Here is a 57,943-nt window from a genome sequence, read left to right on the forward strand (position 1 = left end):
TGTATTGGGGGTCAGCTGCTGGGTGTATGGGGGTCAGCTGCTGGGTGTATGGGGGGGTCAGCTGCTGGGTGTATGGGGGGGTCAGCTGCTGGGTGTACTGGGGGTCAGCTGCTGGGTGTATGGGGGGTCAGCTGCTGGGTGTATTGGGGGTCAGCTGCTGGGTGTATGTGGTCAGCTGCTGGGTGTATTGGGGGGTCAGCTGCTGGGTGTATTGGGGGTCAGCTGCTGGGTGTATGGGGGGGTCAGCTGCTGGGTGTATGGGGGGGGTCAGCTGCTGGGTGTATGGGGGGGTCAGCTACTGGGTGTATGGGGTCAGCTGCTGGGTGTATGGGGGTCAGCTGCTGGGTGTATGGGGGGTCAGCTACTGGGTGTATGGGGTCAGCTGCTGGGTGTATGGGGGTCAGCTGCTGGGTGTACTGGGGGGGTCAGCTGCTGGGTGTATGGGGGGGTCAGCTGCTGGGTGTATGGGGTCAGCTGCTGGGTGTACGGGGGGGTCAGCTGCTGGGTGTATGGGGGAGTCAGCTACTGGGTGTATGGGGTCAGCTGCTGGGTGTATGGGGGTCAGCTGCTGGGTGTATGGGGGGTCAGCTGCTGGGTGTATTGGGGGTCAGCTGCTGGGTGTATGGGGGTCAGCTGCTGGGTGTATGGGGGGGTCAGCTGCTGGGTGTATGGGGTCAGCTGCTGGGTGTACTGGGGGTCAGCTGCTGGGTGTATGGGGGGTCAGCTGCTGGGTGTATTGGGGGTCAGCTGCTGGGTGTATGTGGTCAGCTGCTGGGTGTACTGGGGGGTCAGCTGCTGGGTGTATTGGGGGTCAGCTGCTGGGTGTACTGGGGGGTCAGCTGCTGGGTGTATTGGGGGGTCAGCTGCTGGGTGTACTGGGGGGTCAGCTGCTGGGTGTATGGGGGGGTCAGCTGCTGGGTGTATGGGGTCAGCTGCTGGGTGTATGGGGGGGGTCAGCTGCTGGGTGTATGGGGGGTCAGCTGCTGGGTGTATTGCGGGTCAGCTGCTGGGTGTATGGGGGGTCAGCTGCTGGGTGTATGGGGTCAGCTGCTGGGTGTATGGGGGGTCAGCTGCTGGGTGTATGGGGGAGTCAGCTGCTGGGTGTATGGGGGGTCAGCTGCTGGGTGTATGGGGGGGGTCAGCTGCTGGGTGTATGGGGTCAGCTGCTGGGTGTATGGGGGGGTCAGCTGCCGGGTGTATGGGGTCAGCTGCTGGGTGTATGGGGGGGGTCAGCTGTTGGGTGTATGGGGGGTTAGCTGCTGGGTGTATGGGGGGTCAGCTGCTGGGTGTATGGGGGGGTCAGCTGCTGGCTGTATGGGGGGGGTCAGCTGCTGGATGTATGGGGTCAGCTGCTGGGTGTATGGGTGGTCAGCTACTGGGTGTATGGGGTCAGCTGCTGGGTGTATGGGGGTCAGCTGCTGGGTGTATGGGGGGTCAGCTGCTGGGTGTATGGGGGGGTCAGCTACTGGGTGTATGGGGTCAGCTGCTGGGTGTATGGGGGTCAGCTGCTGGGTGTATGGGGGGGTCAGCTGCTGGGTGTATGGGGGTCAGCTGCTGGGTGTATGGGGGTCAGCTACTGGTTGTATGGGGTCAGCTGCTGGGTGTATGGGGGTCAGCTGCTGGGTGTACTGGGGGGGTCAGCTGCTGGGTGTATGGGGGGTCAGCTGCTGGGTGTATGGGGTCAGCTGCTGGGTATACAGGGGGGTCAGCTGCTGGGTGTATGGGGGAGTCAGCTACTGGGTGTATGGGGTCAGCTGCTGGGTGTACGGGTGGTCAGCTGTTGGGTGTACTGGGGGGTCAGCTGCTGGGTGTATGGGTCAGCTGCTGGATGTATGGGGGGGTCAGCTGCTGGGTGTATGGGGGTCTGCTGCTGGGTGTATTGGGGTCAGCTGCTGGGTGTATGGGGTCAGCTGCTGGGTGTACGGGGGGTCAGCTGTTGGGTGTATTGGGGGTCAACTGCTGGGTGTATGGGGGTCAGCTGCTGGGTGTATGGGGGGGTCAGCTGCTGGGTGTATGGGGGGTCAGCTGCCGGGTGTATGGGGGGGGTCAGCTGCCGGGTGTATGGGGTGGGTCAGCTGCTGGGTGTATTGGGGGTCAGCTGCTGGGTGTATGGGGGTCAGCTGCTGGGTGTACTGGGGGGTCAGCTGCTGGGTGTGTGGGGGGGTCATGGGGGGTTAGCTGCTGGGTGTATTGGGGTCAGCTGCTGGGTGTATTGGGGGTCAGCTGCTGGGTGTATGGGGGGGTCAGCTGCTGGGTGTATGGGGGGGGGTCAGCTGCTGGGTGTATGGGGGGGTCAGCTACTGGGTGTATGGGGTCAGCTGCTGGGTGTATGGGGGTCAGCTGCTGGGTGTATGGGGGGTCAGCTACTGGGTGTATGGGGTCAGCTGCTGGGTGTATGGGGGTCAGCTGCTGGGTGTACTGGGGGGGTCAGCTGCTGGGTGTATGGGGGGGTCAGCTGCTGGGTGTATGGGGTCAGCTGCTGGGTGTACGGGGGGGTCAGCTGCTGGGTGTATGGGGGAGTCAGCTACTGGGTGTATGGGGTCAGCTGCTGGGTGTATGGGGGTCAGCTGCTGGGTGTATGGGGGGTCAGCTGCTGGGTGTATTGGGGGTCAGCTGCTGGGTGTATGGGGGTCAGCTGCTGGGTGTATGGGGGGGTCAGCTGCTGGGTGTATGGGGTCAGCTGCTGGGTGTACTGGGGGTCAGCTGCTGGGTGTATGGGGGGTCAGCTGCTGGGTGTATTGGGGGTCAGCTGCTGGGTGTATGTGGTCAGCTGCTGGGTGTATTGGGGGTCAGCTGCTGGGTGTATGGGGTCAGCTGCTGGGTGTATTGGGGGTCAGCTGCTGGGTGTATGGGGTCAGCTGCTGGGTGTACGGGGGGGTCAGCTGTTGGGTGTACTGGGGGTCATCTGCTGGGTGTATGGGGTTCAGCTGCTGGGTGTATTGGGGTCAGCTGCTGGGTGTATGGGGGGGTCAGCTGCTGGGTGTATTGGGGTCAGCTGCTGGGTGTATGGGGGGGGTCAGCTGCTGGGTGTACGGGGGGTCAGCTGCTGGGTGTATGGGGGGTCAGCTGCTGGGTGTATGGGGGGGTCAGCTGTTGGGTGTATGGGGGGTCAGCTGCTGGGTGTATTGGGGGTCAGCTGCTGGGTGCATCTCAGCTTTCATTGTAGCTTCTGTAGAAAATACACGGATACTTCTACTTATTGTAAATTTTACGTGTTTGGCAAAGTAACATAAGATGCGTTACCACCAACTACTGAAAGAACGTTTGGAGAAAAGAGACAGGAAGTACACCCACTAAATTCCACCCCCCCACCAAATAATCATCAAAATGCCAAATACACACTTATATATATTATGATGGTAGTGATATCCAAACAAACATTCCATGTTAAACTGTGTCAGTCCCAAAGATCTCAATTTGGTAATTAGCTGCTTCCTTTTGCCCTGTATAGGAACTGCAGTCAAACAATGTATGCTGCATTGTTTCTTGACAAGTGTTTCTCTCTACTATTGTCCGTATCGTGCATATTAATTCAGAACAGGTAATTATTTAACTTAGTATGCCCAATATGTAAATGTGTAAGTATAACTTCTTCCCTCCTTTTAAACCCATCTCTCAACTGAGTTCCCACCATCCTCTTAAGTTTATATACAGCACTGTGTAAATAAATATATATAGCTAAGACTTTTGTACAATACTATAGTAATTTTATGTATTACATTGTACAGCTCAGCAAAAAAAAAATCATGATATATGTGAGTAATGATAAACCTGATTCTGATATGGGTCTCTGTTGTAGGCTGAGAGTGGGAAGGGGGCAGGGGGAGGGGAATCATGGTTGGGGAAAGGGGAAGGGAGAGGGGAGGAAGCAGGAAGGACCAGAGAGGCATTCTGTAATGGTCAATAAACCAACTGTTTGGAACCAAATGACTTTGCCTGATGTCTCAGGGTTGGGTGTGTCTGCACCTGCACCACCCCCTCTGTCCCTGGCTCTCCTTCTTTGCTACATGCCCCATAGCCCTCCCACGACACTCCACCCTTGCCATTCCAAATAGCTTTTGCTCCCACCAGATTTACAAACTCACTCTCCACTCCACCTTGACAATACTGTGTAAAAGTCTAGCTATATATATGTGTCTAAGACTTTTGGACAGTACTGTAAATGCCGTCTTTTCTTCTCCTTGTCTCATCTTCATTGCCACAGTGATTGAAAAGACATTTTAATTGTGGTTCTCACCTCCTCTTTATGCAAAGGCATGACTATATTTGCATAATTCATTTTAAGGATTGCTTGGCTAGAATGTCTGGCATTTTGTTTCCTTTAACACCAACATGGGCAGGGACCCATAAAGACTGGATACACAAACATGGACCCTGCAGTCTCAGCAGGTGTTGTCCAATCTCAAGAAGAATGTCTGGCCTACAATTTGAAATACCTGTTTTAATAAATGTCCAAACCAAGAACGAATCAGAGCATGAAGTACACAATCAGTGTGTACTTCTTTGACCCATTACAAGGCTAAATTGATAGCAACCATCTTAGAGGTCAATACTGATGCTTTGTCTAATTATCTTTTCTTAATAGTCACCTGAAACTTTGGAACATAAACAGAAACACCTGAATGAAATGTCACTGGATCTTTTGAGCCATCTGTATAGTTATGAAAGAAGCTATAATTTCTGCCTTGCATGTATTACTGAACTACCTCTGGCACTAATATACAATCAGTCTTCATCTTGACCTTTTCTTGAAGGCTTAAATCATCTATAGGCAAAAGGAAAAGCAATGGCAGAGCAACAGAAAGGGGTACACTGGGACCATATTCCACATTAAACAATCCAGGATTTTGTGCCCATTTATTTCCCATCCACCCAAAGCTGAAAACCTTACAAATGCAGAGCTCCCAACACTCTACCAGTGTTACTAATATTGAATAACCAACTTATATCCTCTTATGTTAACCCAATAAACCATTGGTAACTGCTTCCTGCGTAGATGCAAAGGTATCCATTTGGGTAGAACTCAAGAAGAAGAAGAGTGCAATCACACAGGTGGGACTGTACTACAGACACTGCCCCCAGAACCCACCCACTGGGACACTGAGGAACAGGTATGCAGACTGATAAAAGTATATGTGTGAAAATAACAAGGCTGTTATCACGGGGGATTTCAACTTCCCTAATATAAACTGGGACCTTCTTAGTGCAAAGGGTTTAGATGTCAGACATCCCACCCTGCAAAAACTCTTTTCAGGGAGGTAGCACCCCCGCCAACCACAAGCCAATATCTCCCCCCCCCCCCACCACCCGGTCGACCTCCAAGGGTGTGTGTAATACTTTGTTTAGTGATTTTGTCTAATCTGTAAATCAAGTTGAGTATATGCAGAAAATGTGACATTAAAATATGTACTTATATTATATTATCATGGAGTTGTTTTTTTATTCTAATACAACTTTAAGCAAGTCTACAGGGAGTTTGGCCTCATCAATAGAGTAGCTCCTTAGCAGCTAGACAGCTAGTTTAAATAATGTTAGCTATGCTGGGAGTACAGTTAGACGAGAAGCTAGACTGGACTGCCAACACAGATGCCTTGTGCAGGAAGGCACAGAGGCGACTGTACTTCCTAAGAAGGTTGGCGTCATTCAATGTCTGTGGTGAGATGCTGAAGATGTTCTATAGGTCAGTTGTGGAGAGCGCCCTCTTCTTTGTGGTGGCGTGTTGGGGAGGAAGCATTAAGAAGAGGGACGCCTCACGTCTTAATAAGCTGGTAAGGAAGGCGGGCTCTGTCGTGGGCAAAGTACTGGAGAGTTTAACATCGGTAGCTGAGCGAAGGGCGCTGAGTAGGCTACGGTCAATTATGGATAACTCTGAACATCCTCTACATAGCACCATCCAGAGACAGAGAAGCAGTTTCAGCGACAGGTTACTATCGATGCAATGCTCCTCAGACAGGATGAAGAGGTCAATACTCCCCAATGCCATTAGGCTTTACAATTCTACCGCCAGGACTTAAGAACTTTTTAAAAGCTATTATTAATGCTTTTGAGATAGTGATTTAGATGCATATCATATTTTTTACTGAGTTAAGTATTGTATGTAATTAGTTTTGCTACAACAAGTGTATGGGACATTGGAAAAAAGTTGGAATTTCCCCATGGGGATGAATAAAGTATCTATCTATCTATCTATCTAATGAATGGCGCCTGTTAAACTCACCTCAACATGTCGTTTACAGTCATTTAACCCACCATGGGCAATAGAAAAGTCACTGTTGCAAACAGTGCAGCGAGCAACACTGTCATTATTTTGACCCCTATTAGGCAGGGGTACACTTTAGCGTAGTCTGGGGTGAAGTACTTTTTATATTTTCTTTTTTGGAACACTCTGCCATGGCGTAGCAGGACACTAAACTGAACTGATGGGGAGGGGGAGGGGGAGGGGGAGAGGGAGAGAGAGAGAGAGAGGGAGAGAGAGAGAGAGAGAGAGAGAGAGAGGAGAGAGAGAGAGAGAGAGAGAGAGAGAGAGAGAGAGAGAGAGAGAGAGAGAGAGAGAGAGAGAGAGAGAGAGACTGTAAGGCCCGCCCACAGAGAAAACTGATAGGTCTACTTAGCATGAAGAGAGACCAATCAGGATGCTCCCTCTCACTCTTCCTCTCTCTCAAAAAAAAAATCGATTTCCAGGATATTGTATATAATTTGCGGGTGTCAGGGAGCCGCTATCAATATGTGGGAGACTCCCAGAACTTCCGGGAGAGGTGGGATGTCTGAGATGGGACAGAATGTGTTAAGTGTATCCAGGAGGGTTTATTAAATCAACATGTGGACAGCTGAACGAGAGGAGGGACTGTACTGGACATGGTGTTGGGTAATGAACCTGGCCAGGTTCAATGGGTGAACAGTTAGGGAACAGTGAGCACAACTCCATAACTTTCAGGATAGTTATTAATAAGGATAGATACTATCCTCGCTGGAGAGTTTTAAATTGGAGTAGGGCAAATTACAAGGGCATTAGGCAGGAACAAAAGAAAAAGAGTTAATTGGGAACACCTATTTTCTGCAAGTCCACATCAGACATGTGGCGGGTGTTTAAAGATCAATTGCACAGAGTACAGGAAAGGTGTGTTCCTATTAGAAGGACGAACAGGGATTATAAGATAAGAGAACCCTGGATGACCAGAGAGGTGATGAATTTAGTCAAGAAGAAAAAGGAGAAGTTTGTGAAGCTTTGAAAGTTATGATCAAATGCAGCACATGAGGATTATAAAGAAGCCAGGAAAGAATAATAGAAGGGAATTGAGAAAGCCAGGAGGGGCCATGAAAAGTCCCTGGCAAGTAGAATTAAGGTGAATCCCAAGGCATCCTATACAGACATCAAGAGCAAGAGGATAACTAGGGAGAGGGTGGGACCACTCAAGGATAAAGAGGAACATTGGCTTGGACGCAGAGAATGTGAGTGAGGTACTTAATGAGTACTTTGCTTCAGTGTCTACCAAGGAAAAGGATATGGAGGACGAGGAGATCAGCACTGAGTGTTTAGCGATCAAGGAGGAGGAAGAGTTGGGCCTACTAATGAGTATTAAGGTGGATAAGTCCCAAGGGCCTGATGAGATTTACCCCAGGTAATTAGAGGAGGCAAGAGACGAGATTGCTGGGGCCTTGACCAGTACCTTCATGTCCTCTCTAGGCACAGGTGAGGTCCTGGAGGACTGGCAAGTGGATAATGTTGTACAACACACAAAATGCTGGTGGAACACAGCAGGCCAGGCAGCATCCATAAGGAGAAGAGCTGTCGACGTTTCGAGCCAAGACCCTTCGTCAGGACTAACCGAAAGGAAAGATAGTAAGAGATTTGAAAGTAGTGGGGGGAGGGGGAAATGCAAAATGATAGGAGAAGACTGGAGGGGGTGGGATGAAGCTAAGAGCTGGAAAGGTGATTGGCGAAAGTGATACAGAGCTGGAGAAGGGAAAGGATCATGGGACGGGAGGCCTCGGGAGAAAGAAAGGGGGAAGGGGGAGCACCAGAGGGAGATGGAGAACAGGCAGAATGATGGGCAGAGAGAAAAAAAAACAAACAACTAAATATGTCAGGGATGGGGTAAGAAGGGAAGGAGGGGCATTAACGGAAGTTAGAGAAGTCAATGCTCATGCCATCAGGTTGGAGGCTACCCGGCCGGTATATAAGGTGTTGTTCCTCCAACCTGAGTGTGGATTCATTTTGACAGTAGATAATGTTGTATCTCTATTTAAGAAGGGAACAAAGAAAATCCGGGGAACTATAGACCAGTGAACCTCACTTCAGTTGCAGGGAAATTGCTGGACCAGAAGAGTTAACCAGGATGCTGCCTGGTTTAGAGGGCATTTGCTACCACAAGAGTCTGGGTAAACTTGGGGTAGTTTTCCCTGGAGTGCCCGAGGCTGAGGGGAGATCAGATAGAGGTTTATAAGATTATGAGAGGGCATAGATGGAGTAGATAGGAAGTATCTTTCTCCCAGGGCAGAAATGTCTCATACCAGAGGTCATGCATTGAAGATGAGAGGGGTAGGTTCAAAGGGGAGGTGAGGGGTAAATTTTTTACTCAGAGTGTGGAGAATGTCTGGAATACGCAGCCTGGTATGGTGGTAGAGGCAAACACATCAGAGGCTTTAAAGAGACGTTAAAGTAGGCACGTGAATGTGAGGAAAATGGAGGGATTCGTTTTTGGCGGGTTTTGATATACCTTTTAGCTGATTCCGCACAACATTGTGAGCCAAAGGGCCTGATCCTGGGCAAACTTCTCCCATTTCTACCAATAATGCCGAAATCACTGATACAATCTGAATACATTTCTAATCACAGGTGAGGGGAAAAGCGCCTTCCCCCGTTGGCATCAGCAAGGTGCGCAGAAACCCGGCAGGCAGGCAGCTTCGCCTCAGGTCGGGGGTCCTCCCGGGCGCCAGGCGGCGGTGTGGCGGAGTCCGGCGGCAGCGCCGCTCTTGACGCGCCGCAGCGTCTCGTCGTTCGCGCCGCAGAGGAGGTCGGGACGGCGGTTGGGTGCAGGTGAGGGAGCGGCCGCTGTGTCCGAGGGTCTCGGGTTCTGGCCCTGGGGTTTGGGACCTGGGTCGGGGACCTTCCACGTCCAGCCTCGCGATGTTCGGAACTGGCCGGAGACTCCCCGCCGGCCCGGGGTTGGAGTCGCGCGGCCCAGTCCGCGGGGCGTCCCGAAAGTTGCTGCTTCATCCCGGGGAGAGAGGAGGATCAGGGGTGGAGGTGGGGAGGACATCCATCCAGTCCCGGGCCTGAAGGAACCGTCAACCCGGGCAACCAGAGCCGGGAGCCGCTACCGAAAAATCCTCCAGTCATCCCGGGTCGGTTTCAGTTTCGGTTTCAGCTGTGGAGCCGGTGGCCGGTCCCGCCAGGGAAGGGAGCGGGTCGGGGTTGTATCAAGCAGTGTCCTCCGCTCCTCTCTATCCCCCCTCCCTTCCTCCCTCTCTCCCCCCTCCCTTCCTCTCCCCCCCCTCCCTTCCTCCCTCTCTCCCCCTCCCACTTGTTCTCACTCCTTTTGCTTAAAGTTTAATCGCCACTGTGATCCAGGAAAAGCTCTCACTATTGTGCGCAGCAAGATCCCCCCCCCCCTGACAAATGAGCTGAGGGTCTTTTTGAAATGATCTTTTTAGCGATGCTAAGGTATCACTAGTTTTCTATGATGGGGTTGTGGGACCCCAGCATACCAGCACTGCAGGTGGTGGAGATATGCCACCCTTCTGAGGTCTGAATAAACAGAGCATTACAGCACATTACAGGCCTTTAAGTCCACAATGTTGTGATCTGTTAACCAGTCTAAGATTAATCTAATTCTTCCCTCCTACATACACCTCCATTTTTCTATCATCACCTTCCTTAGCTAAGAGTTTTTTAAATGCCCTTAATATATCTGCATTTACCAGCGCCCTGGCAAGGCGTTCCACACACTCACCACTCTCTGTAGAAAAAGTTACCCCCTTTCCTGTAATCATCTCAAAATTACGTCCCCTTGTATTAGCTATTTCAGCTCTGGGAAAAAGTTTTTGACTATCCATTTGATCTATACTGAAATTATCTTGTCACCTTTACCAGCCTTCTCTCCAAAGAGAAAACCCTCGCTCACTCAACCTTTCCTCATAAGACATGTTCTCTAATCCCAGTAGCATCCTGATAAATCTCTGTGCTCTCTCTAAAGCCTCCACGTCCTTCCTATGATACGGTGGCCAGAACTGAACACAATATTCCAAGGGTGGTCTAACCAGGGCTTTATAGAACTCTTAAATTTACCCTACAGATCTAGAGCTCAGCCCTCCAACTAATGAAGTCTAACACAGCATGCATCTTGTAACAACCCTATCAAATTGCTGGACTTTACCTCTTTCCAACCTATTAATGTTGCCCTCACCCTCATCTCTTACATTTCACACACATCTGCTGTTGCCCCATCCTCCTGCCACCCTTCCTCTTATCCTCACCTACCACCCCTACTGCCTCCGTGTCCGCACATAATTCTCCGTAACTTCCACCATCTCCAACAGGATCCAACCACCAAGCACATCTTTTTCTCCCCCCATCCACCCACTCTCTGCGGGGATCGCTCCCTGCGCAATTCCCTTGTCCATTCATCCCTCCCCACTGATCTTCCTCCTGGCACTTAGCCTTGCAAGTGGAATAAGTGCTACATCTGCTCTCTCACTGCCATTCAGAGCCTCAAATAGGCCTTGCAGGTGTGGAGACACTTCATTTGTGAGTCTGTTGGTGTCATACATATACTGTGTTTGGTGCTCCCAGTGTGGCTTCCTGTATATCAGGAACATCTGATGTAAATTAGGAAACCACTTCGCCGAGCACCTACGCTCCGTCTGCCAGAAGAAGCAGGATCTCCCAGTGGCCACCCATTTCAATTCCATTTCCCATTCCATGGCCGTGGCCTCTTCTACTGACGCACTGAGGTCCCACTCAAGCTGGAGGTGCAACACCTTATATTCCATCTGGGTAGCCTCCAAACTGATGGCATGACCGTAGATTTCTTGAACTTCCAGTATGACCCCACCAGCATTCCTAATTCCCATTTCCTCTCACCATATCTCCTTACCTGCTCATCAGCTCCCTTTGGTGCTCCTCCCCCTTCCCTTTCTCCCTGGTCTTCTGTCCTCTTCTATCAGATTCCCCCTTCTCCAGCCCTTTATCTCTTTCACCAATTAATTTCCAAGCTCTTTACTTCACCCTTCCCCCTCTTCTGGTTTCTCCTATCACCTACTACCTTGTATTTCTTCCTCTCCTCCCCCACCTTCTTACTCTGACTTCTCATCTTTTTTCTCTAGTCCTGATGAAAGGTCTCAGCCTGAAACATTGACTATTTGCTCTTCCATGGATGCTGCCAGGCCTGCTGAGTTCCAACAGCATTTTGTGTGTGTTGCTTGGATTTCCGGCATCTACAGATTTTCTCTTGTTTGCTATCAAATTGCATGGTGACTTTGAGGGATCAATGGAAGTGGCTCCAGTAATCCATTCATATCTCTTTTAATAATGTTTTTATGAGGACTTATCTTCTAATTACATATCAGAAAATCTCAACATTTTCTCGTTTCATTGGAACCTTTGTCATTATAAGTCTTGGTCTAACTTGTACTTAGATATGGGTATCAGCTGGTTATAAATAGTGTGAGCGTCAAGAATAAGAGTCATTGATTGTGGAGGATATGCAGGTGATAAGTATTGAAAGAGGTGCTCAAAGCTTTGTCTTTACTATTCATTGTGTTATGTCCTGGCAATGCAACACCTGTACTTTTAAAGTTTTTAGATGCTTTGGCGGCACATGTTGCTAGTGAGTATTACAGTGATCATCTCAAGGTGCTGTACAAAGAACAGACTCACGCAGTCTGAAATAAAAACAAGTGTGCTGGAAACATTCAGCCTCTCAGGAAAGAGAATTGACGTTTAAGGCTCCGTGAATCAGATTGGGGGATGAGGGGGTGGCATTCATCCATAAGTCTCTCAGGTCACATGACCATGAGTCATTTCTTGCATTGGAGATTTTTATGGACAAAGTGAATTTTGTCCTCTGTTCAGAGGAATACGACATAAAACCATATCACATTAAACGTAGGAGCAGAATTAGGCCTTCTGGTCCATCGAGTCTGCTCTGCCATTCAGTCATAGCTGATCCTTTTTTTCCCTCCTCAACCCCAATTAGATTATCAATTCACTTTACCTTGGGAGGATAATACTGCCATGATACTCATTTAAATGAGATGGAGCAAAACAAGTTTAAGAAATCCATTTTGAAGCCAGGGTGAATTCACCTGCAATATAAACGTGATTCTGAATATAGACAGAAGACAGGCACAGGTTTCTTCTACATTGTAATGTAATATTTATCAATGAGGCAGGTCACGCTTTACCACCTCCTGAAGGTTTGTATCGAATGCTGAACTTCACGTTGATTAGAGGAGGTCTAAAGTGTAAGCAGCTCCTCCATTGTACATGGGAGCCATTGGTAAGCACATTGCAGAAAATCCCCCCCCCCCACCCTCACAATTGAAACATAACGCACGACAGAATCTGTTCCTCGAGGTTTTAAGAGGATATTTGTACAGGTCATCATATATTTGTTACTGAAGGTTGTTGCATATATTAACTGATTTTCCTTTTTTTAAATCCTAGCTTTTTGAACGTTTAAAGACAAAATGGTGAGTGACTGAGGGTTAACCACAGAAAATATTTACCATTTGCAAGCTAGCTGCAGTGCAAGATGAACTAAAACTTGGGGAAAATTGCTAGTGAAATGTAGCAGGTGACTGTAATGGCAATTTATGCTGGTAGGATTTACAGTTACAGTGCCCACGCAGTGAGCCCACGAGTACCCTGCCGTTTTGAACATCTCCAACAGACTGATAACATTGGAAATGTCCTTTGTTGTGGGACAATATGGGAAGGGTTGTTGTAATCTCCACTGGATGCAACCTGAGGGGAGGTAAGCACCCAAAACACCGGTGCTATCGAAACCTCAGTGGGGAGAAAATGATTGGAGGGGAGAGAGAGTCTTAATGCCATGATAAAAGGATTCATAAGCGGAATATATAACGGTAGTTATTTTGTTTGCCTCTGCAGTCTCGACGATATGATTCACGGACAACCATATTTTCACCTGAAGGTGAGTTATCTGAGTGAATTCTTGTACAAAATGAAGGGTCTGACTGATTAATACATTGTGCGGCAACTCGTTCACATGTAAACTTTTCCTTTAATTAAACAATAGGACGACTCTATCAGGTGGAATATGCAATGGAAGCCATTGGTCACGCTGGAACGTGCCTGGGGATTTTGGCAAATGACGGTGTTCTCTTAGCTGCAGAGAGGCGCAACATACACAAGCTACTAGATGAAGTTTTTTTCTCCGAGAAGATATACAAACTGAATGAGTACGTGTAAACGCAGGTGTCTTAACAAATCTGCTTGTCCTTAGATGAGCTGTGTTACCCTAATTTCCACTAGTTCCGTCTGTATTCTTTTGGTATTGGCCACACATCCTGAGATACAGTCAAAAAAAGCTTAGTTCTGCAAACCAACCATACAAATAATCTCAAAACAGAAGTTTTTGAGGTAGTACAAGAGAAAAGTGAAAACAGAGCACAGAACATAGTTTTACTGTTACAGAGAAAGTGCAGCACAGGTAGACAATAATGTGCACGATAATTTGTGAGGTCAAGGGTTCATCTTTAATGTATGAGAAGTCCAGTTAAGAGTTTTTATAACAGTGGGATAGAAGCTGTTCTTGAGTGTGGTGGTGTGTGTCTTCTGCCTGCCAGAATGGAAGAGAAGAAAGAATGTCTGAGGTGGGAGGAGCCTTTGATAATGCTAGCTGCTTTACCAAGGTAGTGAGGAGTGATGGTGGAGCTGCTTGACATGACAAGGTAGTAACATGGTTGGTAACACAGAAAAGAGACACATGAAATTAGAGCTCGCAATCCATTTAAGCAGTGATGAGCAAGCTGGTAGTTTATACAATACTGCAAATATACAGAAAATCTTCTTGTCTGGTTGTCCAGATAGAGCTTGTTTTAAGAAAATGGGTCAACTGAGAGTAAATCTATCACTTTTATCAATTTTTGTTCCTGATTGCTGTTAAGTTAATACTAAGCTTCACATAAAATCTGCTTTGCAGTGACATGGCCTGTAGCGTTGCAGGAATAACATCTGATGCCAATGTTCTTACGAATGAGCTGCGACTGATTGCCCAGAGGTAAGATGATTTGTTAAGTGACAATTGAATTGTGCAGTCTACCCTCTAATAGACTTATCGTCATATTCCAATTTCATCTATAGTGGTTATATAACTGTTCCTAACAGGCTGTAGCATCTGTGGTGCCTGGCTGCCCATTAGTACCATCCTCTGCAAATCATGTCAAGAGGACTCACTCCAGTCATCTGGAATCTCTTCTTTTCTATCGGATATTTATATTTTTCTGTGTAAGGATTGTTGGCCCTGGGGATTTTGTTGACAAGTAGTATAAAATGACGGCACTTAAAGAGGAGCCGCGATTGAATCATGCAATATCAGAAGGAATGTTGACAGCCCTCTTGTGGACTCTAGTCTGCCAGGGTACTGAATTAAACCTGAACCATGGGGGTGGGTGAGGGCAAATTACCGTGGTTGCTGTTTATACTAATGACAACATTCTCAACATCCTCTGTAAATTTCGCAGAGGAGATTTACAAGGATGTTGCCTGGATTGGGGGGCATGCCTTATGAGATTAGGTTGAGTGAACTCAGCCTTTTCTCCTTGGAGTGAAGGAGGGTGAGAGGTGACCTGATAGAGGTGTATAAGGTGATCATGCGGATAGTCAGAGGCTTCTTCCCAGGGCTGAAATGACTAACATGAGGGGGCACAGTTTTAAGGTGCTTGGAATTAGGTACAGAGGAGATGTCAGGGGTAAGTTTTTTACGCAGAGAATGATGAGTGTGTGGAATGGGCTGCCGGCGACAGTGGAGGAGGTGGATACGATAGGGTCTTTTAAGAGACTTCTGGGTAAGTATGTGGAGTTTAGAATAGTGGAGGGCTATCGGTAACCCCAGGTAATTTCTAAAGTAAATACATTTTCAGCACAGCATCATGTGCCGAAGGGCCTGTATTGTGCTGCAGGTTTTCTATGTTTCTAAGTATTGCCACACATTTCCAGCACCAACAGAGCATTATCACATGTTCAACAGAACACAGAACAAAACAGCAGCAGTAACAACAGAACAAATCAAGACAACAGCAGCAAAACAACATACACACACACACCAGGCCGCCAACTCCCAGGTCAAGTCACCTTCAGGCCTCCAGACTATCGGACTCGCAGACAATGGATATCCAATCTCCAGTCTCTGGCCCTGGACTCCCAAACTCACAGCCTATTCCACGCACTCACCACTCTCTGTGGGGAAAAAAAACCAACTTAACCCTGACATCTTCTCTGTACCAATCCCATGGTTGATGAAGGCCAATGCACTGCATTCCACCTTAACCACAGAGTCAACCTGCACAGCAGCTTTGAGTGTCCTATGGACTCAGACCCCAAGATCCCTCTGACCCTCCACACTGCCAAGAGTCTTACCATTAATACTATATCCTGCCATCGTGTTTGACCTACCAAAGTGAACCACCTCACACTTACCTGGGTTGAACTCCATCTGCCACTGCTCAGCCTATTTTTGCATCCTATCAGCGTCCCGCTGTAACCTCTGACAGCCCTCCACACTATCCACAACACCTCCAACCTTTGTGTCATCAGCATGTTTACTAACCCATACCTCCACTTCCTCATCCAGGTCATCATGGAGGGGCGGGGGGGGGGGGGGGGAGATCCCAGAACAGATCCCTGAGGCACACCACTAGTCACTGACCTCCACGCAGAATATGACCCATCTACAACCACTCTTTGCCATCTGTAGACAAGCCAATTCTGGACTTACAAAGCAAGGTCCCCTTGGATCCCATGCCTCCTTACTCTCTCAATAAGTCTTGCATGCGGTACCTTATCAAATGTCTTGTTGAAATCCATATACACTACATCTACTGCTCTACCTTCATCAACGTGTTTAGTCACATCCTCAAAAAATTCAGTCAGGCTGGTAAGGCACAACCTTCCTTTGACAAAGCTATGCTGACTATTCCTAATCATATTATGCCTCTCCAAATGTTCATAAATCCTGCCTCTCAGGATCTTCTCCATCAACTTACCAACCACTGAAGTAAGACTCACTGGTGTATCATTTCCTGGGCTATCTCTACTCCCTTTCTTGAATAAGGGAACAACATCTTCAATCCTCTGGAACCTCCCCCGTCCCCATTGATGATGCAAAGATCATTGCCAGAGGCTCAGCAATCTCCTCTCTTGCCTCCCACAGTAGCTTGGGGTATATCTCATCCGGTTCCAGAGACTTATCCAACTTGATGCTTTCCAAAAGCTCCAGCACATCCTCTTTGTTAATATCTATATGCTGAAGCTTTTCAATCTGCTGTAAGTCATCCCTACAATCACCAAGATCCTTTTCCGTAGTAAATACTGAAGCAAAGTATTCATTAAGTACCTCAGCTATCTCCTCCAGTTCCATACACACTTTTCCATTGTCACACTTGATTGGTCCTGTTCTCTGATGTCTTATCCTCTTGCTCTTCACATACTTGTAGAATGCCTTGGGGTTTTCCTTAATCCTGTCCGCCAAGGCCTTCTCATGGCCCTTTCTGGCTCTCCTAATTCCTTTCTTGAGCTCCTTCCTGCTAGCCTTAAAATCTTCTAGATCTCTATCATTACCTGGTTTTTTAAACCTTTCATAAGATCTTCTTCTTGCCTAGATTTTCAACAGCCTTTGTACACCACGGTTCCTGTACCCTACCGTCCTTTCCCTGTCTCAATGGAACGTACCTATGCAGAACACCACTCAACTGCCCCCTGTACATTTGCCTCATTTCTGCCGTACATTTCCCTGAAAACATCTGTTCCCAATGTATGCTTCCAAGTTTCTGCCTGATAGCTTCATATTTCCCCTCCAATTAAACACTTCCCTAACTTGTCTGTTCCTATCCCTCTCCAGTGCTATGGTAAAGGAGATAGAATTATGATCATTATCTCCAAAATGCTCTCCCACAGAGAGATCTGACACCTGACCAGGTTCATTTCCCAATACCAGATCAAATACAGCCTCTCCTCTTGTAGGCTTATCTACATATTGTGTCAGGAAACCTTCCTGAACACACATAACAAACTCCACCCCTTCTAAACCCCTCACTCTAGGGAGATGCCAATCAATATTTGGGAAATTAAAATCTCCTGCCACGACAACCCTGTTATTATTACACCATTCCAGAATCTGTCTCCCTGTCTGCTCCTCAATATCCTTGTTGCTATTGGGTGGTTATTGACCCCTTCCTGTTTCTAACTTCCACTCACAGAGACTCAGTAGACAATTCCTCCATGACTTTCTCCTTTTCTGCTGCCGTGACACTATCTCTGATCAGCAGTGCCACACCCCCACTTCTTTTGCCTCCCACCCTGTCCTTTCTGAAACATTTATAGCCTGGCACTCTTAAGTAACTATTCCTGCCCCTGAGCCATCCAAATCTCTGTAATGGTCACAACATCACAGCTCCAAGTACTGATGGGTGCTCTAAACTCATCTGCTTTGTTCATGGTGCTTCTTGCATTAAAATAGACACACCTCAAACCATTGATCTGAGCGCATCTCTTCTCTATCACCTGCCTATCCTCCCTCTCACACTGTCTCCTAGCTTTCTCTATATGTGAGCCAACTGCCCCTTCCTCCGTCTCTTCAGTTCAGTTCCCATCCCCCAGCAATAGCTTTAGCAAACCTCCCTGCCAGGAATTTTGTCCCCCTCGGATTCAAGTGCATCCGGCCTTTTTGTACCGATCACTTGCGGGCTAACCCTCCAGCACATCCTTGAAATAGGATTTCACCCTGTGTTTCAATGTACATGTGATCAGTAAATCTGAAAATGCCAGTTTTGCCCACAATTACAACATCCTAAAGCCAGCAAGAAAGGCATAAATAGCACAGCTCCAAGTCAACAGCCCATGTACAACCTGGAGGGACCAGTCTGTCAAATTGACTTGCATTGTTTTTTGGGTCTCAGGAATGTACAGCAGCTCACATGGTTTCATTGTGTCACCTCAGTGCAAGTATCTTCCTCTTTATATCCCCAAAATTTTACAGAACATCTAATGGTTCATGGAAAAATAACAGCTGCGTGGCATTTTTCTTTTGGATCTAGGGTACAATAACGCTGCCTTATGTTCTCAGGTATCTCCTTCAGTATCAAGAGCCCATCCCTTGTGAGCAGTTGGTCACTACGCTCTGCGATATCAAGCAGGCCTACACACAGTTTGGAGGTAAGTCCAAGGGAAGTGTATTTAAGATTAATGGTCAAGTGGTAATGCTATTTTCTGTATCACTAAATCACAAATGAATCTCAGTTTCAGAAATATTTTGCTTTAACTGCATAACTTGGTTCCTTAACATTTTATAACCTTAGTGGAAAGCATTGCTTGATTTCAAATGAACAGTTATTAATAGTACTGTTTTGTTTATCAGTGATAGAAATTAATTACCGGTTAATTAAAGATTAAACTAATCAGGATGCCTTAACATAGCGTGCATCTGTCAAACATCAGAAGTACCCAACAGCTTGCTTTACCAGACCAGTTTGGACTCTGTTCTATTTCATATTGAGGATTTGGTCTAATTGTATTTGTATGCCTTTTACACAAATGTATCCATAGGATTATTTAATGTCATTGCCAGATAAGTGGGTCATTTGCCTCAATTAGTCTGTGCACCTTTGGTAATCTCAAGCTTCCTCATGTTTATTCTCATTTAAATCTATCCCTCAATTCTCTTCTTCCATGGTGAACAATCTCCTGCTAAGTATGCCTTTACAATTTGCTTCGACCTGTCTTGTGATGGGGTGTTCCATGATCTCACCACTCTAGGTAACGGTGCACTTCCTAAGCTCCTTGTTGGCTTTCTTGCTGAATATCTTCATAACTCCTGATTATGTTCTCTCCACATGGAAATATTCTCTCTGCATCTATTTTATCCATAATTTTAAAGACTTTTTTAGGTTACTCCTCAATTTTTGTCTCTCAAGGAAAAATAAACATTTGCTCTACTAATATTCAAACCATTGATTTTCTGGTATCATCCTTAAATCTCCTCTGCTTCCTCTCCAAAGCCCCTTCATAGTCAACTTTCCCTCTGTATGATATAACCAAGGTTTTGTACAAACCTACCACAACACAGAATTTAGTCCTCCTTCCCTATACTGGCTCCCTCCCAGAGCAAGTCAGTTTTTAAAAGAGATTGGCTTTATTTCTCACATGTACATCAAAACGTACAGTGAAATGGGTTGTTTGCATCAAATCGATTCAACAAGGATTGTGTTGGGCAGCCACTAACTCACTAACCCTAACTGTGCATCTTTGAAATGAAATCTTTAAGAACATACAGTACCATCAGAGGGAATTGAACACAGATTACTAGCATTATAAACCGTTATGCTTTGTGTCCATACTGTCAGTGTCTCTCTTGCATATCATGTGTCACTTTATTAACTTCTGTTTTCTAATTCTAGTGCTCTGGAAAAAAAAGCTTGGTAGTTTTAATATGAGATGATGATGAACAGCAAGCCAGCCACTAGAATTTCCTCTGTTAATAAGTTTATCACAACTGCTCTAATTCTTATTGTCAATGATAAGCCTTAGTTATCTAACTGGTTTAACAACACTGTTAAAGTGGATGGTTATATTTTTGTTTGATCTCTAGTCTGAGAGATTCTTGCTGGTTCGTTACCTCTGAACAGAGAAATGTTTCTGGACTTCACCCTGCACATACCTCTTGTTACAGTTTAATAGTTTATCCACACTACAACAACAGTGAAAGTGTCATCTTTATCGGTAGAGTACAGTGATATAGTTCTCTGGCCAATTCTCAAAGATGTTTAAGCCATTTACGCATTAGTTAAAACTGCACAAAAATTTCCAAAGAGCATCCTTTCTTTCTGTAGCTGATAAATGTGGCTGGAAAGACTGGTACCCCTTGTCCTTTATTGTGGTGTGGCCACAGTAAAACTCTTGTGTGCAATTGAAGGGCTGTTTGGGAGGAGGGGGGGGGGGGGTCACTTTATCAATGACATTATGTCCCAGATTATTTTGTGCAAGGTCTCACTTGAGTTTAAACCAGCGTGGACACAAAAGGCTACAAGGTGATCTGTTGGTTGTGTAAAATGAAAGTGTTTGGGGAGTCATGATCTGTGATGTTACCTCCCTAGAGTTTTAAGATGTTAGGTGTGGCACCATCTTTCTAATCAGACTGGATTTTTTGGTTTTATCTAAAGCACAGTTGACAGTAATCCTGGATAATACTTCTTCCTCAGTCAGCATTTTTAAAAATCATTCAGTGGGTTCCCATTTGTGATGTTGCAGAAATCTAGCTCCTCTTAAAGTTGTATGTGCCACTGCAGCTCTGGTGAGCTGGGTTCAATTCTGCCCTCCAGTGTGTCTCCCTGTACTGCCAGTTCCCAGCGCAATTCCTGGGTTTGGTGGATTGCTCTCAGAACTGACATTAATTTGATAATACATCATTTTGAGAAGCTTAAAACAAGGTCTAAGTTGTGTGAGCCCTGTCCCTCTCCCTGTGCCTGTTGGACACCTACTGATCCATATCTGTTACTGACAGGGAAACGACCTTTCGGTGTCTCGCTGCTCTATATGGGATGGGATAAGCACTATGGCTACCAGCTGTATCAGAGTGACCCCAGCGGAAACTACGGAGGATGGAAAGCCACGTGCATTGGAAATAACAGTGCTGTGAGTATCTTGACTAAAGCTGCAGAATTTCTGCAAAGAAATGCACTGACATGTTGGTTTGTATTTTAGTGAGGTTGGTTCCAATGTTTACAATTTTATAATTGTCATCTGTTTCAATCACTGCAGGTGCTTTTGGAGTTCTGCATCATTCATCTTCTGCAGGGCTCTTGAGAACACTCAGTTCCTCTGTTGTACCCCCCTCCCCTCCTCTTTCTATTCAGGCAGTCATCATTTCCTGTCCCTTAAGGCATCCGGTCTCAGTATTAAGGGAATCAGTGAATATGTAGGAAGGTAACAGCTGAGCCTCAATGGTGTTTGGTGGAGTAGACATGAGGGGCTATAGACTCAGAGTAAGACAGCACAGAAACAGGCCCTTTAGCCTAAGTTGACCATCCTTCCTGCTACTCCCAGTTACCCACATTCAGCCCATAACCCTCCAAGCCCCTCCTCTCTATGTACCTTCCTTAGGCCTTTTAAATATTGCAATTGTACCTGCCTCAACCACTTTCTCTGGCAGCTCAGTCCAGTTACTCACTATCCTGGCTGTAAAGAAGTTACCTCTCAGCTCTGAGTAATCTCTTCCCTCTTGTTGGGATTCCCAACCATGGGGGAGAAAACTATGACTGTCCACCGTATCAATACCCCTCCTGAGTTTTATAAACTTGACGTCACATCTCATGTGCTGCAACGAATAAAGATGAAACATGGTCAGCCTCTCCCTATAACTGAGGTCCTTTAGTCCAGGCAACATCCATAAATCTCCTCTGCTTGCTCTTTGGTCTGGCAATGTCTTTTCTATAACAGGGCAACCAAAACTGTACACAATATTCAAGTAGAGACTCACCAACAGTTTGTATAACTGCAGCATAATGTCCCTACTGCCAAGCTCAGTGCCCTGACTGATGAAGGCCAGCATGCTAAAAGCTTTCTTCACCATCCTGTCTATTTACGCAGCTGCTTTCAGCGAACTATGTACTTGTGCACCCCGGTGTTCCTGTTTGACAGTACTCAGCAGTGCTCTGCCATTCACAGTATAGATCCTACCTCAGTTTGGAAGTCCAAAATACATCACCTCATTCTTAATCTAAGTTGAAATCCATTTGCCATTCCTCAACCCATCTCCCTAACTGATCAAGATCTTTGCAATTCATTGTAACCTGTTCACTATCCACATACTCCCCAATTTAGTACCAGCAAACTTGCTAATCATATCATCTACATTCATATTCAAATCATTGACATAAATAATGAATAACAAATGTACCAGCAGTGACCCTTGGGCCTACCAGCTATATGCCTCTAGCTGGAGAATCGACCTCCAACCTCTGCCAATTCTGAATCTACCTCACCATCCCCCCTGAATCCCATGCAATGCAGTCTTCCAGTTCAGCCTGCCGAAGGCTTTACGAAAGACCATATAGACAACATCCACTACCCTACCTTCATCCATCACCTCAGTTACTTCTTTGGAAAAACTCCAAAAGATTTGTCAGACATGATCTCCCATGCAGAAAACCATGCTGACTATTCCTGATCAGGCCTTGACTATCTAAGAATCCCCTCCATGAACTTCCCTGTAACTGAAATCAGGCTCACCATCCTCTGAATGATGGTAAACATTAAGTCACCCTCCAGTCTTCTGGAACTTCACCAATGGCTAGCAATGAAACAAGTCTCTACAAGGCCGTCTGCAATTACTTCCCTGCCTCCCATGAGGTCTAGGGATGCACCTGGTCAGGCCTTGGGGATTTTCCCATCTTGTGCTTCAAGACTACAGATATTTCCTTCCTTGTAATAAACACATTTTCCAAGTCCTCAGTACTTATAACCTTCATTTCTTTGGCATTCTTCTTGGTAAGCACAAGAGAGAAATAGACGTTTTAAAAATCTCAGCCACACATAGATGATCGTGACTGTCTTTAAGAGAACCTAGTCTCTCCCTAGTCACCTTTTGCTGTTATTAACCAAAAAAACCTCTTGGGATTACCTTTAACCCTGCCTGACAAATCTGTTTCATGCCTTCTTTTTCCCCTCCTGATTCCCCTCTCAAGCCTGCTCTTATTTTTCTTAGATTTTCTTCAGGGACTCATTTATACCCAACTGTCCAAAACCGCTTTGTACTACTTTCTTTTCATTGATCAGAGTCTCGGTATCTCTCAACAGCCAGGGTTCCCTGAACCTCATATTCCTGACAGGGACACCCTGGACTCCTGATATGACCCTTTTAAAAACACTTGCTCTTCTTTTGTATTTAAATAGAGTCGTCTATTGACCCCAGGTGGATCTTGCTTAATGCCCTCAAAGTTGGCCCTGTTGCAGTTCAGGAATTCAGTCTATGGACCCGTTTTTATCTTTTTGCACAACTATTTTAAAAGTAATACCACTGGGAACTCGACTTCCTGCCTCTTCAGTTACTTGGCCTGCCTCGTCCTCTTAAGAGGAGTGCTGCTCCTTCCCAAGTACATTCCTCTATACATTCAGTGGCCACCTTATTAATGCATGTCATGCGACAGCAACTCAATGCATAAAAGCATGCAGTCATGGTCAAGAGGTTCTGTTGTTTTCTGACCAAACATCAGAATGGGAAGAATTGGCTATCCTGATTGCTACATTGTTTGGATGCTGTACGTACTTGTTTTCTTGCTAACTTTGCTGTAATATCCCAGCCTTTTGACAATCTAGTTAAACCTACCCTTGTAGCAAAAGCACGTTTTTCCTCCACCAGGATATTAATCACCCTCTGGTTCAAATATAACCCATCCTTCTTGTACAGGTCATCTCTACCCTAAAAGAGATCCCAATGATCCAAGAAGCTGAATCCCTGCCGCCTGCGCCATCTCTTTAACCACACATTCATCTGGCCAATCTTTCTCTTCCTAGACTCAGTAACGCATGAGACCAGGAGTAATCCCGAGATCACTACTCTCAAAGTCCTGCAGTTTAATTTCTCACTTAACTCCGGATGTTTTTTCTGCTGGACCTCATTCTTTGTTTTGCTGTGAAGTTTGTACAACCATGTGTAACTATGAATGCGTATAACCACCTCTGACCGTTCGCTCTCCCCCTCGAGAATTTTCTGCAATCCTTTGCCCTGGTACCTGGGAGGCAACATACCATCCTGGCCCCTCTTCTGCAGCCAATGAATCTCCTGTCTGTCTCCCTCAGTACTGAGTCTCGCTCTACCTGACAACACCCTCCCCTGCTGAGCCTCAATGCCGGTCACAGTGCCACTGCTACTACTGTCCCCTGATTGGTCATCCCCTGAAGAATCCATAGGGGTATGCTTGTTGCTGAGGTGAGATGGCCACGGGGGAATTCTGCATTGCCTCCCCTAATGGTCACCAATCTTATCTGAAGCCTGAAGCTTGAGTGTGAGCATCCTCTGTAAAAGTCTGATCTATGAGAGCTTCCCAGATGATCCTGAGTACATGTAACTGCAACTTCATTTCTTTGACCTGGTCTATCAGGCTCAGCACTTCCCACAGATGAAGTTATAAGGGAAACGAAGATCCCTGACTTTCCATTTCTTGTTGGAACAGTATTCCACTACCCTATCTACCACCCTGCCTGCAATGATTCAGGATTAATGATTAACATCGACTGTACTCTTTTCCATAGATGCGCCTGGCCTGCTGAATTCCTCCAGCATTTTGTATAAATACTTTATTAACTTGATCCAATTGAAATTGCAGGCTGCTGTCTCTATGCTGAAACAAGACTTCAAAGAAGGAGAGATGACTTTAGAATCAGCCCTTGCTTTGGCAATTAAAGTGTTGAACAAGACAATGGATGTCAGTAAACTTTCGGCTGAAAAGGGTAAGCGGTGTTCACAGTTTGCAAACATGATACAGAAGTCTGAGTAGCAAATATAATGAAAAGTTAAGCTGCTTTATGTTGTGCTGATCCCTCCAAAGTTTGATATAAACTATGACAATGGGAAGTAGTTCGCTGTGTTCCTGGTATGTGCTAAGTCAAATCACCATAGCTGGATGGTCCTCGCCTGTTCTAAAGAACTGTTCTGTGCTCCCAATTCCATAATTGCAGCCAGTTAACCCCCTGTAGGCTGTCTGAATTTCAACAGAATTCAGGGCCACTTGGGGGCTTGATGTCAACCTGCCCCCCCCCCCGCCAACAGGAAGCCTGAAACCAAGCTATGTTACATAAAGAATAGATAGATGATGACAGAATCTGTCATGTTATAATGAAGAGCATTTAAAATCTAATTCCTTTCATTGCATGAATTCCAGTCTAGTTAGACATGCTTACTTTTCAGATTCTAACTACTTTCAATTAGTCAGTTTTATATTGAATCTCTTCAATGGTCGCCCTCTCTGACTTGTATTTATTCATCCCCCCCCGGGTGGAAGTACTCACATTCAGTTGACTGTTTTTGTAATTTAGAAGGACATATGTAGTTAGTAATTCTGTCTTAGCTGAAGGCCCATTAAGACTGTGTAATCTTTGGAGCTTTTCATCTTCCCCTCTGTGGTACAGTGGAAATTGCAACGCTAAGCAGAGAAAACGGGAAAACACGAATAAAGGTGCTGAAGCAGAAGGAAGTCGAGGTATTGATTAAGCGACACGAGGAGGAAGAAGCAAAGTCAGAACGCGAGAAGAAGGAAAAGGACCAGAAAGAGAAGGAGAAGTAGAATGAAGGCGGATGCCAGCACTGAAAACAAAGGTTTATTGGAAATCTACTTGTCTGCAGGGTCTTCTTTATGGAACTGGTCACACCAGGTATCACAAGCCACTTGCACACTGTCATAGATCTGTTATATATGGACTTGTAATTGACTGATGGGTTTTTAATAAATAACAAAGGCAACCTATTGTTTAGATTGTATTTATTTCAGAACACAGTTTTGTTGCTGAAGATGGTGAATTTATAATGAAAGTCAAAGTTTGTCCTGACAACGGTGTGTACATGGAGGGACCGGGTGCTAATGAGCTGTGTGGCAAGAACTGAGAGCCTTAGTTTGAGAGTGAGTCACTGGCAGATGTGATGGTGCGATTCATTGGTTCATAGTTAACGTCTCAAATAGAAGTCCCATGAAAACAATAGAAGGTTTAAATTAAGTTTAAAGACAAAGTTTAAATTAAGTGTAGAAGGTGGTAATGGGGACAAGCATGCACTGCCAATTAACTGCTCCCAATGGTGTATGTCTCAAGTAGCCTGAGACAACCAAGTCCACCTCCTGGCCTTTACATGTGGCTTAGCTACTAAGCCTAGAGGAATTGTTTCTACTGACAGGAGAAGGGACTGGCTCCTTGAAACCAGTTGCTTCAGGCAGATAGGGCTCGTCAGCCATGGTTGGTGCCTCATCTAGGAAAAGAAGAATTCTGATCTCAAACGTCTTCAAAAGCCACTCATGGGAAAGACTTGAGTAAATCCTGAGGGGAAAATCCAGAGCTGGAGTCCCTAAGGCAGTTCAATGTTGAAAGCTGACCAGCAACTTCAGCAATGCTGCTGGTGCCAAACTATGTCGGTCCTTTGGATTCATCAGGTGAGTGGAAGGTGGGAGCTTGCTAAATGGGCAGCAGTTCGCTATCCATATTGCACTGCCAAGGCTTGCATATCTAAACAGCTAAGACGCAACATCTGATCAATGCAGGCCTCGAAGAAGTAAAGAAAGGGGATTAAGTGGCAGAAAGGTTTCAAAGTTCAGACTAGGGATGGAAGGAACTAACTGAAAGATAAGAGGAAAGCAAAGGTTTTGGACCCATACATGTAAACACAAACTAGAAACATAAAATCACCTTGATGGAAATATGATGCAATGTCATTCACAGAAAAAAATGTCTTATAAATGTGGAGGACTGCTTACTCAGTCTTAGAAAAGCTCCAGGATAAATAGGAAAAAAGGGTGGCAAGAGTACGTGGGAAGGCATTATAATTTTGCAAAAAGCATTTTCTGCAGGGCGCATTTGGTTTGAGCTGCAGGATGATTACACTGGTCTATTGGGCCTGATGTCACAAGCAGAGATGGAGCCAAATTCAGGGATCCGTTCACAAGGAAGGACCAGGAAACTTACTCTTTTGGCACCTTCCACACGATGCAGGCTGAATTCTGCAAGCAAGAACTTTGCCAAATGCAACAGAGAGAGAAGTGAAAGGAAAATTATACTGGTAGAGGAAGAAAAAGAATGCCAGTGGAACCCAAAGACCGCTTACCAACATCTAAATAATAAGTGGGCAGTGAGGGGTAGAGCACAACATGAGTCATAGAATCACACAGCACAGAAACAGGCCCTTCAGCCCACTGTGCCCATTCTGACCACCAAATACACATCTCTCCTGTCAGAGCAAACTGAAAGGCCTCACAGAATTGGTGTTTGAAATAATGGATGGTTTATTAAAAACTGGTGCCCACCAGGAGACCAGTCGAAGCTGATGAACCCGATCATGTGTCTGGTACAGCTGTTATATTCTCAGCTGATGAAATTACCAATAAAATTGCATTTTGACAACAGAATGGTGGTTACAGAAAGAATTAACAAACTAAATCCTCAGTTCTAACAATAAATCCAGTTTTCTAGTACAACAGTGGGTGCATGCTATAACATAAGTAATGAAGTTCCTGAAACTTGGGTGTCACCACTGCTGCATTCCATGTTTCTACTTCTAGGCTTTGTCTGTGGTTCCCTGTTATCACATTAACACAATCCACATCCCCATTTCTTGACTATTCTTTCCCTTAAAACAATACTAATCCCTTTTATTTGTATTCCATAAGACCATAAGATATAGGAGCAGAAGTAGGCCATTTGGCCCATCGAGTCTGCTCTGCCATTCAGTCATGGGCTGATCCAATTCTTCCAGTCATCCCCCTCCCCTGCCTTCTCCCCATACCCTTTGATGCCCTGGCTAATCAAGAACCTATCTACCTCTCCCTTAAGTGCACCCAATGACTTGGCCTCCACAGCTGCTCGTGGCAACAAATTCCACAGATTTACCACCCTCTGATTTAAATCATTTCTCCGCATCTCTGTTCTAAATGGACGTCCTTCAAACCTGAAGTCGTGCCCTCTTGTCCTGGAATCCCCTACCGTGGGAAATAACTTTGCCATATCTAATCTATTTAGACCTTTTAACATTTGGAATATTTCTATGAGATCGCACCCCCCCGCGCCCCCCCCCCCCCCCATTCTGAACTCCAGGGAATACAGCCCAAGAGCTGCCAGACATTCCTCATACGGTAACCCTTTCATTCCTGGAATCATTCTTGTGAACCTTCTCTGAACCCTCTCCAATGTCAGTATATCTTTTCTAAAATAAGGAGCCCAAAACTGCACACAACACAATATGTGTGGTCTCACCAGTGCCTTATAGAGCCTCAACATCACATCCCTGCTCTTATATTCAGTACCTATAAAAATGAATGCCAACATAGTATTTGCCTTCTTCACCACCAACTCAACCTGGAGGTTAATCTTTAGAGTATCCTGCATAAGGACTCCCAAGTCCCTTTGCATCTCTGCATTTTGAATTCTCTCCCCATCTAATTAATAGTCTGCCTGTTTATTTCTTCCTTCCACCAGAGTGCATGAACATACACTTTCCAACATTTTATTTCATTTGCCACTTCTTTGCCCATTTCTCTAAACTATCTAAGTCTCTCTGCAGGCTCTCTCTTTCCTCAACACTACCCACTCCTCCACCTATCTTTTTATCATCAACATTTTAGCCACAAATCCATTAATCCCATAGTCCAAATCATTAACATACATCGTAAAAAGCTGTGGTCCCAGCACCGACCCCTGTGGAACTCCACTGGTAACCAGCAGCCAGCCAGAATAGGATCCCTTTATTCCCACTCTGTTTTCTGCCAATCAGCCAATACTCCACCCATGCTAGTAACTCCCCTGTAATTCCATGGGCTCTTATCTTGCTAAGCAGCCTCATGTGCAGCACCTTGTCAAAGGCCTTCTGAAAATCCAAGTACACGACATCCACTGCATCTCCTTTGTCTGCCCTGCTTATAATTTCCTCAAAAAAATTGGAGTAGGTTAGTCAGGCAGGATTTTCCTTTCAGGAAACCATGCTGGCTTTGGCCTATCTTGTCATGTGCCTCCAGGTACTCCGTAATCTCATCCCTAACAATCAATTCCAACAACTTCCCAACCGCTGATGTCAAGCTAACAGGTCTATAGTTTCCTATCTGCTGCTTCCCACCTTTCTTAAATAGCAGAGTAACATTTCCAATTTTCCAGTCATCCAGTATAAAGCCAGAATATATCGATTCCTGAAAGCTCATCGTTAATGCCTCCGCAATCTCTCCAGCTACTTCCTTCAGTCCTTATTATACCTTGGCAATTCAAGCACTCATCCAGCTGCACTTGTTTGGAGTGACAGGTTAGGGCAACTAGAATAATGGGTGTTAAGAGGTGGAAGTTGATGGAGTTAATGGGAAGATACAGGAAAAGTTAATGTGCTTAAAGTGGATAAGTCAATTGCCCTGGGCAACTTGTACCATAGATTGCCAAGGGAATTTGGTGTGGAGATAGTGGAATGTTTTCCACTATCCTAGGTACAACAGAATGGTTTTCCTAGATACAGGGGAAAGTCAGTGTTGGGAAATGGCAAATGTGACACTCCTGTTCCAGATAAGATGAAGGAACATTATGTGACCACAGCCTGGTAAGTCAAGATCAATGTTGGGTAAGGTTGTAGTGACTCATCTGGCACTTGGAGAGGTTTGAGTTAATCAAGGACAGCTAGCTGAGATTTGTAAGAAACAAATTACATTTAACCAACTTAAATGAATCTTTAAGGGGTGTCTGAGTTAATGAAGACAATGTGGTGGATATTGCCCATGCAGATTTTAACGAAGTGTTTGAGGAGTTGCACATAAACTGTTGGTTAACAAAGCAGGCTGATGAACAGGAGAGTTGGTGTTAGTTTGGATAAGAAAGAAACTGGAAAACCGAAAGCTGCCAGTTATAGTGAATGGAGAAATGTGCTGATTTTCGACAAAGCTCATTGTTAGGACAATTAAATAACGTGGACTTGGAATACAGGATAAAACCACAATATTTGTCAATGATGCCAAACTTGGAGATGCGGCACACATCGAGGATGATGATAGCAAACACGAGGAAATCTGCAGATGCTGGAAATTCAAACATCAACACACTCAAAATGCTGGTGGAACACAGCAGGCCAGGCAGCATCTATAGGGAGAAGCGCTGTCGACGTTTCGGGCCGAGACCCTTCGTCAGGATGATGATAGTTGATTACAATAGGACACAGGTAAGCTAACAGTGTGGCCAAAGGTGGCAGATGGAGTTTAATACAGATACGTGTTAAAATGTGGCAGTGGGGATAGAGACAGACAAGGGTGCCGTTCTAATGAGTATGCAGAACAGAGGGACCTAGGGGTTCGCATACAGAGATGTATCAAGAGCATAGTTAGCAAAGGAATAGGATTGAGCGTACATGACAGAAATGTAATACCGAGATATCATACAGCTCTGGTTGGGATGCTCCTGGATTATTGCAGACAATCTGGTCATTCATAATTCATGGAGAGTGCTGCAGCGATATGAATGAGCTGGACCAAAAGGTGTCAGTGTTTGAAGGCAATGTGACTTGTCATAGCTGGTCTATTGTTCGCTCATCTTGATTGCCCACTATCCAGCGGTTTTGGGCACTGGTGTTGGTGCCGCTGCCTCCGCTCCAAGCATCCACATCTCGGGATGTCCCACCCTGGGACCCTGTACCATCACTCTTCTGGTTGCTGTCTTGGGACTGGATGAGCTGGTGTAAGCCAGATCACACCACTCCCACCGTAACCCTTGGCACGGGCCTGCTCGCCAGCGAGGCATGTAGACCTTGGCTGGGCTCTGCCTGCTGACTATTTCATTTAGGCTGACTTTGCTCCCATCTCAGTAGAAGGCCCATGGGGAGGTTGGAGGCAGCTCCTCCACTCCCCATCTCAGCAGCCAGGGTAACATGGCAGACATGTTATTGTGTATCTGCCCAGGTTCCCATTTATTCCTCCATCACAGGGCAGGTCCCCATTCCCTTGGGCAGTTGTTCCAGCAGGTGAAGAGATCTGACTAGTTTTACTTGTCACATCTACATCGAAACATACAGTGAAATGTGTGGTTTTTGTCAAATCAAATCTAAAACTGTGCTGGAGCAGCCTGTGAGTGTCATCGTGCTTTCAGAGTATGTCCAAGCTGATTAACCCTACCCAGTAGGTCGTGGGAGAAAACCCACGAGGTTATGGGGAGAATGTACTGAGTCCTTACAGACTGCAGCAGGAATAGCCCTGATCAGTGATCTCCATTACGCTAACCACCATGCTTCTGCCAAACTTTCCAGTCATGAGTTCTCACTCTGGGCTTGCGAGGCACCCAGTTCCGTGCCTTCCCCCACCCTATCCTCATGCTCACCTCCCACCCACACCACATCTTTCTGGTCCTTAATGGCAAGAGGTGGGGGAGAGACTTGCTCCTCTACCTTGCAACCCCCCCAGTCCCTGCTACAGGCGCAGGAAGATGGGACAAGGCTGGTAAAACAGGTCGGCATGGTCTTGATAGGCCGTTTCTGTGGTGTCGTGCCTCTGACTATGACTCTCTGTACATCCCTGCACCCCTTCACCTCCCTCTCTCCTCAGCTGATTTTTCATGAGTTCCACAGCGCAGAATCCTGTGTGTGCGTGTTGAATGAGCAAGGCCTCCTCTATTGGACTCTTTGGTTGTGACAGCCCATCCAGAGCTTCGTACAGTGTTGGTCCCATAACGCAGCTCTATGCTGTGAATTAATTTAATTTCCAACGTACGTTTTTTAAATAAACACCCTTGTACCATTGTGCTTCAGTGCTGTACATTCAGAGTAATTCTACATCTCCAATTAATCCATCATCTGTTTTCTTGCTATATGCAGGAATCCTCTTTCTGAGCCTGTATATGATTTTCTTCCATCTTCAAAAAGGCATTCTCCGCCAGTTCAGAATGTGCCAACTGTGTCCCAGGGGAAACGATCACAGAATTCTTCAGGCCATCTGGCACGGCTGCAGGTTTCTCCTCCTGTTCCGCAGGCTTCATCTGGCCAACTGGGTTGTGCTCAGCAGACGACGAGGCTTCAAGTTGTTGCCTTGGATCCATAGGGTCTCTGCCTGGATATTAAGATATTAACTTCTAGCAGGCTGGAGGAAATGAAAGAGGCTAACCAATAAATGGGCAGTTTTGGTTGCTGCCTGAGTTTACCCTCCTCAGAAGTCACCATCGAGTAATATCAAGGGGATGTAATTCTGGCCTTACTCAAGTGATTTCCCTTCACCACCAATCAGCTGCTAATGAAGTGTGGCCTCACACCAACCCTGCTGCCTTTAGCTAAGAGGTCCTCTCCCTAAAGTACTCGCTGAGGACAGGCATGGGCTGTCTTGCTTCATCAGGGTATTGGCCTGAAATGTTGGGCAAGGATTAGACACAGGCTGACACAGAGCTGAGGAGATGGTCTGTAAGGGGAACTGGGTGACAAGGAACTTTTATTTATATATTTTCCAAAGGTCAGCACATCCCAACCACCCCCCTCCCACAGCTTTTCCACAGTAGTCACTCCTGTGTAAAAACATTTGACAGTGAATTTACACACAGTAAGATCCCACAGGGACCCATGTGACTTCCACAGCAGTGGCAAGCCCCTTACCCAGGAACATTGGCCACCACCATTGGACCACTGCCAACAGTTCAGTCCCATGAACAGAAACAGTGCAGTGGTTCAGCACAGCTCCAGGGGGAAGGGTTCTATTCCAGCCTCAGGCACAGAGTTTGCATGTTCCTCCAGTGAAATTGCGGGTTTCCTCACACATTCCAAAGATGAATTGGTTGGTGGATTAAACTGACCATTGTAAATTGTGTAGATGAGAGGTAGGGTTTGGGCAGAGGCAATTTGGATGAAAACGGTCTGGGAGGATTTGCCATCTTCATGAAATTACGTTCGTGCCCAGAGTGCTTCTTGAAATTGGTCCTTCGTATTGGTCTTGGCTGAACACCTTAACCAGCTGGTGAAAAGGAAGACCACTGTGAATGGATAAGGTGCTTGTACTGAAAAGTTCTTGTGGGAAGTGAGAGCTGGTGCTGTGGGAGCAACTGGTGAATAGGAGGGATGAATAGGTCCGTGTTGGGTGGGAAAGATGCAGCAGGCGGTGAACCACAGAGATGGCTGCTGGGTCCTCAATTTATCATTTATTGAAACGGCTGGGATGAAGGCACAGACGGTATGGTTTCTAAATCTCATGGTGATATAGAGGTGATCAAAGGACCAAGGACTGACTGTGAATGAGTGACAATCCAGTCTAAATGTCCAATCATCCACTTGAGAGGGAAAACTAAAGAATATCTCTGAAGTAGTGGAGATTGCAGAGTCCGGTATGAAACTCTCTGGTGCCTTCAGCTCCGTTCAGTGGGCTTCAATAAGCATGCGGCAAATAAAAAGAAGGGATTGGCCATTGTTGGAAGAGGCCAGTGTTAGAGTGGTCAGGCTTTGCCTCAACGGCTTGGGCAAGCACAGGCAGAGGTTCTAAGTAAGTAAGTTTCTTGTAAGGTTTTTTTTTCTGTTAATACATAGCTAGTGCGCTGAGAATGGGTTTAGAGATAGTGGCATGTTCTTTGTGTGGGAACTCTGGCAGAGCTCTAGTTTCCCTGATAACTACATCTGCATGACATGCTCCAAAGTGCAGCTCCTTAGAGACTGTGTTAAGGAACTGGAGTTGCAGCTGGATAACTTTGACCAGGAAAATGAGGAGGTGAAAAATAGGTGCTACAGGGAGGTAGTTAGCACTAAGTTGCAGGAGGCAATACCTGGGTTACTGTCAGGACAGGGAAGGGGAATAAGCAGCCAGTGCAGAGTACCCCTGTGGCAATTCCCATCAATAATCAGTATACCGCTTTGGATACTGTTCAGGAGATGACCGACTGGGGGAAGCCAGAGGGAGCAGGTCTGGATCTGTGGCTCAGAGGGGAAGTGGGGAGAAGAGGAGTGCAGTAGTGTTAGGGAACCCTGTAGTTAGATGAGCAGAAAGCAGAAACCTAGATGGTATGTTGCCTCCCGGGTGCCAGGATAGGGTCCATGGCATTCTAAAGTGGGAGGATGAACATTGTTACATATTGGTGCTAATGACATCGGTAGGAGGACTTGAGGAGAGAATATAGGGGAGTTAGGTAGACAGCTGAACAGCAGGACATAACATGTAGTAATTTATGGATTGCTGCCTGTGCCACTTGCCAGTGAGGGTAAGAATAGGATAATTTGGTAGATGAATGCATGGCTGAGGAATTGGTGCAGGGGACAGGGTTTCAGATTTCTGGATCATTGGGATCTCCTCTGGGGAAGGTATGACCTCTACAAAAAGGATGGGTTACACCTGAACCCGAGGGCTGGTTAGTGAGAGCTGTTGGGGCATTTTAAACTAATTTGCTAGGGGGATGGAACTGGAATGATAGGACTGAGGATGGAGCAGTTGACGTTGTTATGTCCGCAGCCCCCTCCTTTGTGAGAATTGCAAGAGCACTAAAGAGGGGGGGGGGGTGGGTCAGTGGACCCAGGAAATGGGAGAGAGACGTGCTGGATGCCTCGTTCCTTGGAGACACATTTGTGGATTGGGGACTAGGCTACGTGCAAGCCCTCGGGCAAAGTGGGCGGGTTGAGAGAGAGATTGCTTCACCCCCAACCTGATTGACATCTGCTACCCTGTGAGTCAAGATAAAAGAGGGGCTGTAGAGACGGCCCCTCAGACGCACCAGAAGAAACGCTAGCGATCCCGTAATAGCGGGAAGCCATTTGAAGGAAGCCACGTGCGTTCCGTTCCCTTGCCTGGGAGCCGGTGGCGGGTACCACAGAAACAATTTTCTTGAACTAACAACGGGGAACCAACTCCCCCGACTCAACGGTTTGGCCTCATCAAAAGACCCGGGCAAGTTTCTTTTCTCACAAATCTTTCTCTCTCCAACAAGTGAAAACCCAGCGGTCCCCAAAGGCTGAAGCCTGCAGGAACTGAGTGACTTTTATATTTCCATCGGACAATATATTATCCCCTAGACAAACGATAGAGGTATGTCTTATTGATGATTATTACTATACCCGCGCTTTTAGATTGAGTATTGATGACGTATATTATCTGAATGTTTGTATTAACCTTATTTTTGTGCCCCTTTATAAATAAAGACTTTTAAAAATAGTACCATCTGACTTCAACGGACCTCTCTATCTTTGCTGGTAAGTGACCCAGTTACGGGGTACGTAACAACGTATAGGCAGATGCAGTGAGATTAAGAGGAAGGACAAACAGATGATAGGAAAAAATTGCAGTCAGTAGGAAGAGTTAGTGTAACAGGGAGCCAACATCAAAAAGGGTGATGAATACAGGACTGAAGGTGTTATATGTGAATACGCACAGTATATGGAATAAGGCAGATGATCTTGTTGCACAGTCAGAGATTGGCAGGTATGATGTTGTGAGCATCACTGAGTCATAGCTGAAAAAAGATCTTAGTTCAGAGCTTACCATCCAAGGATGCACATTGTATCGAAAGGACAGACATGTTGACAGAGGGGGTGGGTTGATTCTGTTGGTTAAAAAATGAAATCAAGTCCTCAGAAAGAGGTGACACACGATTGGAAACTGTAGAATCCTTGTAGGTGGAGTTAAGAAACTGCAAAGAGTAAAAAGACATTAATGAGAGTTATATCCAGGCCACCAAACAGTGGTCAGGATGTGGGCTATAAATTACAACGGGAGATAGAAAAGGCATTTAAAAGGGCAATGTTATAATAATCATGAGGGATTTCAATATACAGGTAGATTGGGAAAATCCAGTTGGTGCTGGATCCCAACAGAATGCCTATGAAGTGGCTTTTAGAGCAGCTTGTGGTTAAGTCCACTAACGGAATGGTAATTCTGGATTGGTCATTATGTGATGACCTAGATTTGATTAGGGAGCTTAAGGTAAAGTACCCTTAGGAGACAGTGGAACATCTAGTTCACAACTCTCTGGTTAAAGAAATTCCTCTACATCTCATTTCTAAAAGGATGCCACTCTATTCTAAGGTTGTGTCCTCTGCTCTCAGATTCTCCTACCATAGGAAACAACTTCTCCACATCCACTCTATCAAGGTCTTTCACCATTCGATGGGTTTCAATTAGGTCACCCCTAATTCTTCTGAATTCTAGTGAATACAGGCCCAGAGCCATCAAATACTCTTCATATGACAAGCTATTCAATCCTGGAATAATTTTCATGAATTTCCTTTGGACCCTCTCCAGTTTCAGCACATCCTTTCTAAAACAAGGGACCCAAACCTGCTCACAATATCATCCATGCATTCTTTGGCAATGAAGTGAACCTTTGAAAGTTTGGACAGACTTGGGTTGTATTTGTTGGAGTTGGGAAATGTGAGAGGTAACTTGATTGAGAAAATCAGGATTCTCGAGAGGGTCAATATATAAAAGTTTCCTCCCGTGGGAGAGTCAAGAACTAAGGTCACTGTTTACAGTAAAATTGAGATGGAGATGAAGCACCTGTTTCCTCACAGAGTTGCCAAAGGGAGGTGGAACAAGGGTCTTTGATTATTTTTAAGCAGAGTTTGAGCAGTAGCTGACAAGCAAGCCGGTGAAGGATTACAGGGATGGATAGACACACAGGGTTGATCTTACAATCGGATCAGCACAAATCATTCCAAGATGGCGGTGTGACGCAGCTTGCAGCGGCCACTCCGGAGCTGATTATGTGAAGCGGGGTGCCGTGTGCAATCATAATCGGCTGCGTCTGCGAGGCTGAGTCGGGCGGTGCCGTGGAAATCCATAGCGGGGATATTCCCTTCGGCCGCTGGCATGAGATGACGAATCTATTGGGACCCTGAGGACTTCTGGAAACTGTGGGGTGGTTTCTTTCGAACTTATAGTCTTTTAACATCTTTGGACTATTTTTACTGTGCCCATGGCCTGTTTTTTAAAAATCAATTATGCTATTGTTTGCACTGTTGTAACTAGGTGGTTTTGTGCAGGTCTTGACCTTTAGTTTTTGGTCTTGTTTTGTCTGGTGGATTTGGAGCTCCTTTCCGGGGAACGCGCTAAGACGGTAGCGCGATATTAATACGCAGCAACCTCTCCGGACTCTGGATTGGGGATTGCCAAACGTTATGTAGACTTTCTGGTGTATTCTGTTTTGTCATATGCTTTTGTGATCATTCTGGAGGAATGTTGTCTCATTTTTTAACTGCATTGCATTTGTGGTTTCTAAATGACAATAAACTGAATCTGAATTTTATTAAATAACAGGACCGAATAACATGTTCCTGCTTCTCATATATTTTCTCGAGCATTTGTCTACTCAAAACCAATGCTGGAACATTTTGCTCTGTCCTAATGGAAGGACAAATCCATTGAGAGGAAATATCTCTCTCTTCCCTCCCTCACTGGGAGAGTGGGAGAAAGAGGGGGTGAGTGAGAGGGTGATAGAGAGAGCAGGAGAACATTGGTTTTTAGATGCTGTTTTTAGATATTACAGGAACCATTGTAATGAATCATTCTGGAGAGTGTAACTTTCCAATAAAACAGTTAAACTTCTTGGAAGAGTTTTATTTTATTTGAAAGTGACATAATGATGGTGGCACAATTCTGTCCAACAGTTGAGGGGAGACCCAGGTACCAGAACATGCAGAGCAGATGTTTGTGAGATTCCAGTGTGTGGTTGGAGGTGTCCAGCAGTGAAAACCCCTAAATGAATGATGAGGTACACGAGTGTTTGTGTTTTAGTGGCAATGAGGAGCAAAGGAAGAATGTACCAGTGGGCGTATGTGGGAAGTATCTACAAACATATTGGCACTGAGATGGTCAGAGGAGTGAAGCCTGCTGAACAACCCAGCACAAATACCCCAGCAAAATATCAATTAACATCAGAGATTTCCCAGCAGGGAGTTGGCTGATGTTTAGGGGCTAAAGAAACTATCCCGAGCCAAGCAATTGGATCCTGCAAGGTGATCACAGTGTTCCTGTTGACAGTAGAACAAAACCAATTAGGTCCATGGTAAACAGTCAGCTGTCTCCACACTGGAGTAGGATCTCTGGGTTTTCCTGTCCTGTTCTGGTCCTGACACAGAGATGCAATCACCAGGAAGACACACCAACATGTTTCTTACGAGGTTAAAGAGGTTTGGCATGTCACTGAACACTCTAACCTCTATTGATGTATGATTGAATGTATCCTGACTGGTTGCATCATGGTCTGCTGTGGCAACTCAAATGCACAGGAACTAAGGAGTTGAAGAGGAGTGAACTCAGTTCGATATATCACAGGCACATCCCTCCCCACCATCGGTAGGGTCTACAGAAGGTGCTGTCTCAAAAAAGCAATGTTCATCATCAAAGATCCCCACCATCCTGGCCCTGCCATCTTCTCACAGCTATTATCAGGTAAGATGTTAAGAAGTTTTAAGTCCCACACCACCAGATTAGGAACAGACAAAATGCTGGAGGAACTCAGCAGGCCAGGCAGCATCTATGGAAAAAAATACAGTCACTGTTTCGGTCTGAGACCCTCCGGCAGGACTCCAGCATCTGCAGATTCTCTCTCGTTTGAGATTTAGGAACAGTTACTTCCCTTCAACCATTAGGTTCTTGACTAAACCAGAACAGCCCTAATCACTAGCGACACTATGACCATTTTGCATTACAAGGACATCTTCCTTCTTCCAGTTGTATTCTTTCTTATCAAGTGTGGTTTAACTTAAGTTTATGTTTTTGTTATGAATGTTCTGTATCTGATGTTATGTGCCTGTAATGCTACTGCAAATCAGTTTTCATTGTAGCTGTGCAGACATTGACACATGCACTTAACTATACACTTGATTTTGATTGGTGTTATGGGAATTCAGGTTCATGGGTTCAGTGAGTGGGGACAGAAGACACTCAATCAGTAAGTTAACTACTTACAAAACAGACACTAAACGTTCAGAACACGCTTCAAACTGAACTGGTGGGGCTCAGAAATCAGATTTGTACAACATGGAGACTGGCCCTTTGGCCCACCATCCCACAAACCAAACACCTATCTCTACACTAATCCCACCCTAATTCAAAATTATTCTTCCTTAATGAATTATTTAAATATGTTTTATATCAGGGTTATAGAATTTTAATTGTGGAGAATTATCTCCACCTTAATACAAAGGGGGCAATTTACAATGCCTAATCAATGAACCAAACTGGAGCACTGGTGAAACCCATGCAGTCATAGGGACAGTGTCTGTGGTCTGTACAGACAGCCTGAGGTCAGGATTAAGCCCAGTTCACCAGTGCCATGAGACAGCAACTCTCCTCGCCGTGCCACAGTGCTGTCCAGCAGAATAAAGTAATAAATGAATATTTTCCAACTTGACAAATGAAACCTTAGCCCCCAGGTACGTATAGTGAATACAAACTCATTTTCCTAAGCAGAAGATACTCATATTTTGTAAAAAAAAAAGTGCAACTTTTTTTTGTAATTTTTTTTATTGAAGTTCATCAAACAAACATTTCCATAAGATGTATTTCAGACATTGTACATATATATTATATATATCACAAATCTCCACTAAGTATTTATCTGAGGTATACACTTAGAGAAAAGAGTGGAAAGAAAAAACAAGCAAAAGGAAAGAACTATGTACAAGTAGGGAGTGATTTTTTTTTACAACAGATTCATTGATTTGTGAGAATAAAATCAGGCCTATGAGGCATTATGTAGTTAAACCATTTTTCCCAGTATGAATCAAATTGTTCCAGTTTATGATTAACAGATGCTGTTATCTTCTCCATTTTGTAAATGTCCATTGTAATTTCCATCCATGTATTTAAAGTTGGGCTCTCCTGTGATAATCATTTCCTAGTAGGAGTCTTTTTACCAGCCACCAACAGTATATTCATTAAATATTTATCTCTTTTCAACCATTCTTGAGGTATATATCCAAAATATATGGTCTTACTCTCTAAGGGTATTTCACATTTAAAGATGTCTTGTAGGTCATTGTGTATCCCCCTCCAATAGTTTTTGATAACAGGGCAGTCCCAAAAAATATGATAATGATATGCATTTTGATTTCCACAATTTCTCCAGCAAACAGGGAGGTTACTATCATAATGGGATTTCTGAGAGGGTGTAATAAAATATCAACTTTTTCCATCCAAACTCCCTCCATTTCTGTGAACTGGTACACTTCCATTGATATCTCCATATTGTTGTCCATTCTTCCTCAGATATAATTATCCCTCCTTCCTTCTCCCATTTTGTTTTAATGTATGAAGTCGAATGTGTTTTAAGATTTGACAACCCCTTATCCATGCTTGAATTGATTCTACTACCATTATCTGAATTATATGCTTTTCTAAAGAGCTCTATCAAGCATGTACTTGCCTTGGTTACATTTTTAAGCCTCTTATTAATATATTGTCACATCTGTAAATACCGATAAAAATCTTGTTTTTCTAATAAGTGTTTCTCTTTAAGCATTTCAAAACTGAACAGGGTTCCTTCTTTCATTATGTTGCAAAGAACTGTTATTCCTTTAGCTGTCCAGTCCTTAAATCTAGCATCCAATTTATTTGGTTTAAAATCCGAGTCATATGCACACCATTTAAGAATTGCAATATCTCCCTCTAGATTATATTCTTTTATAGTAGTTTTCCATATTTTAAGAGTCAATTTCACCCATGGGTTATCAATAGTATTTATGTACCTTTGCAGGTTGTTATCAGCCAAAATTGCTTGTATGGGGATGGGAAGTACCCGCTCCTCAATGTTTTTCCATTGAGTGTCATATGATGGGTTGCACCAACATATCACAGCTCTCAACTGTGCTGCAAAATAATAATCTCTAAGAGAAGGTAGGCCCCATCCCCCCTTTTTTCCTTTGCTAATTTCAAAGTTTTGAGACAAACTCTAGGCCTTTTGCCCTGCCAAATACACCTTGTTAGCATCTTGTTCCATTCATTGAATTGATTTTGATTAATCTCTATTGGTAGGTTCTGAAAGAGATATAACAGTCTGGGTAGTATATTCATTTTAATAGACTCAATCCTTGAACTGAGACTGAGAAAAAGAATCAGGTTCCATCTTGCCACATCTTCCTTAATTTTTTAATATAAAGGCTGATAATTACATTCTGATAATTTTGCCAAATCTTTTGGCATAATTATGCCCAAATATCTGAAAGACTCTGTGTGCCATGCCCAGGGTTATCGACTTTCAATTTCTCTTGGTGGGCTATAGTAATATGAAAGTAATTGGGTTTTATCTATGTTGATCTTGTATCCTGATAATTGACCATATTGTTCAAAGGATTGCATCAATTAAATCAAGTAAAGGGTATGTCGGTTGCCCTAGATAGATCAAAATGTCATCCGTATAACAAGCCAATTTATGCTCTGTCCCTTTAATAGTAATTCCCCTGATATCTTCATTTTGTCTGATGTATTGAGCTAATGGTTCCAGATATAACGCAAAGAGTAGCAGTGACCATGCACAACCCTGTCTCGTGCCCCTTTCTAGGGTAAGACTATTTGATAAATATCCATTGATTTTAATCCTAGCAGTAGGATTGTCATATAGTGTCTGTATAGTTTTAATAATTGTGTCTTGGAAACCAAATCTATGTAAAACTCTGTAAAGAAAATTCCAATTAACCGAATCAAATGCTTTTTCAGCGTCCACGCTTATCACTATTGCTTCGATTTTATTTTTTTGTATATGATCCATAATATGAAGTGTCCTTCATATATTGTCTTGAGTCTGGCATTGTTGTATGAAACCTGTCTGATCGTTACGTATCAGTATGGGTAGAAACTCCTCTAATCGTTTGGCCATGATGGAGGTAAATAATCTATAATCTACATTAAGAACGGATATTGGTCTAAATGACCCGCATTCCATTTTATCCTTGCCTTCTTTTGGTATAGCTGAGATTATCGCTTCCTTCCAACTGGGTGACATTTGTGCCTTTTTTAGAGCCCAGTTCAGTGTGGGGAGTAAAACAGGAATTAACTCATTTTTAAATTCTTTGTACCACTCTGCCGTATACCCATCTGATCCTGGTGACTTGCTTAATTTAAGCCTACTAATTGCAGCTTTTAATTCAACTTCAGTTATGTCAGCAGTCATCCTTCTATTTTGTTCTTCGTTTAAAGTGGGTAACTCAATTCAAGAATTCAAGAAGGTGTCAATTTGGGTTATGTTTCCCCCTGGAACTTTGGAATATAGAGTTTTGCAAAAGACTTCAAAAGCTTCTTGAATTTCACTTAGCTTATTTTTTATCATTTTCATTCTTGGGTCCCTAATTCTATGAATTGTATTTTCTGCTATTTTTTTTTCCGTTTCCACGCCAGTATTTTCACAGGTTTTGATCCACTTTCATAATGTCTTTGTTTCAGAAACATTAAGTTTTTCCTGATTTCTTGCATAGCCAAATTATTTATTTCATTCCTAATTCTTTTAATTTCCCCTAATGTATCCTGTGCTAAATTCAATTTGTGTTTTTTCTCTAGTTCCTTCAGCCTATTTTGTAATTCCTCTCATGTTTTATTCCTTATTTTTTTCTTGTATGAAGATATCGCTATAATTTTCCCTCTTAAGACCGTCTTCAGAGTATCCCATAAAATGGGAGGTGAAACCTTTCCATTATCATTAAGTTCTAAATAGAGACCAATTTATTTTTTAATTTGTTCCTTAAAGTACGGATCATTGAGTAGACTTGAATTTAGTTTCCAAATAGTATTCTTTGGTTGTAGGTCAAAATCAACAGATAAATATATAGGTGCATGGCCACTTACATCTATTGTCCCAATTCCACAGGTGTTTATTTTGTCTTTATCTTTTCCAAATGTTATGAAATAGTCTATTCTTGTATATACAGAATGAGGAGCAGAATAATGAGTGTAATCCCTTCTGTCAGGGAAAAGGTCCCTCCATATATCAATTACACCAACATCCTCAAAAAGTGTATTAACTTTCTTATGTAAAGATTTTGTTTCATAGGTTTTTCTATTTGGAAGAGTCTAAGTTTGGTTGTAATTGTAAATTTAAGTCTCCCCCACATATCAGGAGACCTTCTGTTTCTGCTACCATAATATCAGTAATTTTCTGAAAAAACCCCAATATCACTTCCCAGGGGTGTGTATATATTCAATAGAATAACTGAATTTCCATCTATGTTCCCCCTTACCAGAATATATCTGCCCTCTTTATCTCCCATTTTGAATACTTTTTAAAAATTTAGCTTACTTGAGATAAGATTAGCAACTCCCCTCCTATGTCCTGATTTATATGAGGAGAAAAACAGATTAGTGAAGCCCATTCTCTTTAGCTTTTTATGCTCATTATCACTTAAATGAGTTTCCTGTAAATATACTACATGGGCTTGTTCTTTTTTCATTTTGAATAAAATTCTTTTATGTTTGATTGGATTTAATAGCCCATTGACATTAAAAGAAATGAATTTTACCTTGTCCTTAGCCATCTGTATTTATCTGTCAATGTATCATTGAAATTAGAATAAAACTTAATCGATCTACTCCCTGAACAAATAAGAACCAAGAAACGCAGATAATAACAAAAATGGCAAGGAACGAGTGACTCCAAGGCTGAGGTCTCTGGTAGATGACCCTGATTTTCCTGTGTACTCCTCCTCTCTCTCTCTCTCTCTCTATATATATATATATATATATATACACACACATATATATTACATTTATACACATATATGCACACATATATATATATTCTCATTATGGTGGGGAAAAAGGAGTAAGTGAGCAAATAAAGAATAACAACTAAGTAATACAAAATACACATTATAATAAGTATTTCTCGAGATAGGTATATCACCGTCTACTTTTGCTTCCGTTTAGCTTCTCAACATTTTAAAAGTTAGCCAAACCTTATGGCTCTTCTGAAGGGGGTGAGGACTGTCTTTGGGAAACACATGATCTCTTCCTGATATATTTCTCTCAGCCTCCTCCCGTCTCCTGCCTTCTCGATTCTCGCACTACTTCCCAAGCGGAGCAGGATAATTCCTCAGCCAGGCTTTCCCTCGTTTTGGTCACTCTGATGGGCAACCCTCTGGCCTTCATGTCTTTAGTCGCCTCTTCCACTGTCTGATACAACCGCATCTCGTCGTCATAAAACACTCAAAGTTTAGCAGGGTACGGAGTTTGAAATCTAATATTTTTTTGCTTTAGTACTCTCTTTACTTCAGAGTATTCTTTGAGTTTCTGCAGGACTGCGGGGGGGGGGTAATCTTGGTCAAAATATATTAATTTATCATCTAAAAACACTCTCTTTTTACCCCAGGCCCTTCGTAGAATCTCCGCCTTGGTGCTGTACCGAAGGAATTTAATTATTATTGACCGTGGCTTTCTATCCCAGGTAGGTTTCGGGACAAGCGCACGATGGGCTCTTTTGACTTCCAGCTCCATAGCTAAGGGAAGATCCAGTGCGCCCTGCAGTAACTTTCCGACAAACTCCGTCATAGACGGGCCCTCCGCTCCTTCGGGAACGTTGTAGCTTATGATATTTTTCCACCGTGATCTTCCCTCCAGGTCAAGCAGTTTACCTTCTTGGTGATTTAATATTTTTATTGTCTTACTCAGTATCTGTTTCACATTTTGAACGCGATCTTCCACCTTCTCAATTCGAGTCTCTACCACTGCTATTTTTTGATTGACGCTGGTGAGCTCTGACTTAATATCACGGAGCTGCTGCTCTATTTCTTTCCGGAACTCCCTTATCTCTTTCAAGATTTCAATCATATTCGCCGCTTCGCCTGAACGAGGGGCCCAGCGTCCGCCTCGCTAGCACACGGTTGGGTAGGAGAGCTGCTCGCTGCACTCCTCTCAGCCGCAGGATCTGCAGTGTCACTTTTTAAATTTCCATTCCTTTTGCTCGTTCTTGTCCCTCTTTTCGGTTCAAATATTTTTCAAAAAATTCTATATTTGATGGGTTAACGGGGCTTAATACGCGTTTTTACGGAGGAGCTAGTGACTTAAGCTGCCATTCTCGATGATGACGTCACTGGAAACCAAGTGCAACAGTTTTAAGAAATCTCTGAGTTTTACCTGTTCATTAAATGACAGAGCTTTCTGACGTTCTGAAACTTGAACACATTCGAGGTTGGAGGCGACATTGGATGCATGGCAACTCTGGCAGGGTCTGCAAGACATTGCTTCCTACAAAGTGAAACCCAATAGCACGAGTGGCAGCGATGCTTCACTACCAGATGAACTCAACACCTTCTATGCCTCTTTGAAAGGGAGAACACAACTACAGCTGCCCTTTTCATTTTGCCTCCATTACAATCTTTCCCTAGTAATACAATCACTCCATTTTTGAGCTTCTTCTGATAGTAACTTGAGCATCCAATGAGGATGCAAAGAACATTGCTAAAGACAATGTCTTCCCTCACATTACATAGCAAACTGTATAACCCATTTGGCCCTGGGGAACTATCAATCCTAATGCTTTTCAGAAGTACCAGCACATCCTCTTTCTCATTGTTGACATGTTCTAGTGAATCTACCTGTTTTATGCAGTCTTCATAAGTGTCAATGTCCTTCTCATTGATGAATATAGAAGCAAAGTATTCATTAAATATCTCCCCTACCTCCTCCAAATTCCAGGCACATTTCCTCATTTATCCCTGATCAGTCCTACCCTTAATCTAGTCATCCTCCTGTTCTTCACATACATGTAGAATGCTCTGGGGTTTTCCTTAATCCTACTCACCAAGGCATACTCAAAACCCCTTCTATCTCAGCTAAGTCCCTTTTTACTCTCCTTGCTGGCTACCTTACAACTCTCTGGAGCCCTATCTGAGCCTTGTTTCCTCAAACTTAGGCAAGCTTCTCTCTTCCTCTTGACTAGATATTCCACATCTCTTGTCAGCCATGGTTCTTTCACCCTACTATCCTTTGAATGCCTCAGTGACAATCCAGAATCCCATGCAAGTGCTTCCTAAACAACTTAACAAATCTGTTGTCCATTTTTTTGGAGTATATTTGCTCCCAGTGTATGCTCCCAAGTTATTTCCTAAGAGCATCGCAGTTCCCCCTCTCCCAATTAATTACTTTCCCATGCCATCCGTTCCTGTGCCTCTCCAAGGCTATAATAAAGGTTAGGGAGTTATGGTTGCTCTCTCCTAAATGTCACCCACCGAGAGATCTGACATCTGACCTGGTTCATTTCCTATTTCCAGATCCAATGTTCCCCCTCCTCTAGCCTGTTAGTCTACATATTGCATCGGGAATGTATCCTGGACATACTTAACAAATACCACCCCATCTAAACCTTTTGCACAAAGGACGTATCAATTGAAGTCACCCATAACAACTACAATATTATTTTTGCACCTTTCCAAAATCTGCCTCCCTATAATTCACTTACAGACATTAATACAAAGTTAAGATCAAATCAGGAGTAGTTCATGAATTACTTTCATTTGGAGAAGTTTGTGCCCTAGACCATGTATCTTTTAAGGAAGGTGCTTTTGCTAATGTGACCACTGCTGGAGATGTTGAAAGAAACTTCAATTACCAGTCATTTTGTGCCTTTGAAGATTACCTGAATCCCAAATCCATTAGCTGGTGGGGTAATGTATTGCAGTAAAACTTGGATAATGCGCTGTCTGATGATTTGGGAATCCTAGTGGTTCGGTATCTAGCTCTCCTGACGATTGCAATTCCCACTCACTGGCCTGGTGTTCCCATCGTTCACCGGGAGCTCAGGTCCTGTACCCTCTTTAATCTCATCTCTGTCTGCTACTGCATTCCCTTGAAATTTGCCGGGTTTACTGGAATGTAGATGTGCAACATCTTTAAAATGAAAAAATGAATATGAATTAAAATGATGCACAGTGTTGAGTATGAAAAACATAATGTCTCATTGTTTGGAAAACCAGATTTTAAAATTCTATCAGTTCTAGTGATTTGATACGAAAGATCGGATTGTGAAGAGAGTACGTTCTCTGGTTGTCATCTCCTCTTTGGTTACAGAATCACAGAGTGGTTACTGAATGAGAACAGGGCATTCAGACCAGATGTCTCCACCAGCTCTATGGAACAGCAATTCACCCACCACACACCCTCCGTTGTTCCACATATCCCTACAAATCTTCCCTTTTCTCATTTTGCTGCCCTTTTCATTTTGCCTCCATTACAATCTTTCCCTAGTAATACAATCACTCCATTTTTGTGCCTCTTCTGATAGTAACTGGGGCACGTTAGGGCAACTTCGAATAATCAGCACTTTCTTGGAATTCTTCCTTGCAGCAGCCACCATGTCGTAATCTCAAATGAAAGAAAAGACGATGTCCAATGTTGCTGATCAAATGTATTAATAGTCATGGGTACAGATATTACAGCATAAAATGTATACACAGCCGATGTTTTAGTAGATTTAAAATTCCAAACCTTTCAGGGTTTTGTGTGGTGACAGCAGAGGTGCCATAGCACTCTCTGTCCATAATCGCACATACCCACCACAGTGCCATTTCCACCACATCACTAGACAGTAGATATGCTAAATCTGCCCCATCACCATATCCACTGATCCTTCATATTATCTGCGCCAGGGTTATGTCGGCCCTCTTACCATATCCACACCTGTGCCACATCCACAACCATCCGATCACCATATTGCTATAATTGAATGCTACAGAAAGAAAAACATTTTTGAAAAAAGCTGGAGATACCACAGTGGAGATGGAAAACAAGTTAACGTTTCATGCTGGAACCGGGAAAAGTTGTGATGAAGTTTGAATTTGCCAAGTGGGCTGGATGGAAGGGGGCAGAGGTGACTGAGGAAATGGAGATGGGGCTTGGTGGAAGAGACTGGCAAAGGCTGAGAGCCAAGAGGTGCCAGGTGGAGTTGAAGCAGGAGATGAACGAAATCTGAAATTACCCGTGGAAGGAAAAACTGAGGGGAATGGACGATCAAGGAGCTGATTCTCCCCAACCTACGGCACAGAGTGAGCACCCTGTGCTGACAGTGACCATTTCACACCAGATCCTCGGGTGACAATTCAGCTACTGACAGTGGAAGTAGCTTGGCTCGAGATCATCAGAAATCAGAGGGCAGAGGAATGTTGGTGGAATTTCAACAAACCCTAACCCACACCAAAACATCACCTATACTGTCATCAGCAATGGCATGTGGTTTGAAGATTAACCCATGAGCTTCTCTACACTATCTCTAGGACAATTCGACTCAGGATAGTGAGACTACTAACCAAGTCTCATGCCCCAGTGGGTTGATACACCATTTCATATCTGGGCAAGGTGGATACTGGGTTTGGTGACTGTTGAGAGGTTCACAAGTGGGTTGTAGGTTTAGATGCAGTTAGTCAAGCATGAGAAAAGCAAGCATGCTGGTTCAAAGATCTATTTAAACATTATGAATGGACCATTCAGGTGGTGGACATGTTTAATGATTGCGATTTAGTGATTTCTCCCTTAAATACATGGATATTTTATGAGAAGCTGTTGTGCCTGGGTCACCTCAGTTCCACTGGGGAGGTCATGGAGTGAGATAGGAGTCAGCTGTCTCAAACCAAACTTTCTGCACTGCTTCTTCACCCAGTTCCCAGAGCTGATGCAAAAGCATCCAACCAGTTCTTGATGTGGTCATAAGGTATTCCTCATTGTCTGGGTAAAACTGGACTATGTATCTCCCCATAACCAGCGACTGAACAAACCTGCCAAGAACCAGCAAATACAAGGCATCCCTCTCCTGGGGAGATAAAGATATCTCACTTTCAAAGCCCGCGAGAATGTGGCCCCCCACATGCATGGGATCATTGTTGTCCAGCATCATGTACATTATGCATATGGCCACGTCACACACACAGTAACCAAAGTTTATGTTACCAAAGTCAAGAATGCCAGAGATGTCCAACTCCTGTTGCAGGTGACCTGGGTTGGAGCGATCAGCTGATGAATGATGAGGATGCACTAGAACGTTGGTGTGACTGAAGTCTCCATGATTGATGCCTGTTCGAGACACAAATGTTGTACAATTGTATCATCCATCGCTAAAGGCAACATACGCTCCTGAGCGTGAGGGACATTATGTTGCAGTGAACACATTTGTGAGGCTGCACTTGGAGAACTGTGCACAGTCATAGTCATCACACTCATCTTTTGGACTGAACGTGAGGGGTTTATCAGGCCATGAGGTTACTGAGTCTGCTGGTGTACATCTTTGCTCCACAGTGTTTCTGGGATGCTCAGTTCTGAGTTCCATTTCTGTTCTATATCACTAACATTTAATGGACATTTGGACAGATACGCAGATAGGAACGGTTCAGAGGGATAGGGGCAGAATGTGTGCAAATGGTTCTAGGTTAGATGGCATTTTCCTGGCATGGACGAGTTGGGCTGGAGGATTTGCTTCCCTGCTGTACAAGCCCATAAGATCGTAAGACAAAGGATCAGAATTAGAACATTTAGCCCATCGAGTCTACTGTTATTCCATCATGGCTGATTTACTTTCCCTGTCTATCCCATTCTCCTGCCTTCTCCCTGTAACCTTGATGTCCTTAATTAAATTTACCCAATGACTTGGCTTCCACAGCCACCTGTAGTAATGAATTACACAGACTCACCACATCAGTCTGGGACTCTGGATGGGTTCTACTGGATGGCTGTTTAAGCACCTATTTCATTTCATTGTTCAGTGGTCAGAAGGTGAAGTTGGTGCACCTGGCCCATTGAAACCACCTATTTTCACAACTGCTTAAATTATCTGAAGTCCCCCCCTGCAAACCTAATGACTGACAGAGGGGCACTTACTTTCATGAAAGTTGCTGATATTTGGAAGCACCTTCTCTAGAATTTGCTGAATAATGTGCTCCACAACTTTGCGATCACTGTTCTTCAGTACGTATAGGTACTCTTTCAGCTGGTGAATGTTTGAAACTTTCCAGAAGAAGGAATCTCTCTGTAGACTCTTCAGTTTGGGATGCTGGAATTCCTAATAATTAGACAAGTCCATTACACTCACCCACCACCAGCAAATTAATTTTGTTTAAAGGTATCTTCAGGATGATTGCCACAGAATTTTGCTTTTCTATGCAGCCCAGAGTGGAAAACTGACAGCATTCATTATAGTTGTGGGAGACCGATTTCTCACGTTAGACAAAATGAACAGATCACTGCACTTTAAGCAACTGGAACTGTGAAGTTAACTCATCCTACACAGCCAGAGGTTCAAAACAACTGTCCCAACTTCATCTTCCATTAGCTAGTCCTCTCTCCCAAAGGTAGCTTGTTCTCTAGAGTCACTCATTTAGGAAGCTTATAGTGGACTATAAAGGGTGACTGGTGGATTTCAAATGCGGATTGGAATTAATTTGACGTTTTCTACCTTTCTCTCAAAGAAAAAGAAAAAGAATTGAGATATCAAAAGCACTAAAAATTTCGATCATTTGAAAAAATGGTAATCAGCTGGGAGTCATTGCAGCTTTCCTCTCTTCACTCTGGCTAATTTTCCCACTGCCTCAGGAAACAGAACATCCAACATTGCAGGACAGGGCAGATCCTTCAGTCCATGACGTTGTTCTGACCTCTTAACCTACCAAGATGAATCTAACCCTTCGCTCCTACATATCTCGCTATTTTCATCCACGTGCCTATTAATTTCAGAGTTTAACTGTCCTAATGTGTCTGCCTCTACCATCACCTCCAGCACAAAGTTTGATGTAAAAAAATGTACATTTGACACCCTGCCACCATGTTTCTCCCCCAATTATCTTACATTTATGCCCCTTCACACTAGCGATTTCCACACTGGAAAAAGTCTTGGGCTGTCCACTCGATCTATCATCTTGTATACCTCTATCAAGTCACTTCACATCCTCCTTCACTCCAGGGAGAAATGACTGAGCTCACTCAAACCAAAGAGCAGGGTCCTCTCAGCCCGGTCATTCTTTCTTCTCCTCTCTACGTTTGGGCAGAAGATGCAATCCTGAAAGCATGTCCCACCAGACTCCAGGACAGTTTCTCAGCCACTCTCCGTCTCTTGGACTGACCTGTAACTCGGTAAGGATTGATCTCTCAGTCGACCTTGCTGTGGCCCCAGCACTTTATTGTCTACCTGCCCTATCCTTCCTGAGAGTGAAACGCTGTATTTTACATTCTGCTTTCTTCTTACACCTCAGTGTACTGGCCTGGCTGGATGACACACCAAACAAAAGCTTTTCACTCTATCTCGATAAATGACAAATATAAAGCAATAACTTTGTTTCTCTCTCCACACCTGCTGCCTGACCTGCTGACTGTTTCTGCAATCTCATTTTGCTGCTTAATATTTGGCATCATGTCTGTGATGCTCAGTGACCCAAAATAATAAAGATGACTTTTCAACAAATTGCTTTAAAATGCAATTGTTTCAAGCTGGAGATATAAAGTAAATCTGATTTGTTACCACAGGATGGCACTTTGATCATACCTGTACTGATATTAAAGGCAAAACACAGCTTACTTAGATGTCTGGACACAGAATACATGGACTTACTTTGAGAATCTTATTAATCTGAGCGAGAGTTTGCCCGATCTTGTACAACATCGGTGGGTCTGCAGGAATCTGCTGCAGTGGAATTCCTGGTAAATAGGTGAACAAGCGAACCATATGGGTATCATATTCTTGACCAGAATCTGCAAAATATAGAACATGGTCTTTGGTTAGATTAGTCTGACAAACCTTTGTTTCTAAAGAGTTTCAGTGAATTATGAAAACATGGTCAATTAGATAAATAAGGCAAATTTTAATCTAAGGGACAAATGATGAATAAACAGGCTAAATATACAAGAACCAATAATTGCTACTCACTAATCGTCTCCAGCGACATAATCCTGCCATCAGTGGTTGGGATGGGTGTGGGGGTGGGAAAACCTTTCTGCTTCAAGAACATCATGACTCGTGTTTGTACTTCCACCAAATCTACATCTTGGCTGTCGGTCGTGTTCAGGACTTTGAGGACGTAGCTCCTCCTGTGATCCCCGCTTACTTGGGTCTCAGCTACCTGGATGTGAAAGTTCTGGTCAACAAAGCTGGGCATCAGCTGGACCTCTGAGACCTTCAGACGATACAATTGTCCTACCAGCTCCACCACCTGGGCCTCGCTCAGTGAGGGCTTGGTTAGAATGGCATTCTTCAACTCAGACATCTGGAAGACAGCAAAATAATGAACTTCAATAACTGCAACATTCTTGACCTTTTATATATTGGTGTAACCCACCAGGCTCACCGTCCAGTGGTCTACCAGTGCTCTTCACACGCGTCCCTCCTCTTCTCCTCGACGAATAACCCGCAAAAAAACCCGGCTTCCAGACACACAAGCAAGAATAACATTTCTCGTATTGAATAGCCACCCGTTATCTCTAGTTATAACCCAAACATGGCTGCTACAGAGAAACCATTACCTCATCGGTTGACATTGCAGAGAAGCCACTACATTAGCCTTAGCAGTTAACATTACAGAGAAACCATTACATTTGTATCATATTTCCTTACAACATAAGAGACCATTCAGTCCATTGAGTCCTTGCTCACTGAACAAGCCCATTAATTTCAGTCCTTTTGAGACATTTTCTCTCACACCCATTGGCATGCTGTAGTTCTCCAACTTTCCACCTACACTGGACATGATTTATGGGTACAAGTCAGTTTTAATTACAGAGGGAAAGAACAGCAAATGTCACATCAGTAATAAAAGCAAGCAAACCTGTCTTGGAAGTATTGTTCACGTCCTTATCCCCAAAGCATAATACATACACTGAGAGGCCACTTTATTAGGTACACGTGTACATCCACTTGTTAATTCAAATATCTAATCGGACAATCATATGCCAGCAACTCAATGCATAAAAGCTCGCAAACTTAGTTAATAGCTTTAATCGATGTTCAGACAAAACATCCCAATTGGGGAAGAAATTTGATTTAAGTGACTTTGACCACGGAATGATTGTTGGTGCCAGACAGGGTGACCCGAGTATCTTAGAAACTGTTAAGCTCCTGGGATTCTTTTTAGACAGAGAATGGTGCAAAAATCAAATGAACAGACAAATAAACATGTAGTGAGTGGCAACTCTGAGAGTGAAAATGTCTTGTTACTGAGAGCAGTCAGTGAATAGACAGACTGGTTTAAGCTGAACTACAACAGACGTGTGTAGAAGAGCGTCACTGAATGCAGAACATGTCAAACCTTGAACTGGATGGGCTACAGCAGCAGAAGACCACAAACATACACTCAGTGGCCACTTCGTTAGGTACAGAATGTGTCCAATAAAGTGGCTTCTGAGTGTGTAATTATTAAACAGAATAGAAGGGGAATTCCTTTGGATAAAATCCTGGACTTGTGTTTCTGATTATGTTTGAGCTTATGCAGGGAGTATTTAACCAAAGGCTAAATTCTCTCACAAGATTCTTGCAGCTGCCATCAGGGAGAAGGTATCAAAGCCTGAAATCCCGTATCACTAGGATGAAGAAAAGCTGCTTCCCTTCATCTATTCAGTTCTTGAACACCTTGTACGACAGACTGCTACAGGAAGCAAGGAAAGAAAGAGATTACTGTGCCTTTAGCAATGAACTTTGTGTCCTCACTGGCCATAGGAACAGTAACTGAAGATTGGAGGAGAGAAAATGTTATTCCTTTGTTTAGGAAAGGTAATAGGAATATTTCTTGGAGAGCAAATTATTGGTGAAGATTCTTAGAGGCTGGATTTATGAGTGTCTGGAGAAGCATTGTCTGATTAGCAATAGTCAGCATGGCTTTGAGGGGTGTGTTTCCTCGACTTTCCCTTCCTTAAGTTCACTATTAAATCCTTGCTCTTACTGACATTTAGTGCAAGGCTGTTGCCGGGACGTCATTCAACCAACTGATCTATCTCCCTTCAGCTCTTCACCATCTGAAATTCTGCCCACAATAGTGAGGCCATCATCGGGGTCCTACAAGAAGCTAACAAACAAATTGATGGAGGTAGAGCGGTGAATATGGAGTTTAGCAAGTTAGTAGGCTCATTCAGGAAGTCAGGAAGCATGGGATCCAGGGAAACGTGGTTGCATGGATTCACAATTGGCTTGTCCATAGAAGGTAGAGAGCGGTAGTAGATGGAGCATATTCTGCCGGAGGTTGGTGACTAGTGGTATTTTGTAGGGATAGCTTCTGGGACCCCTGCTTTTTGTGATTTTTATTCATGACTTGCATGAGGAATTGCAAGGTTGGGTTAGTAAGTTTGCAGATGACACGAAGGTTGGTGTGGTGGATTGCTCCTATAGGATAATGACAGGATGCTGAACGGGGCTGAGAATTGGCAGATGGAGTTCAACCCAGAAGTGTGTGAAGTGATACACTTTGGATGGTCAAATTTGAAAAGAAAATGTAAGGTCAATGTGGAGTGGAGGAATAGAGGGATTTGGGGGTTGATGTCCATAGATGCCTCAAAGTCGCTGTGCAAATTTAAAGGGAGTTTATGAAGGCATATGATGTGTTGTCCTTCATTACTCTGGGGATTGAGTTCAAGAACTGTGAGGTAATGTCGCTTTATAAAACACTGGGCAGAGTACACTTGGAGTATTGTGTTTGGTCTGGTCACCTTATTCTCCAAAGCATGTAGAAGATTTAGAGGGTGCAGAGGAGATTAACCGGAATGTTGCATAGATTGGGGAGCTTGAGCAAGCTCAGGCTTTGTTCTCCGAAGTGAAACAGGATGAGGGCCAACATGATAAAGGTGTATAGGATAAAGGGAATAGATAGATTGCACAGCCAGTGCCTTTTTCCAGGGCAACAGTGGCTAATGCAAGAGCCCAAAATTTTCAGGAGATCACAGGAAAGTATAAAGGGGATATTGGAGCTTGATAAAAATAATACAGAAAGGCTAAGCACATGAAACACATTGCTGGTGTGGTGATGGTAGAAGGAGATATATTGGGGACAATTAAGAGTCTTGGGCACATGGGTGAAAGAAAAATGGATGGCTACGTGGGAGAAAAGGATTACATTGATCTAGAAGTAGATTAAAATATCAGCACAACATCATAGGCGGAGGGGCTTGCACTGTACGGTAATGTTCTAGGCTCTAAAAAGGCAGCATTTAATATTCAGAAGGTGTAACTCATGCATGCACAGGGGAGTTTTATTTTCAATTTCTGTGAAATATTTGGTTGACTGAATTTAAATTCCCGGTCACAAATCTGAGATTAGAACTCCGGGCTGTGGGTTGAGTCGGAGTTCTAATCCAACAATTTAACCATTCTCACACCCCCTCCCCCTTTGGAAATTTGATTGTATTGACTGAAGTTTAGCCCGTTATTCTTCTCCTTGATGAAAGTAAACGGTACCTTTAGCTAGGTCGATGCTTGTTGCCAGCTGCTTTGCCACCCACTCTTCCTCCGCTGAACCTGAGCTCGTCGGTCGCCTGTCCCTGATCCCGGCACACCTTGGCTCTGCTCCCGTTGAATACCTGTCCTCATCTCAGCCCAAAATAGCAAAACTGAAGGGAAGGATAGCTTAACCATTAAACCACTGCTGTAAACTAATTTAAAGTTATTTCAGACAATGAGTTCGCAGTCTTTCCTTACAATGGATCTCAGAGCAGCCTGGTATTGTGTAATATCAGGGAAACCAGTGGTTGCTGAACAAACCAAACGTGGTGGAATTGTGGATTTTGTTCTGCTGGAACTTGCAAATTCAACAGCTACTAACTCTTGGGTTGACGTTGACCGCCATATCCAGTCAGATACCGCCAACCACATCACTCAAGTTACCCCAGCACCTTCTGTTGTCCCACAAGGTATCTTGTTCTGCAAGTGGATAGGGAAATAATGCATAGAAATAAAGTGTGTAGAATGGTAAATGGTAGCGCCTTTTACAAGCTGTATAACCACACCCCAGGGAGAGATGTCAGTAGTAATTCAGGTTTATTAAATCAATGCAGTTATTTAGTGGGCAACATTCCAAATCCTGACAACTGACAGTCAACAGAAATATTCCCCACAATTGCGTTTGATGAACCCACTGTCATGTGGGTTGCTGTAAAAGTAGCATTCCATTAATTCCACGTTGTCCAGCCTCGTCGGTTTATGGTTTGTTCCCGAAGCCACTTTAACGTTAGATGGCCCTGGTTCCCCAACCGTTGGGGGGACCTTGTTAATCCGGGCAATGTCCAAGCCAGCATGACTCTTCAGGTTTCTCTCCGTGGGCAGATGTAGTGTAAGCACGAGGGGTTCAGCCCAAGACTCCTACCAGGCCACCACCACTGGGACCTGAACCTCAGACCTCCACGCCGTGAAGGCTGGACAGTTCCCGGTGTCGGCCTCAATAGTTCCTGGGCACGGAGACCCAGGCTGTGCCCATATACTGCCCAGGGGCTGTGTGCGCGAGTGTACACACACACGTCTATTCAAACATTCCTTCCTGCTTAGCTACAAGTTCCAACTCAATAGAGAATGCAGTATATTACATTATACATCTACTATATATAGACAACAACAGCATCATAAATTCAAAATGTCCCATTTAGGCCTGAAGATTTAATCACTGTGGAGCATTAAGACAACAAAGAGGTGGTTGCGGGAGGCAGACAGGCGGCTACGGGTTTGCTTCGAATGAGTGGACTGGGCCCAGTTCAAGGACTCATCTGCGGATCCAACTGAGTACTCGATGGTGGTCATGGTCTTCATTAAAACAGCTGAAGACAAGTATGTCCCCACAAAATTATTCAGTGCGTTCTTCAGTCAGAAGCCCTGGATGAGCCACGAGATCTGAAATCTGCTGACAGCCAGATCAGAGGCATTCAAGTCTGGTGACCAAGAATGTTACAAGGTGGTCCAAGTATGATCTCCAGAAAGCCATTGCATGGGCAAGACTTGAATCAATGAGGGATGCTCGACAATTGTGGCAGGACGAGAATACCATCACCTCCTATCGAGTGACATAGGTGACAACAGGTCTTCACTTCCGGATGAACTCAATGCCATCAATACTCGCTTTGACCAAAACATGGAGAAACCTTCACGAACTCCCACATCCCCCAATGATCCGATTACTTCAGTCTCTGTGAGCAGCCTTCAGGAAGGTGAACCTATGGAAAGTATTGGCCCTGATGGGGTACCCGGCCAAGTACTAAAGATGTGCTGATCAACTGGTTACTGTGTTCACTGAGATCTTTAAACTCTCACTTTGACAGTGCGGTACCCTGCTTCAGGCCGGCTTGAAATACAAGGTGCCCAAAAGCATGGTAACCTGTCTCAATGACTATCACCCAGTAGAACTTACATCCACAGGGATGAAGCGTTTTGAGAAGTTGGTGATGAAATACATTAACTATTGCCTGAGAAGCGACTTTGATCCACTCCGGTTTGCCGACTGGATCAACAGGTCCGCAGCAGATGCATTAATACCATCACCCCCTTGAAACTAATCAATAAGTTCCAAGACTTTGGCCTCGAAACTTCCTTGTACAATTCTATTCTTGACTTCCTTACTGGCAGATCCCAGTCAGTTTGGATCGGCAACAACATTTCCTCCACAATCTCCATCAGCACAGGTGCACCACAGGGCTCTGCTTGCTTTACTCTGAACAGCCCCAATGCCATATGCAAGTTTGCTGATGACACCACTGCTGTGGGCTAAATCAAAGGTGGTGATGAAGCACCATTTTGGAGGGAAATTGAAAATCTAGCTGAGTGGTGTGATAACTGTCATATGGGGGGCATTGGATTGGACCCAAAAGCAAGACACAGACACTGAACTACCAGGAACAGGACCAGGCATGAGAAGGAAGGAAGGGAAGTGAGGAAGAAAGGACGCTGGACATGACAAAGGCCCCGGACGAGACAAGGATTCCGGGCTTGGGTTAGGACTTGACTAGGATAGCGGAACCAGGACATGGAACTGGGAACTAGGAGCCTGGGCTTGGACTCTGAGCCAGAGACTGGACAAGGACCCAGAACCTGGGTCTTGACTCAGGCTCGGACTCCAGAACCAGGCGAGGACAAGACGTGGCTACAGGACGAGGAGAGGCACAGGACTGGACGTGAGAC

General features: G+C 44.4%; 2 protein-coding genes across 4 annotated transcripts; one reads left to right on the plus strand and one right to left on the minus strand.

The window, feature by feature from the left end:
• The first annotated feature begins 8,963 nt into the window (after positions 1-8,963).
• Positions 8,964-25,697, plus strand: psma4 (proteasome 20S subunit alpha 4). The gene is made up of 9 exons (XM_073024903.1): positions 8,964-9,037; positions 12,668-12,693; positions 13,115-13,157; positions 13,263-13,425; positions 14,169-14,246; positions 18,309-18,397; positions 20,742-20,872; positions 24,565-24,688; positions 25,367-25,697. The coding sequence occupies exons 2-9, from the start codon at positions 12,691-12,693 to the stop codon at positions 25,519-25,521; spliced, it is 786 nt and encodes a 261-aa protein (XP_072881004.1). The 5' UTR covers positions 8,964-9,037; positions 12,668-12,690; the 3' UTR covers positions 25,522-25,697.
• A 5,932-nt stretch (positions 25,698-31,629) lies between these two features.
• On the minus strand, positions 31,630-55,436 carry LOC140714118 (hydroxylysine kinase-like). 3 transcript variants are annotated; one of them, XM_073024901.1, is made up of 6 exons: positions 55,241-55,436; positions 51,731-52,067; positions 51,416-51,555; positions 49,693-49,873; positions 48,769-48,891; positions 31,630-31,995 (listed from the first exon to the last, which is right to left on the minus strand). In XM_073024901.1, the coding sequence occupies exons 2-6, from the start codon at positions 52,065-52,067 to the stop codon at positions 31,754-31,756; spliced, it is 1,023 nt and encodes a 340-aa protein (XP_072881002.1). In that variant the 5' UTR covers positions 55,241-55,436; the 3' UTR covers positions 31,630-31,753. The 3 variants fall into 3 exon arrangements, with proteins under 3 accessions (XP_072881002.1, XP_072881003.1, XP_072881001.1); XM_073024902.1 differs by lacking the exon at positions 31,630-31,995 and adding an exon at positions 46,547-46,716 and having other exon boundaries at positions 55,241-55,433; XM_073024900.1 differs by lacking the exon at positions 31,630-31,995 and having other exon boundaries at positions 47,219-48,891; positions 55,241-55,425.
• Positions 55,437-57,943: the final 2,507 nt, after the last annotated feature.

The sequence above is a fragment of the Hemitrygon akajei genome, chromosome 21, assembly GCF_048418815.1.
Source record: "Hemitrygon akajei chromosome 21, sHemAka1.3, whole genome shotgun sequence".
Lineage (NCBI taxonomy): Eukaryota > Metazoa > Chordata > Chondrichthyes > Myliobatiformes > Dasyatidae > Hemitrygon > Hemitrygon akajei.

Excerpts from the sequence above, each read along its gene's own strand:
- psma4 (XM_073024903.1), top strand. Across the intron at positions 13,158-13,262 it reads AACCATATTTTCACCTGAAG|GACGACTCTATCAGGTGGAA; the intron begins GTGAGTTATCTG and ends ATTAAACAATAG. Across the intron at positions 24,689-25,366 it reads TAAACTTTCGGCTGAAAAGG|TGGAAATTGCAACGCTAAGC; the intron begins GTAAGCGGTGTT and ends TCTGTGGTACAG.
- LOC140714118 (XM_073024900.1), bottom strand. The coding sequence starts at position 52,067 with ATGTCTGAGTTGAAGAATGCCATTCTAACCAAGCCCTCACTGAGCGAG. Across the intron at positions 49,874-51,415 it reads AGATTAATAAGATTCTCAAA|GAATTCCAGCATCCCAAACT; the intron begins GTAAGTCCATGT and ends TCTAATTATTAG. Across the intron at positions 48,892-49,692 it reads TATCAGCAACTTTCATGAAA|GCATCAATCATGGAGACTTC; the intron begins GTAAGTGCCCCT and ends TGTCTCGAACAG.